At 39.4% G+C, this 60,948-nt stretch overlaps 4 protein-coding genes across 6 annotated transcripts in view; all 4 read right to left on the bottom strand.

Moving 5' to 3' along the window:
* LOC107836523 (epoxide hydrolase 4-like) overlaps positions 1-1,651 on the bottom strand; it is a 5,662-nt gene extending 4,011 nt beyond the window's left edge. Inside the window, exons 1-2 of the mRNA XM_016672754.1 lie at positions 1,462-1,651; positions 192-340 (exon numbers count right to left, since the gene is read on the bottom strand). Coding sequence (XP_016528240.1) covers positions 192-340; positions 1,462-1,617 — 305 coding nt within the window. The 5' untranslated portion in view covers positions 1,618-1,651. The remainder of the gene's footprint in view (positions 1-191; positions 341-1,461) is intronic.
* Positions 1,652-2,536: 885 nt separating this feature from the next.
* On the bottom strand, positions 2,537-19,607 carry LOC103139864 (uncharacterized). Its single transcript, XM_016672732.1, has 17 exons — positions 19,520-19,607; positions 18,669-18,787; positions 16,654-16,833; positions 14,688-14,791; positions 14,271-14,388; positions 12,650-12,739; positions 11,744-11,824; positions 11,560-11,656; positions 10,797-10,888; positions 9,968-10,070; positions 9,360-9,542; positions 8,405-8,569; positions 6,860-6,989; positions 6,097-6,158; positions 4,186-4,729; positions 2,945-3,032; positions 2,537-2,597 (listed from the first exon to the last, which is right to left on the bottom strand). Exons 2-17 carry the CDS (start codon positions 18,770-18,772, stop codon positions 2,537-2,539), a joined length of 2,202 nt encoding a protein of 733 aa, XP_016528218.1. The 5' UTR covers positions 18,773-18,787; positions 19,520-19,607.
* Positions 19,608-20,601: 994 nt separating this feature from the next.
* Positions 20,602-36,321, bottom strand: LOC103139853 (epoxide hydrolase 4). 2 transcript variants are annotated; one of them, XM_007554698.2, is made up of 7 exons: positions 35,671-36,315; positions 32,886-32,971; positions 31,094-31,251; positions 26,602-26,730; positions 26,095-26,198; positions 24,825-24,973; positions 20,602-21,815 (listed from the first exon to the last, which is right to left on the bottom strand). In XM_007554698.2, the coding sequence occupies exons 1-7, from the start codon at positions 35,911-35,913 to the stop codon at positions 21,575-21,577; spliced, it is 1,110 nt and encodes a 369-aa protein (XP_007554760.1). In that variant the 5' UTR covers positions 35,914-36,315; the 3' UTR covers positions 20,602-21,574. The 2 variants fall into 2 exon arrangements, with proteins under 2 accessions (XP_007554760.1, XP_016528239.1); XM_016672753.1 differs by lacking the exon at positions 20,602-21,815 and having other exon boundaries at positions 24,880-25,985; positions 26,020-26,198; positions 35,671-36,321.
* Positions 36,322-37,539: 1,218 nt separating this feature from the next.
* On the bottom strand, positions 37,540-53,761 carry brdt (bromodomain, testis-specific). 2 transcript variants are annotated; one of them, XM_007554700.2, is made up of 20 exons: positions 53,516-53,761; positions 50,164-50,431; positions 48,391-48,528; positions 47,682-47,817; positions 46,261-46,382; positions 45,806-46,156; positions 45,601-45,729; positions 45,199-45,396; positions 44,950-45,128; positions 44,553-44,839; positions 44,338-44,451; positions 44,115-44,234; positions 41,531-41,583; positions 41,281-41,455; positions 41,074-41,144; positions 40,292-40,352; positions 40,088-40,206; positions 39,437-39,630; positions 39,129-39,348; positions 37,540-38,243 (listed from the first exon to the last, which is right to left on the bottom strand). In XM_007554700.2, exons 2-20 carry the CDS (start codon positions 50,368-50,370, stop codon positions 38,178-38,180), a joined length of 2,940 nt encoding a protein of 979 aa, XP_007554762.1. In that variant the 5' UTR covers positions 50,371-50,431; positions 53,516-53,761; the 3' UTR covers positions 37,540-38,177. The 2 variants fall into 2 exon arrangements, with proteins under 2 accessions (XP_007554762.1, XP_007554761.1); XM_007554699.2 differs by having other exon boundaries at positions 46,261-46,385.
* Positions 53,762-60,948: the final 7,187 nt, after the last annotated feature.

Below are 60,948 nucleotides of genomic sequence, written 5' to 3' on the forward strand. Positions count from 1 at the left end.
AATCAGGTGACATTTTGTCAACAGAACCGGGTCATGGTGGCTGAAAACCATCCTGCTACTGTGTAAGTGGGGCAGGTCAGTGAGTTACCCCGGATGCTTTCAGATCCTGTAGAAGACCTTTCTCCAGTTCGTTCTTTCTTTTTTTTATTTAAAGAAAAAAAAAAGATATGAGATATGAATTATCCCCCCACCTGAAGACATTCCTGTAATAGTTGAGAGCTCCTGTCAGAGCTCCCGGCTGAGAGAGTGCGTACAAGTAGGCTTCCAAATCCTCTGCAGTGAGCCATCGGCCCTTTCTCCCGATCCCAGTGCTCCGACTAGTGAACAAGGCTTTGAGGGCCTGCAGGACAGACAGACAGACAGCAGACTGACACTGGAGCCATTTGATCAGCAGAAAATTTGCAGGAGGACGGCCGATGTTCCCGTAACGTGAGACAGAGAAGCTGCAGCGCGGGTGAGATCAGCTCTGATGACCTTCAGCTGCAGTTCAGGCGTCTCATGCTGTGCTTCTAAACCTGGAAAACTCAGACTGAATATGGCATCACTGTTAAAGCTGAATAGCAAAACTGCTGCCAAAACAACAGGGATCTCTAAAATTCAAGAAAAAAGTGAAATGTTTGTGAATGCGTACCTTTACAACCATTTCACTTATTAAGTAAAATTAACTTAATGCTGCTGAAGAGTTCTTCCCTTGTGATCAGTTGATCTTCAACAAGGCTGAGTTGAAAGTAGAAAAAGCCAAAAGTCCGCCATAATGATGTAAGGAGATATTACAAATTCAGAAAGCTTTAAAAACTGAATTTTTGAATCAACTTTGAATATTTTTGTCTTATACCACCATTTATCTGATAATCTGAAACCTTTAAGCAAAACATTTCTAGTCATATTTTTTTGACTTCAATGCTGTGTTCATTTTCATAACTTAGGACTTTTTATTGGTACTTTTATGACTTTATTCTTGTAATTTACTTTTTCATTCTTAGCCTGGCCCTAATACTTCGTCGTAGGGGACAGAAACTGAACTGCAGCACCGTTTGACAAGGCGATAATAAGGCACCAGCTTCCTCTCATAGGAAAGGAGCCAATGCAGCTTCAGCCTCAGGACTGAGGAGCTTTATTCATGCAAAATAATTGAAGTCCAATCTGTTGACAAATCTGAAATGATCTCTGATCAGGAAAGAAGGTAACAGCTGGATTAAATAGGGGGCCTGTTGAATAGTAGGTGAGTATTTGTAGATTGCACACAGGAGTCCATGTCTACCAATGACACTGACACAGAAAAACAAACACTGCAACAATGTGCGACATTCACCAGCACGCACACACACGCACACACACACACACACACACACGCGCGCGCACGCACGCACGCAGGCACGCGCGCGCACACACACACACACACACACACAAGTGTGTGCCCACATGCACACAAGCTTGACCTTGAAAAGCATGTAAGCCCACCTTGAAGTCGTTGATGGAGAGCATGAGCTCTGGGAAGCGGGGCAGCTGGAAGAAAAAGAAATGGCTGGATTTCAGCAGCTGGCTGGGGTGACGCAGAGCGTAGTCTGGAGGAGAAAGAGAAGGCAGACAAGAGGGGGAGCGAGGGAGACATTTCATTTTTGGCTTTAATTAACGGGAAGTTTGCACACACTTGCGAGGGNAATATGTTCAAATGCAACTTTTTAGCAATCTAAAGAGCTGAGTACTCCAAACTATTTGGAGTCCATCATTCAACAGTGTAGATTACTTAGAAGTCAAAGGCGAGATCTACAAACCTTACAGATCTAAAGACAGTTTTTTTTTTTTAAAGACAAAGGCCAAAATCCCTCCACGGCAATATAACAGAATCAGATAAAAGGCAGACAGTTACTTCAAGTTAGAAATGCGGAAGTTTGGTTCAAAGCAATCCAAACGTTTTCCGTTCCAGCCCATTTAATCATCAATAAAACGACGGCTAGTAAAATATATTTTTGTATCCGACATGTATCAACCTGAGGACCAGCCTGAAAGATGGTGCACTTTACTGTTAACTTTGCATAGTCTAGAGCAGGATGTTTCCTTTTAGCATGTAAGAAAAAGCCAAGTTTTTAGTCACCACAGCTTTCTGAATGACTGCCCAGTGATGCTAAATTTGAAACTGATATTTTTAACATCTCTGAAGAGGAAACAAGAGGCTTGTCACAGCACACTGCACAGCTGTTTTTATCCTCCCGAGCACAACCTGATCCAAACATACACACACTCGAAAAGACGCACAAAAACTCTCGACACTGATTTAGGTTGTGTCACTCTGCACCATTGTCATTTTGTACTTGTCAAGTTTTGGTCTGTTCATACCTAATATTTCCTTTTGCCAAAACATGTCTTGTACAGATCATGAGCTGGTTCCTACCTGCCTTGAACTATTTTTTTCTGCTTGTAGGCCACAATAAGAAACTATACTTCAATAACAATAATATTCTGGCAGGAGGAGGTTATCTGTTTCCTTTCAGAAATCCTACTAATGTTTCATATAAAACTCCAGCCTTTCCAGACTTTACCTTTCACAGTTCTGAGGCCTTTTAATGGTCATTTTAAAATGGCAACTATTGCTGCAGCTGCCAGCAGAAAAAAGAAAGCGTAACAGAAAGAAAGAGAGAGAGAGAAAGACAAAAAGAAACAAACTTATCTATAGTTGAAAACAGTGAAATCTAATTTCCTGACTGACAAAGAAGCCTCTAATTTGTTTCAATCAGTGGTCATAATGCCCCATAAGAGGTTCGAAAAGGGATTTGAATCGCAGTCAATAAATATAGAGTGTAATAACAATTCTCTAGATTTGAGAACTGTTATGATTACTCATCTCTATAGTTTATCAAAACACTCAAACCATAGAAGACGTGGGAATGAATTTATTTTGTTTCCAGCTTTGAAATGAAAGGAAGCTGAAGCCAGTAACTCTCACCTGCTGGTTCTTGCTGTGTCGGACCTCTGAGGCTGTTTGGTCAGAGGCGACTTGTTCACTGCTTTGGCCTGTGGCTTGGATTTTGTACCTAGAAAGCAGGACATGAAACACATGAACAGCTGTTAGGAATGCACTGTGCATCAAACGACCTCATTAAAGAAACAGGAATTATCATTAACATGTTATGAGAATGAGGTGTTCTGGGATTGTGTGAACTCAAGAAAACAAAACTATTTTTGTACATCTATCTCTTTTGTACGGATGTGCAATGAAGAATTATAACAGTAATTTGGTTCTGTGGTCTTATTAAATATGTGTCAACTAAGCCAGAGTTACAATGGAGTATTAGGGCCATACCAAGAAAAATAAAATAAAATAATAAAATAAAATTACATAGTCATACAATTACATGAATAAAGTCATAGTATTAACATCTCTGAAGAGGAAACAAGAAGAATAAAGTTGAATTAATATGAAAATAAAGTTGCATTATTCTGAGGATAAAGTCATAGTAATACCAGATTAACATCTGGTATTACGTCTGGTACAACTTTATATTATAAGAATAAAGTCGAAATAATACAGAAATAAAGTCATTTAAGAAGAAAGTCCAAATAATATGAGAATAAAGACATAATACTTTGAGAATAAAGTCATGATTTTGCCTGACTAACGCCGTAATATTATAACTTTATTCTCGTAATTTCACTTTTGTTTATTTTCTCAGCTTGGCCCAAACACTCTGTCCTGCAGATTGGTCAGCTGTTAGATCAAACATTTTGGAGACAGAGTCAAACAGCTGAATGAACAGCCTTCCATAGTGGTGATTGTATATTTGTACCAGCAGGACTGGACAGGACAGTTGGTCGTCCAGCTCCAGCTCCCTCATTAAAGAGCTCAGTGGTCTGACCCTCCCCCCTCTCCCCCCTGTGTGACAGCTGTGGAAGGCTGCAACCTCTGCTGCCACCAGCAGACTGACAAAGAGAGCTGTATGTTGCTTTGTTTCCAGACAAATCAGTGTTCAGACATGAAATAAGCCCCTTCTTCCAAAGCTCCCTCCCTGGGACAGCACAGTATTGATTACACTAATTAAACCGATGTTCCTTTCTAATTCTGGCTACAGTTTTATCTCTGGAGGCGACTCAACAACCATTCAGCTTCAGCTGCTGTTCTGCCGCTAGAGGACAATGAATCTTGTTGATGCCGATGAAACGTAAAGAAGTCAATAAAAGAGTGTAAACCTGGAATGGAGTGGCTGTCGTGCAGACTGCTGGCACAGTTTTCTGGCGAGGTAGTGGCTGATGTGGATGAAGCACCAGGATGTGCTTGGGTAGTGACGGCGCCAGCAGACTTGTCAGCCTTTCCCGCCGAACCTTTCTGGACCTTAGCTACAGTTGCCTGGGTTGTGGATGTGCAGCTGGGGGGGGAGGTTTTAGGCCTTGCGCCTGGGTTCGGCTTCTTTTCTTGCTCTTTTGGCCTGTGGGAGCTTCTCGAGCCATTTGCCTCGGACACATCCCGCTTTGCCCCGGCGGCTGCCGTGCCGTTGACAACCACTGCGCCGGCCGGCGCTGTCTTTGCCTTTGTCGCCACGCTCCTGTCTTGTTTCTTTGCGTTCTTCGCTTTAGAGTTTTGGCTTTCTCCCGGCTTGCTTGCTGTGCTCAGACCATCGGATTTCATGGCTGACGCGGCGCTGCGGACGTCTGGGTTTCTGTTTTGCGGCGCCCGGTTTGTCCTGTGAACCGGAGAGCTCTCAGATTGAGATGTGGGGCATTTTACAGCCTTTGACTGCAGGATAAAAATAAGTAAGAGTCATGTAACTGTATTACTGCACTAGGTCAATCAGCAGGGAATAAAAAAATACATAAAAAAATCAGCAGTAAAGGGATAGTGGGTAAAATTAGACCACCGTGTTACATTGATGTCTATTCTCAGATCTACTCTGAGTCTTTCAAAAGGCAGATTTCTATTTTGGCACACAGAACTTGACTTTCTACATGACCTGAGGGACATGCAGTGCTTTTAGCCACTAATTTATGATGTCTTGGCGTTTAGACAACACATCAGTTACATCCCATAAATCTGTTCACTTTCTATTTCTAGCTCTTACTATGGGGGCATGTGACACACTGTGACTAAAGAATAGCCACTCCCATGGATTGCCGTGAGCTAAACTTGCCCTTTAGGTTTGCATAATTAACTTTGGCAAAATTCTTGCAATGATAAAATTAAGAGATGCACCAAGAAAACAACTGATAGCTGCAATCAGACAATATTACATTTTCCTGATCTGTTCATAGATCAACTATGACAACGCCTTGCCATAGTCTCTTTCTCTTTCTGAAACTCCGTCTTCAGGAAATCATCACAAAATGGCTCCTCTATTAACCCTTTAATAATGTTTTTACCAGCGTTTCACTGACAAGTAGCTCCTACAATGAGATCAGCACATGAACAGTTCCGCCAGGTGTTGCTAATTGCTGCTGGCAAATCTGAAGGAGCTGAGTGGAGGAGCCACAGAGGAGTGCTGCTCTGTGAGGCGGAAGCTCAAAAGTTTCTAAACTGCAGCTCTAAGGAGGAACTGTGCGCCTTGAAGACGGGGCTGAGGTCCAACCAGGTGTTTTGCACAGCTAAATGGTTACCGTGGAGATTAAAGGATTCCTCAAACATGAATGAAAGAATCAAAGCAACACTCCAGGAATGTTTTCGATAAAGGAATAACAGTATAACATGATGTAAAGCTCAAAACTGTTGATTTTTACATAACACTGCCCCTTTAAGGCTTCTATATAGTTATATAGTAAAAGCATAAAATCCTAGATTTTTCTGTTGTTGAAACAGCTGTTATTATATGAAAGGACCTATAAAACTAACTATCAGGGGTTGAGACATGCCTCTACATGTTGAAGTGTGCAAAAACAAGAAAAAAAGTTGGTGAGCAATTAGCTGTTTTGCCCAGTTAAATAACTAATTAACTAGGTTTCATTTCCATAGATACTTGTGCCCCTCAACCTGAAGAGCTTCACTGTAGTGATAAGTTTGGGCAGTTGAAAAAAAGAAGAAGCTTGTTTTATTTTCATTATAAAGAAATTTTCAATTTATGTAAAAAGCAAAATGAAATGTTACTTGTGTCTGATCCAAACACTGATCATTACCTGTGAGCTAGTGAACACTGGCTTTTTACCGAGTCTTCGATTGTCTCCTTTATCAATAGCCTCTGTCAGAAGGTGGAGAAAAAAGTAACAAATGAACAAATGAGATTAACCAAAAATATAACATTAACACAATATAACAACAATACATTATTTCACTCACATTCACTGATTTTACATAAAAAACAAATATAGTTAATGATCTTTCATTTACATCTCGTACATTCTCTTACAATGTAAGAGAACAACCTTTATTTGTTAAACATAAAGGTTCTAAATCCTGAATCCTTAGAATCTAAACACACTGCTAAGAACTGTAGGAACACTGGGCCATACACCGATACCAGTCATATCAATTATTCATGCATCCCATTTCAAAATATTATTAGATCAACATGAATGAAGCGGGTTGGTAATTGCATTTGTGAAAGCTTTTAAATGTATGCAGAGCCACAACAGCAGCAGGCTAAGCTTCATCCTGTTAAAAACAAGCATGGCGCATCTGGTCCATTTACCATGTTGATGTGCATTCATAAGCCAGCGAGCTGCACACACACTGCCACTATGTCTCATAAAAGCTCTGGCTGGATAATAAATGGGTTAGCAGCCAGCACGCTGCTGTAATATAAGAAGCTGGAGCAGAGAGGACTTTGGAGGATTTTTATGTAAGCAGAGCCACCGGCTTTAGTAGAAGACAACAAATGAAAAGCATTCCCGTTCCTTCCATACACAGAGCGAGGCTTTGAGACAGAATTCCAGCCTTTACCTGCTAATATCCTCTCTTTGTGTTTGGGTGAGAGTGCCTCCCATCCTGGCGTGTGGCGAGCCGCATAAGAGGTCTGAAGCAGGAAGGTCCAGAGGCGCCCACGTAGCGTGCCGATCTCCTGCCTGAACGGCTGGCGGTGACACAGAGGAGACAGGCAGAAGAATGGAAGGGGTGCGCTGCAGCGCGGGCGAATCAGCAGCTGCTTCAAGAATGTTTCACCATGGCAACAAATACCCTCGCCTCCTCCCTCTTCTCTCTCTCTCTGCCCCTCCCTTGCCCTCTGCCTCTGTGGCTGAGCTCTCCTAAACAGAATCTGGGACCTCATGAGTCGATGTCCATATTCCTGTTTTCACACTGGAGGACCGGAGGACAAACGGGAGCCAACGTTGCTCTCTGCTGTCACAAATCTTACAAACAACACACTGCCTTCGACATTAGACACACACAGCTAGATTAGTGAGGCACCCGGCGTACGTCACAGCGTCCCTCAGCCTAATCCATCCTGCTCTACTGTACGCAGCTTTAACTCCTGCAGCCAAGTCACTTTGTCGTGGGAGCCACCTCACAAGCTTAGCTCTTGTCTTTATGTTGCTTTGCAGACAGTTTCTCTTGCTGGTTAATGGAAAACGGAGCACCTGAATCTCAATCTGAGCCTGCATGCTGTCACTGAATTCTGGAGACCAAAGAATAAAATCGGGTATCATCCGTTCTGCTGGAAGACTTTGTCAAACAGTCTCTGGGCCTGCAATTGATTGGTATGGCAGTAAAAGACAACTAAATGATGCTGTTTGAGAGTTTGATTTTCTATAATTAATAAGCAAAGGTCTGATTACCAGACCCTTTGTAGATTAGATGTGATCTTATGCGAGTACCCACTGGCAATAGCAATGCTTTTTTTTTAATGACAAACAAAAAAATATTTTACGTCCTACCCATTAAACTAAACATACGACATTATAATGACATAAATAAAGAAGTAATATATTGTGGAAGAGGGATCTGAAAATCATTGTAGATCCAAAACATAAACATACATTTGTTGGTTTGCGTATCAAAAGAAAAGCATGCAGTGCCCAAAATGTGTCTATTCACAGCAACAAGAACAGGATTTGGGTCACTTTTTAAAAATGCTATATTTTGCCAATTTTAATAAATCAATTTAGTTGTCTTTTACTGCCATACTAATTTCCCTCAGGACTGAGACAAATTTATACTAGTCTTAAATTAGGAGTCAAAAAAAAAAAAGAAAAAGACAAAGAAAAATCTGTCCAGTGACTGAAAATGCCACACTTTGGACAACTTTGACTGACTTTCAAATAAAATCACTGCAGGATCAAAAACATTCATGCTACGAAAAACTGTTGTGAAATCTACTGAATTATGTAAGTAACCATATAATTTATCATTTATTGTCTATTCTGGATTTGTATTTATATAATTCTACAAACTAATAAAGTAAAACCTTCAAATTTAATAAGGTCGTGTTCATATCGCCAACATATGTTCAATCAACGACAATCCAACTAAGAATAAGGATTAGTTTACCTCCTCTTGTTTCTGATGTTCCAGGTGAAAATCTCCATCAAAGTTATCTTCACACAGAGAGTTAACAGTAGTGAACAGATCACAGCAGTTGTCCACAGCTACGCCCTCCCTCACCGCCAAGCACAGCTTCTTCAGCAGCGTCGGCTCTCTGGTAAACTCCTCTCTCTGCAAGTCAGTGACACACCAAGAACAAAACAGATGCAGTGTAAAAGTCTTCACATTTCTTAAGATTTTCCACATTTTGTCACATTAAAACCACTAATTTTAGGTTTCTGGTGAAGAAATGGCATCATGGGGAAGTTCTAAAACATTTTTCCAAAATGTAAAACTTTGAATTTAAACAGCACAGATCAACCCAACATGTAAAAAAAAAAAAAAAGGCCCGGCAGACATGTCTGTTGTTAGTTGGGAACTTAATGTTTACTGCAGCTCTGAGAAGGAGCAACACAATCATCCAAAAGGTAAAACAATTCAAGATAAAATGTGTTGTGTAGGCTGGTTAGTAATATCTCCAGCCTGTGGTGTGAATTTTAAAGGTCAAACTGGTGATTGTTTGGCATTTTGGTTGAACAGATTTCATTCCACACTGTAAGAACCTGATTCAAGCAGGTTACAGGAAGCTGAAGCTGTTGTTTACATCTGCTTCCTGCCGCTGACTGGCTGAGTTGAATAAATTAAATACAAGTGGATTTGAGTGCAGCAAAGTCGGCTTTTCAGGAAAAGCCTCTGGATAAAACGTGGTTCTACTTATTATAAAAGCACGGCTGTAAAAAGATTTATATTTTTGTGCCGTACTTGAGATTTTAAACTGTGAGAAAATAATTTTACCCTGATTAAAAATAAGTAGCTTAAAAAAACAAATATGAATCATTCTTGAACTGCAGTTGGCAGCACAAATGTTCCCTGGGCCGCACGATGAGCCCTCCTGGCTTAAAAGGTGTGGAGCCGTTATTACCCTGCGGAGGTCGTGGAAGGCCTGAGTGTGGATCACCCTGGGCAGGTGCTGGACTATGAAGTGCAGGCTCTCTTCCTGGAGCTCCACGGCCATGGCCCTCACATGCTGGGCCCACTTCACCTCTGGGAGGCTGCCAATCAGCTGCTCCGTGCCACAGAGCAGCGTGACGGCGTTCCGTACAGTCTGAGGGAAAACATCTATCAGCTAAAGGAAAAACTCTCTAAGAACAACAAACAAAAGAGGTGAACCAAACAGCATCAGATAAAAAAAATATATATATAAAAATGTATTTACTCCTGCCCAACCCCCTGGTGATCAGAGGAGGGAATCCCCTCATAGTGCTGTAATGTCACCATGTACCAAGTTCAAACCACAGCGGGTCAGTCTTGATTCACAGACTAAAGACTCAGCCACCAATTACAAGCCACAGATCAATCTTCATCCAAGTCCTGAATTAGGCCGATGTTAATAACAGAGAATTGAATAAAGCTCATCTCTAATCAGATCGTCATGCTTTTTCCTTCCTGTTGAAATAGACAAGTGCTCTGTTTGGTGATATTTGGGCTTGAAAGGAGCAGAGCAGAGGACAGTGGGTGGAGTCCACTCACCATTGTGTCTGTTACGGCCGTAATGCAGGCGCGCTGCAGCTCCGGGGACAGGAGGGAGAAGTTCCTCTCACACCAGGCTTTCACAAAATGTTCCGCTACCCACCTGAAAACGCAGAGTGGACGCAATGAAAACGCATTTCCTGAAGCCATAGGATCTACACAGTGTGCATGTGGTTTAATTTCTGATTACATATTTTACTTTATAACTACGCATTATTTTGAGTTTATCACATAAACCAGTAATATGCTGGGATGTTTGTGGCTATAGTGTGGAAGAGAGAAAAAGAAAAGTTTGAGTGTAAAGATTTAAAGAAAGCGCTGTAAAGAGGTGGATTCTCACAATGAAAAAGATAAGAAGTAAATTAGCCTAGAAACATTCTAAAACGTAAAAGTATTTATGTAAATTGAATTATATGACTGTTAAAAATATTAAAGCCAGATTAGAATAAAATAAAAACATTCAAATTTAGGCTTGTAGACAAGCTGTGTTTCTCATTAAAGCAAATTGCCCCGGAACCTTGTCCTCCTCTCTTGGTCGCTTAAAGAGAAGCATAAACTGAAGCCTGGTTACCTAGCAACAAGATAGAGATGAAAAAGGTCTAAAAGAAGTCAATCAGCTGTAACCAGGAGTGGCAAGAATGACTCCAACTATGGCCAGTCATAAATAACTGTAATTTTTCAAAATGTTTCCATATAACATACAACCATGTAGGAATATTAGTATTCAATGTGAATTATATTCTATTTTGTATCATTATATAGCATTCAGAATGTGATAGTATTATTTTTCTCATTAACAGCTGCTACTTGGTGCTGAATGCAAACTTACCTCCTACAGAGCATGTGGAGGTTTTGGAGCCCTAAGGCGTGTGTGAGCGACAAACACTCTAGAACCGTTTTCTGAACCCCGTCAACTGGCTGCTGGAAATGGAAAAAAAAACACAAAAAAAAACACCTTCCATTTAAGAAACAGATGCTTTAGTGCCAATATTTGACAAAGAAATCCTTTGCAAGTAAATATCATGCTTGTTTATGAAGAGAAACAAGTTGATCTGTGAAAATGTAAGTGTGAAGTGTTTCAGTCAAGTTCACCTAAATCTGAATCCTAAAATTTGTTTAAAAAAAGATTTAAAAACCCAAAAAACCAGAAGAAAACTAGAAGTGGATGTGTAACATGTTCTCCCCCAAACCAACATATTTAGTAAGTAAAGCACTAAAATATAACTGAGGTGCAGTATAAATTAACTTACAATCTTTACAGCAAAATTAATGCATGCAGTGGTGAAGGGCTGCTGGTATGCAAGATTTCACAGCCTATTATATTTAATGTGCCATCCATCCCAACTCATCCTGCCAACAATATAATGTATTTGACTGGTTTTATGGACTTTTACATCATCTCCTGATCAAGACGGTCGACAGAAAAGAAATGGAGCAGATAAAAATAGGTGGGTCAATCAGAGTTGACAACAGTTTAGTAATTTGGTGTTTGTAATTTAAATAACTCAGAATTTCTAAGTTTTATTCAAAATTAAAGACAAAACCCTTTAATGTTAGCAGACTGCCTTCAGTAACACAGATGCTTCTCTAACCTTGGGGAAGAAGCGGCAGTAGTCGCGGGTAAAAATCATCTCCACCAGGTCTTTGAGCCCCTCCAGACCCAACATGTCTGCAGCTATGGTAACCTGACTGTGTGGTAGAGAGATCGCATTCAGGTTAGCCTGTTTTCTCATCGTGTGCAGTGATTACTGAACCCCATACTCAGACACACTATACCTGGCGTTGGCTCCGCTGGGCAAATCCATGACAGCTCCGTACATAAACTGGAGCAAGATTTCCATCTCATCTGGTCCCAAGCTGAAAAGGTTGACATCAATAAACAGTAAAACAAAACTGCAAAAATCTTTGTTCAATTTTCAGGCCTGGATTTTAGATGCATAAATTTAAGACTTTTTAAAATTGTGGAGAGAACCTCAGTTCAGATGTCTCAATTGGATTTTAATGTCACAGTTGGTCAGGAGAAGGAAACAAAGAGTTCAACTCATTATTTTGTACACCATTGCAAAATAAAGATAGTCAGGTAGTCATCAATAATTTTGCTTTTGACTTTGTTAAAGTTTGTACACTTCTGCAAACAAGTTGTTGAACTTTTTAAAATATAGTTTCCAAGAACAGGTGTGTTTGTTTTTGACGCTGAATACTACAAAGAACATTTTGTGGTTATATGTGGACAAACTTGCATTTACATCACAAAAACAGTTCTGCTAAGAGCTGCTTAAACATCGACCTGACTCCTGCAAATACAATCATACATTATCCAGCACTTAATGCACAAGACCGCAGCCTGAGGGTGAAGGAAAAGGCTCCCCCAGCGAATCAACACAATCGCTCTCCAATCTGACAGCCGTGTCTTCCTCCGTTACCCTCAGATCAGCGATGCATGGACAAATGACACTTTACGTCATGGAGGAGAAAAAAAAAAAGAAAGAAACAAAGTGTGGAGGCTGAGATGGTGTGGGTTTTAACAGTGGCTCCTCAGCATCTTCGGAAGGCTAGACATTTAGACAACAAGAACCGTTGTTGGTAGAAATCCAAATACCATCAAATACCTTCGTAGCATCCTATAAGAAATTGGGGTTTGCAAGGTAAAACGTTGAGATCTGAGGTGAGGAGAAGTCTTACCCATGCAGAGTGATGCATTGTCTGGAGCTCTCCATCCAACTCCCACTGAGCATAGCACGGAAGTACTGAGAACGTGCACACAGGATCGCCCTAGAAAACCAGTGAAGCAGAATTTTTTCTTTTAATGCACATGCCATATGCTTAGAATGATATATTTCTGTTCTATAATTCATTTTACTTACATGCTTTATTAAAGATGGTGTTTGAAACTTTTTGCATATGTGCTCCCAATTACCTACATCATCGTATCATCCTCATACGGCTTTAGTAAAGGACTGAAATATCTATTGAATGAAGTTTAGTCAAGGGACAGAGAGAACTTTAGCTCTGCTGCCATGGCAATCACAGCTGCAGAGCAACCAGAGCGTGGCCCAGCTTCTCTGTGACGATCACAGGAGTCAAGAGAAAACTGTCTCCATGGTTACTAGTTGAAACTTCTACCTTTGAATCACTGAATGACCACCCACTGTTGAGTGGGGCAGCACATGCTGCACCTCTGCTGCTGTATGTTACATAATGTAGAAAGGACACAGTCAACATAAGGCTTCAACATGACACCATAATGTAAAGGTGTACAGTAGCTCTTAATACAGCATCACCTACTGGATAAAGGATTTATATTGTGAAATTTCTATTCACTTATTGATACTATGCACTTTTAAAGAGAAAATCCACGATATAACTGTGGATATAACTCTTACACTCAATCATGAACAGCCTCACCTGCTAGACAATGTAGAATACAACTTTTTGTATGTGGTTGGAATCTAAATTAAAACATGTCCATGTGTTAAAATGGCCCAATCAAAGTCTGAACTTGAATCCAATTAAAAATCTGAGGCAAAAATTTAAAATATATGAGAATAACAGCTACTCAGCTTGAGTTATACTGCAGTATAAAGTATTGAAATTATTCCATGTCTAGATGCACAATGCTGGTAGAGTAACACCCAATTAGACTTACAGCTGGAAACAAAGGTTAAATGTTAGTCAACAAGGCTAACTGCCCGTATGCTTCTGACATAAATAGAACTAACCTTAGCATTTTTGCTAATTTTAGCTTTTAAACTGCTGTTTACACACTAGATGGAGTATATTACTGGAGGTCGCATTTTAGCTAACTCTGGACATTTTTATGACATGCAACAAACACAGACTCTTTTGTTTTAAGCTGTTTAAGCTTTGATGCTCAAACTTGAGGCCCACAGAACCGAAGTCAGCATCAGAACCCCTCATTTGAATCTGAATATGCTAAATGAGAAAGGTTGCTTTTAAATTTCTTCAGAAATGTTCTAGATTCCCTTCTCACTTCTATTCAACTATTCACTAGTTCTAATAGTGGAGGTTTGTCTTCTGAGAATACCATCAAACTATATGAATATTAAAGGCTTCAAGTTCTGTATATTTTGTAAATTAGTAACTGAGTTCAAAACAGAATTTAATATTACTTATTTAGTGATAAATTCATTTCAGCACAACCTTTAAGAAACAATTTGGGATCTAAAATAGCTCCTTTACTCAGCAAAGCCATAAGATTTCCCATCGTTAGAAAAAATTCAGGGTGTATGAACACTTTTCAAAGAAACTGTAGTCTAGTGGATAGCAACTAAAGTAGCTCTACCTGTGGCAGGAGAAGACCTGCTCAGCCACCTGGATGGTGATGTCACACTGTTCTCCCCTTTTGTACAGATCCAGCAAGTCAGTACTGAGGCCTGAGGCTGGCTCAAGAACAAACGCACCTGGACAGAAGCAGAGATTGATAATAAGGAAGCACCAAAACATCTTACGTGAACTTTAATCTGCTCTGGATACATTATGTGACTGATAAAACAACGTAAACTAAGAGAATAAAGACAAGGCAGGGTCTAAATCTGCAGGAACTTCTTGTAATTAGCAGGAACAGCAACAAAGGCCCAAAAGGGATTAGCTCTTAAGTAGATTATGACTAAGAAAACATAATGTGAGGAAAGTGGATAGAGGTGGGCAGCTTAGTGGTCACATGATCCAGAATAAACCCTCCACGTGTTGATCTGTTTACCTGAGTCAGTGGAACTGTGAGGATCTGCTTGGTTTGCAGCGCTGCTCTCTGTGTCGCAGTTTGCTTCAGCCGTTCGCATGCTCTGCTCTGCTGTGTACACTTGCCTGTGGGCAAGACTCTGAAAGTTAATTAAAACGGAACCTTTTGTGCATTTCCAAGCCACAGTATCATCTGACACAAAATGACATCTGTCGCCACAGGACTGAGTAGTATTTTCACCCTGTGGGCAGAGACGTTTATCTTAATCAGTGACATGAACCTTCTCAAAAACAATGTATATTCTATATTTTGCCTGGTATACTACCTTGACCAACATGGGAACTGAGAGGCAGTGTTGTACTCATTTCTCTAATTTGTTAACATCTGTTTTCCTAAAATGCATTTAACTATGTAACAACAAAAGATACAGTCATCTTTTAGCACAAGCAGGCACATAGCTCAGGCAGAAAGGGGTTGAGGCTGGAAATAAATCACTGTCCCTGGTGGAGAAAACTAAGTATTGCACCTCCTGTTATCGCAGATGAGCTGCAGCTTCTCTGCATTAAAGGAAGTCGGTTGATGTGGGAGATATTACAGAGCATGTAAAAAGCTTTTATGTCCATCAGTAGTATGAACGTCATAGATACATGTGAACCACGTTTTATTTCAGGATGGAACATGTCTACAACCACCAGTTTTAGTGATGCTTCAAAACAAGAACTGGGTGAAAAGGTTTGAACATAAGGTCAAAATTATACATAGATTCTCACTAATATTTAGAGAAATGTTCATCGGGGAGTTGCAGAGAAGCCATCAATAAGCCTTAGGCAGGATTCTGATTAGACATTTATCCAGTCTTTTTATCGCTAATGGTAGAGTTCGGTTCATTTTGCTCTGAAGAATGATTCATACCTCAGAGTATGGATCATTACGATACTCTAGTATAGAGTATAGTAATGTCACCTCATTCAGGTAAGTTGGCTGACCTGAGTGATGCAAACCTTAGTCTGCTTTAACCTTTCCAAAACCAGTTCCAAGATGTGTTTGGGATCCTGTTGGAACATCCTGTTACATTCAAGTTTAAATCGTCTAGAAGCAGAGTTGAGGTGAAACTGAAGAATGTACATGTAGTCTATTTTGTCCAGTCCACAGGAACCACTGTCACTGAAGCAGTTCAGAAGTTGGCTGTTTCGGCAGGACAAGGATCATAAAAAGATTTTATAACTCTTTTGAAAAGCAACATTAAGCTTCTGGAATTGTTCAAACCTCAACTCTAATAAAATGAAATGGACTGTGCACATTAGCCACCTCTCTCCAATGAAACCCACCAATTTCAATGAATCTGGGTCAGATTAAAACTTCAGAAGGAAACTCACTTGCCTAAATGAAATAATTATACTTTTATATTCATTCTGAAGAAGTCTGCACTGTTTGCATTGGCATTCAGTGCAAACAACATCAACAGTTCACATGTGAGTATGAGCAGCCCTAATGTGATGTTGGAGCCCATGTCTGTTGTAAGAATCTGTCTTTGCTTTCCCAGCAGCAGCTGCTTTTTAAGGATGAGCATATATAGTTAACAGAGAAACCTGAGAAACATATTGACTAATTTGCTGCTTCTCCCTGAAGGATCAAACCTCTCAACGAGAAAGCTGAAACCTTTCAAGTGTGAGTCACAAACAGAAAATTCTCAGCGGTATTATGAATTCATCTAAACGACTCGACTCGCAGATTGTTAAAGCACATTCATAGCAGCATTACAACCGAGACATTAAATGAAGCTGCTTTCAGAGAAGTCGACTCAACTTTTCTTTAATAGCACAATTATGCAGGTATTTTTGGTATTTATTGAGGCTCATAATATATGTAAATGAACTTCTGTAAGACACCCACTGGAAGTTTAGTGCCAAAAGAAATGCAGATCTGAGGTTTTAAGTGATGCTGTTCTGTGAAGTAAACCAGGAAACAGAAGAGAACTCAAGTCTACCTGAGAAAATCCTTCAGTGCTGGCAGATCGTAACCTGGCAGATGGATGATGATGGGATCCTTATGCGTCTGTCCTTGTAGGAGATGAGGAGCTCTGGCCAGCAGCACGGCTCTGTGAGCTCGGACTGAACCAGAACCCGCATATAGGGAGACATCTGCCTCAAGTTCCTCCTGCAGCAACCTGGAGAGACACACAGCAGTTATTTTCCAGGTTTCTGCCTCAGACTTTAAAATCATAGCAACAAATACACAGACATTAAAACCAAGAATAAATAGAAATTAAACATTTTACACATTTTCTCAGAATTCCATATCATCACCTTCAGTCATATTTTGCCAAAAGTGATTTTGGCAAAAAGAAAACCAAAACTTTTTACCTAGTAAACCTTCTTTTTACTTAGTAAACATTTTACCTACATCATTATTCTAGGAAGGTGACAGCATAGGGGAGCACCAATTGCAGTTTTTTGTCCAATCATGGATGGATCTTTAAAAAATTTGCTGAAAATAGCGAGAAAGTTGCTGAGTTGGCAACAGTGGGGTGACTATTGTTAACTGCAAACATGCAGACATGACCTGCTGGGCCAGTCTGTCAGTCAGCTCTCCCTTTGTAGAGGTAGATAAGATCGGTTTTACATGCAAGTATTAGCCGATGGACAATCTCCAGTGTTTAAGGAATTCCATACTTTGCCTGACTTAAATATCCAGAGTGGTCAGCCATGTTTACGCATTTAAAATCTAAATACAAACCTTCCCTGTACAATCAGAGCACAGTGGTGCAGTTGTAAATATGGAACCAGGAAAAAAAAATTATTAAAACACCAACTTCATGGGTTGATGGGTGACTGAAAAAATTAAAAGTAATGAAACTTCTTGATACTCTATTTTAGAGGGTCAGAAAAAAATCAATTCCACAAAGAGTCACAATTTCTAGTCCTGGGAATTCTGAATCAATTCAAAAAGTTCAAAAATTGAGTCTGCTTAGTTTTTTGTACAAATGATATTTTGAATAACTATTTTTGCTTAATAAAAAGCCAGGCAGCTAAGCTAACCGAATACTGGTCATTTAAGTTACAGGATTTGATGCATACGCCTAGGTTTGTAAATATAAACTGATGGAATTTGATACAGTATTTAACTTTGTCTTTCTCCCTTATCACTCACATATTTTAAACAGAATATCCAGACAGATTAGAAAAATTGGTTTCCGAATTATAAGCCATTTCTGAATTGAATCGTAACCCTAAAAATCAGAATGAAATTGAATCACTAGACACTTAAAGATTTGCATCTCCTCTCCATTTTGTTTTTTCTCTGCTTATCCAGTCCCAGGAGATACATTAATCAAATTCCCATACTTTTCAAGCCTCATAATTCCTGTCCAGAGCTTTAAACATATATCCGATGGCCTGTTTTTCCACTTCAGGACTTTGGAACACACAAGTCCTGAGGCGGTCCACTTCTTCTTTACCATCATCATATCTCATCCCGCCGCAATGACTGATCTGGGTGACCCAGAAAACAGTCCGAGTCGGCCAAGTGTGCACTCATAGATCAAATGTCGGTGTCACATTTGTTCTCCAGCTCCAATCACAGTGGAGAAACAAAAACCTGACAGGCCACTCTTGTTAAAAGAGGATTCCCATCCCAGGTCGCTTGTATCAATGTGACCAATTAGCTAATTTAAAAAAAGTTTGTTTATAGAAGAAATTCCTTGTGAGATCGATGTGTTGATATCTTCTTCATATGGCTTCACTTTAAGAGTCAGGCTCACGGCTATCCCTCTTTAACATTTTCACATTTTTCTCACAATTATATTATTCAAAATATAATTTTAAAATATATTTTGCAATATAATTTTTAAAAAAGTTAAGTATACTCAACCACAAGAATTTCTGTGTATTTTATCTGGAGTTCTGATCAGCCAAAACAAAGAAGTGGAATAATTGTGAAGTGTGAGACAAACAATATGTGATTTTTTTTTTCAATGCCTGTGCAATTATAGGTAAATATTACCTGTTGAGGTCTGCAGACAAAGCAGATGATAAACATCTCCTCAGCTGCTCTTTGTATTTGCGCTCTTTGGCCTGGAATTCTCTTGCAGCTTCAGTGTTGATCATGGCTCAAGGAATTCTCTAAAAGATAAATATATAAGACAGATTACTTTGTGATTTGAGAAGAGAATCAAGCAAATAATGACATGATAATTTAAACAGTTGGGAGAAAAACATATTCACTCATAAACCATACTATATTATCTTACTGACTGCAGACGTAATCATGTCTCTGTGTATAATATGGATATTTCTGCAGGTTGTATTCGTAGCAATACCGTTTTTCGCCGAACTGACCGAAGAGGCGCTGTTTCGCAAGTTAGTGATAACAAGAGGTAGCGGCTACAAGAATCAAAATTATTTGACAACCATAACAAGATAATTTTCACCGCACATTCATAACGTAAATAAGGGCGTAAATTATTTAAAAATATAAAGCGCTTAGTTAATAAATAAAAGAAACGGGGGGAGTTAAAAGCCCAGCAGTTCTTTAACCGTGTACAAATTAAAACAAACAAAACCATATAAAGATACCGGAAACATACCTGAGCTGTCAGAGTGTGCCTGTTCTGTCTCCGTTACCTTCCTTCTGTGCTTCACCAAATACACTGGACATCTCTTATCTTCCTTTCAAAGCTAGCATGCTAGCGCTAGCTAAGACTGGCTACCGATAACGGTGTATGTGATTAAACGTGAACTTCGAATGGCTCGTGACAAAAACAGACCAGTACAAATAATATTCCGTGTTTTTTCCGTTTGGCAGCATTTGTATATATTCACGTAGCGACATTACAAGGGTGCTGACCCACTGACCGATGTTGTTGACATCACTACTGCACGCTGCTCCCCGCCCACGGCACACAGTTTGACAAATAACCAAGGAGCGGACGAACCAGGAAGCATTCTGACATGCGCAGTGCAAGCACGTGGACTGTCGCTTCTCAATAGCTTGTTGGTAGCATTCACGGCACGTTATCTCTCATAATATGAGAGATAGATTTGATTCAGTTTTGAAGTTTTCTGCATCCAAATGGTTATGCATGAATATAAACAATACAAAGGGCACTGAGATTACAAAACAGAAATCCCATCTAGCTTTCTTTTTAAGGTAAAAAAATACAAATAAAAGTAGAATGAGATGTTTGGATTGGGTATATTGAATCAAGTTCTTACCGTTTGTAGAAAATTAAAAAGGAAAACGTATTATATTTTACTTTCGCAGCTGTATAGTTTTCAACTGTTTTATTCAGATTGTTTTTAAAACGTGTATCTGGTGTGTTTCTATTTCTCCGAAAATTGCTGCACCTACACCTATTTCAGCAAAAAGGGACAAATACAGTATTAGTCTATTTGTATATATCAATTTGACCATTCTTATTTCCCTCCTGAAAACAAAACATTTGTTATTTATTTGTTAAATGCGGACTATAAAAATAACCTTTACTTCTGCACGCCTGTTTCAAGATTTCCTGAGCGTTCCTGAAGGGTCCCATGCATGCACATGACGTCATCGTCTCTTCCTGCAATTGTTTCTCTTGTCCTACTAGGTTGGCAACGCCACTTTTAATATGTACGGTAAATTAGCAAGGATTCAAACATCTGTTTTGTTGTTATTGCAGAGAGCAGCTGGGGTTAAATATTAATTCATTAGGACAAAAACAATTCTTTCAAAGGGGAAAAAATGTTTATTAATTTCAAACAATAGTGCAGGTGTATAATTCAGCAACATAAAATAAAAATAGAAATTTCCGGTTTAGTTCTTTTAATTGAAACGCGGCCCAATCTACTTCTTCAGGTGAACAGTGTGACTGTGCTGACACCCCTCTGAAAGCCGTTTATGTGAAACGAATGTGACTCTACATCAGCATTTTTCTTTGCCACAGAGCAAAGTTATAAATATCAACTATCCAGACGTTTGTTCTACAGAAAAAGCTTTAAACTGCTGCGTCACTCGACTGATAAATTTAGTAACGCCTCCTCTGCTCTTTTTTTCCCCCATCTCCTCTGTGTAAAAGCTTACGGTGACTGCTGGTGAGACAGCTACAAGCACAAAAACAGCATGAGATTCTGTTTATAGCTTCAAACACCCGACGACAATAGTCACCCAAAAATAGGCTGAAAATGCGAAGAAGCATTGCAGTCTGACAGACACTTATTCAGTTTATTTAGAAAATCAAACAGTATCGACCTGGCTCAGTGAGTTTCAAAATGCAGTGTGTAGGAAGAGATACAAAATAGTACAATAGGCAACCGTCACTTAACATTTCTCTACAGGAAGATCAAGTTAACATTCTCTATATTTGAGCAGATATCCGAGGGAGGAGAGAAAAAAATGACTAAAAAAGAAACCTCCATTTTGACAAACACTACCTGATAAACAAAGCCCTGGGAGGTGGGGGACTCCCAGGGAACTGTGCCCGAAATACAGCTGAGCGACACGAGAACAGTGGACAACGACACGCCCCGACGCCCCGGGACGTCTTCACACCGCGACAGCTCCAAAGTTAAAAGGCACCACACAATACAGGTCACAAAGAGAAATAAATGTAATAAATACATAAAAAGATTTCGCCACACATTTGTAATGCTGAAACCGACAAAACTTTAAGGCGGATATGTCGCTGTCATGTGCAAAAAAATATCTTAAAACATGTGTCCTTTCCTCTTGAGTGAGAGGTGTGCTTTGATTCTCTCCTTCTTCGCTGACTTCTTTTTTTAAAAAATATATCTAAAATGTGAAAAAATTTAAAGAATGATTGCATCATCACTATGTTGCTTGGTATCACAGGCATATTCAAGGCTTCCGGGAGAGTGGGGACGGTGCAAGGTGTTGAGGGGAGAGGGGTGGGATGCGAGGGCTGTGCGGGTTTAGTTCCTGTAGCTTTTGCGTCCCTCTCCCTCCTTCAGGAAGGTCCATATGAGGGTGTTGACAATGTCGGGCTGGTCCTGCTGCAGCCAGTGGCTGGCCCCGGATATGATGTTGAGACGGAAGTGATTCCTGATGTAGAGGCGGCACGCCTCGGCCATCTCCTGCTCCAGGAATGCGTCCCGCTCTCCCCACAGCAGCAGCACCGGAGACCTGACGTGCCTGTGGCTCAGAGGGAGCGAGCTGGTGACAGATACAAGTTACACTTTAGCTGACATGTGGAAGAAGAAGAAGGAAAAAAAAAGAAATTGTTTTGCAAAAATATTCACACTCCTTAAATATTTTCACATTCTCTCACATTAAACCTGCAAACTTCAATGTATGTCATTGAAATAGGTAGGTAAGAACAGGGATGTGCACAGATAGACACTAGGTGGTGCTAGAGCACAGGCCGTTTTAACTCCAGACTAAAAGTGCCCTTCTGAAATATTTTGGGGGGCGGGGGTGGGGGGGTTAAGCAGTGTGTTGTATTGCCTTTACAAAAAACAGTAAAACTCACACAGTACTAAAGCTACGTTCACACTGCAGCCAGAAGTGAACCAAACTGCAGTAGAGCTGGCATGAAAACAACAAGGAACAAAGGAAATAGTTTCTGCTCTGGTCTTCTGGAGGCCACACAACACTAGAAAAATGTATCAACTCCTTTTGAGTTGAGACTTCTGAGCTCCCCTGAGACAGACCCAGTAGATCCTGAACAACTGGGATGCTCTTTTTTATATCATCTGCACTATAGTGATAGTGAAATCCCACAGTGTGTTTTCAAATACATCATTAAAGGGTTAATCAATCAATACATATGAAATGATTGGATGAATAATGAATGACTGTACGTTGATATTTACATCCCTGGTGGTCATGGGTCAGTACAATTTCTTTCATGTGAACAGATAAAAGCTCGTTGCTTGAGAAGGGAGCAGATGGCCTGCCCAGTCATGCACGCACAGTTCACATGTAAAAAAAAAAAAAAAATACAGTACATGCCCTTCAATATTCTTCCCTGTTCCTCCTTTTGGCTAACAGAAGTGGAGAGTTTATTAAAGAAAGCTGCAAGATGATGCAGATATTTGGCAGACTTGTGTCAGTGATGATAGTATTTTTAGATACAAAGGTGGCAGTTCCTACTAGATAAAGATGCTCTGTGTGCATATTTACAAGTTAAACCCAAACAATGCTCCAAACAACCACCAGGGTTCATGTAAATCTAACAGTGAACAGTACTTTTCAGTTTTAAGTAGAGAATGACTGCACTGCTGCTTCTTCCAAATTGGGCACACCTTTACTTTATCACAAAGCATTTTAAAGGTATTTTTATCCCATGAATTGATGCATATTTAGCAACAGTACAAGTACAAATTGTAAGAATGTATTTACTTTAAACTTTATGTGGTGGTCCAACACAAAGGAGAGCATAATTGTGAAGTGGAACAAATATTGCATAGCTCCCTTGACTCAGAACCAAACATGGAGGAGCAGCATTCAGTTTTTATGTCCCTCTAATCTGTAACAAACTTCCAGAAAAACTGCTAAACTGCTGAAACACTGAGTTCAATTAAATCAAGGCTAAAACCACACCCTGTTTAGAGTTCCTGTGATTAATAAGAACTGGACCTTTGATCTGGATATTTGAGGTATATTTGCTTGATGATTTTGCATCTGACAAAATATAATGTTTAATTGGTCACTGTATTAGGTTTTTTTATGGTGTAAAGCACTTTTAACTTTCTTGTTGCTATAGAAAAAAAATTGACAGCTTTTCATTAAAAACAAAACAAAACAAAACAAAACAAAAAAAACACCTGGTGGTGGCCATTTGTATTGGCCCCTCATTTTGTTACCCAGCTAGTGTTCAGACGGTGTTCCCTGAGCGTAGCCATGAATGTTCAGTCAACGTTTACAGACAACGTTCGCCAAGAAACTCAATGAAACACCAGGAAATGTCTGGCGGACATCCAGCCAACGTTCACTGAACACAGAAGGGTCAGTGAGGCTAAACCCTGCTATGTTGAAAAGTCCTCTAGTTAGTCAGAAAAGTCCACTGGTGTGTTATTAAGTCTCAGTATAAATGCAGCTGTTCCCTGTATGCTCCTCTGTTATAATGGTGCAGTTACATTCAAGAGCTAAACCAAATGGCGAATCTGTTGGCAGACCAGAAAATAAATAAATGTTTACAGATGTTCTCCATCCAATCTCATTGAGCGAAATGTATCTTACAATGAAGAAAATTTTGAAATCCATATCTTTTTCCTGCTTCCCAATCATGCACTGCTTTGTGGTTGTTGTTTTTGTGATGAGCACTAAAGCTGTTAAACCTTTTTACAATGGTAATTACTCCTGAACTTTTTAAAATTTCACAGCAGACATAAAAAATATAGCTTAAAGGGGCAGCATTAGGCATCTTTATAGGACAATCAAATAACTACTGCTATATTAAATATGACTTAAAAGAAATTTGACTATAAAATTGAAACGCCTTGAAATTGAGCCTCTGTATCTTTAAAAACTCCTGCTTATTATGAAACTCCACCTGCAGGAAGTCATCAAACCATGGCCACTCTACAAACCTTTAGACAATGTTTCTACCAGTGTTGCACTGAGAAAAAGCTCTTATGCTGAACTCAGCAAATGTGGAGGTTCACCAGTTGTTTGCTAATTGCTCCTGGCTAGTCTGAAGGAGCTGAGAGGGGGAGTCGCGGGGGAGGTATGCTTTGTGAGGCAGAGCTTAGAAGCTTGGAAACTGCAGCTACGTCCACCCAGGCGTTATGCACAGCTGAATGGTTGCCATGGAGATTAAAGGATTACTCAAACAAGCATGAAAGAATCCAGGGAACACTCCAGTTATGGTTTTGATAAAGGAATTACATTGGAACATGATGTAAAAAGTGGATTTTACATAAAACCATCCCTTTAAGGATACAAACGTTTTTATCATATTGGACTGTGACACAGTCCGACTCGGAGCATCTAAAAGGTTTGTTAGTTTGGCTAAATAAAGTGATAAACAATCAGGTGACATTTTGTCAACAGAACCGGGTCATGGTGGATGAAAACCATCCTGCTACTGTGTAAGTGGGGCAGGTCAGTGAGTTACCCCGGATGCTTTCAGACCCTGTAGAAGACTTTTCTCCAGTTCGTTCTTTCTTTTTTTTTATTTAAAGAAAAAAAAAAGATATGAGATATGAATCATCCCCCCACCTGAAGACATTCCTGTAATAGTTGAGAGCTCCTGTCAGAGCTCCCGGCTGAGAGAGTGCGTACAAGTAGGCTTCCAAATCCTCTGCAGTGAGCCATCGGCCCTTTCTCCCGATCCCGGTGCTCCGACTAGTGAACAAGGCTTTGAGGGCCTGCAGGACAGACAGACAGACAGCAGACTGACACTGGAGCCATTTGATCAGCAGAAAATTTGCAGGAGGACGGCCGATGTTCCCGTAACGTGAGACAGAGAAGCTGCAGCGCAGGTGAGATCAGCTCTGATGACCTTCAGCTGCAGTTCAGGCGTCTCATGCTGTGCTTCTAAACCTGGAAAACTCAGACTGAATATGGCATCACTGTTAAAGCTGAATAGCAAAACTGCTGCCAAAACAACAGGGATCTCTAAAATTCATGAAAAAAGTGAAATGTTTGTGAATGCGTACCTTTACAACCATTTCACTTATTAAGTAAAATTAACTTAATGCTGCTGAAGAGTTCTTCCCTTGTGATCAGTTGATCTTCAACAAGGCTGAGTTGAAAGTAGAAAAAGCCAAAAGTCCGCCATAATGATGTAAGGAGATATTACAAATTCAGAAAGCTTTAAAAACTGAATTTTTGAATCAACTTTGAATATTTTTGTCTTATACCACCATTTATCTGATAATCTGAAACCTTTAAGCAAAACATTTCTAGTCATATTTTTTTGACTTCAATGCTGTGTTCATTTTCATAACTTAGGACTTTTTATTGGTACTTTTATGACTTTATTCTTGTAATTTACTTTTTCATTCTTAGCCTGGCCCTAATACTTCGTCGTAGGGGACAGAAACTGAACTGCAGCACCGTTTGACAAGGCGATAATAAGGCACCAGCTTCCTCTTATAGGAAAGGAGCCAATGCAGCTTCAGCCTCAGGACTGAGGAGCTTTATTCATGCAAAATAATTGAAATCCAATCTGTTGACAAATCTGAAATGATCTCTGATCAGGAAAGAAGGTAACAGCTGGATTAAATAGGGGGCCTGTTGAATAGTAGGTGAGTATTTGTAGATTGCACACAGGAGTCCATGTCTACCAATGACACTGACACAGAAAAACAAACACTGCAACAATGTGCGACATTCACCAGCACGCACACACACGCACACACACACACACACACACACGCGCGCGCACGCACGCACGCAGGCACGCGCGCGCACACACACACACACACACACACAAGTGTGTGCCCACATGCACACAAGCTTGACCTTGAAAAGCATGTAAGCCCACCTTGAAGTCGTTGATGGAGAGCATGAGCTCTGGGAAGCGGGGCAGCTGGAAGAAAAAGAAATGGCTGGATTTCAGCAGCTGGCTGGGGTGACGCAGAGCGTAGTCTGGAGGAGAAAGAGAAGGCAGACAAGAGGGGGAGCGAGGGAGACATTTCATTTTTGGCTTTAATTAACGGGAAGTTTGCACACACTTGCGAGGGTGGTGGATGGGATTTGACTTTACCGCCCCGTCTCCTACAGTCAAACCTGCTGTTCTAGCTTTGTGCGTGCCTCCCTGTAATTACCTCATCATCATCCTGCCCCTCTCCCCCAACCCAAAGGCAGAGGAAGATCTGCCAGCTGGATGCAGACACGCAATCGAAGTAATGACGCCTCTAATTAACGATCATAATTCCTGTAATATTCTGAGAGCCAGATCGGAGCTTCTCTAATTAGCATAAGGGAAAATTGGTTTTCCTTCAAAGCGTGAAGAGTGACGTGTGAGGATGTGCTTGTGGCGAGATCGTACCTGTGAACACAGAAGGATGGGGGCAGTTCAGGACTATCAGCTTGGTCACCATCTCTGGGTAGTGTATGGCAAACAGCCACGCTATGGTTCCACCCCAGTCGTGGCCCACAAGGCAACACCTGTTGTACCCTGACAAGGAAACAAATACACACACAAGCACGCACACACATTTTTATTTTCATTAAAACTACACCATGTGGATATAATCTCATAAATAAATACTCACCTTCATGCAGATTTCTAGTTTATCACACTTAAAACATTTCAGATCAACCATTTTCAATATTAGACACAAATATCATCAGTCTGCATCATTCAAACAAATTTTTTATTACATTTTTTTTTCATTTGAAAAGAGAAAAAGAACTTGGCCTTCGCTTGGTTTGTGTAACAGGATAACGATCTGAAGCAGAGCGGAGTTAGCCTCTGGATAGCTCAACTCCTTAAAACCAAGATAAAGGTTTTGAAGTGGCCAAGTCAAAGTCTGGACTTGCAATAGAAACCAGAAGTTTACAAACACTGTAAAAAAGCAAAATCTAACTTTAAGAGTACAGAAACACCCTTTTCTTTCCCCTCACTGTCTGAAGTTAAATCAGACCAAACTCTTCCTGTTTTGAGTCAGTTAGAATTACCAACACTATTTCTATTCACTAAATGCCACAAAAATGAGAGAATATTTCAGATTTTTATTTATTAATGTCATTAAAAGTAGAAGTTTACATAGATTTTCTGAGTGTAAACCCAGAAATGATGGTCAGAAATTTTAGAAGTAATAGTCAGAAGAGTTAGATGTATGTAAACCTCTGGTTTCAACTGTAGTTTCAATAGTACACACGCTGTTTGCCGTTTATAGCCTCTGAAACACTTTTTCAAGGTACAGCATAGCAGGTAACACCTTCCACCCTAAAAGAACCTTTGCTCTTGTCTAATTAATGTTTTTAATGACCGACAGCTGAGGCAGACCATGACTAAAGGATCAGAATGATCACATAACTGTTCCCGTCCCCACTGAGTAATCCCCCTGAGCAACCTGTGATAAACCCATTTCCACCTGTTTATACGATTTAGCCGCCCATCAACACTGAGCTCACACATCCTTCACAGCGACTCAGCAAAGTCTCAGCGCTGCTTCAGACAAATCACCGCCTGCTCATTCGCTTTTAATGGAGGAGACGAGAGCAGCAGCCTGCTGCTTTAACTAGCACCTTCTGTCACATTACAAACACAAAGCTCAGTGTATTTCACTGGGATTTTATGTGGCAGACCCACACAAAGTAGTCAGTAGCAACGAAGCAGAAGGAAAACAATACATTGAGTATTACAAACAAAACAAACCTGTGTACTAATAGCAACACTATTGTGAATACAAAGAACGATTCTAAAGAATTGATCATTTTTATTATTTGGGTCAGGGACTGTTGGAAGAGGAGGACACTTTATCGATCACATTGTAATGTGAAAGGATACAGAAAAGTTCAAGTGCTATGAATACCTTTGCAACTCTGTAATGTTAAAAAGAAGTGTGGATTTTTACCTGTGGGTGTGGACTGAAGTGTGTAAAGGTCTCCTACAGTCTAGTTCAGGGCTCTGCGAGCTACGGCTCCAAAATGGAAATGTTTTTGATTACGGGTAAAAAAAGGAAATGGTAATTTTAGGATTTTTTTTTCCTGTAAGTTCTTAAACAAAATATGCACATACTATTTACAGTAGACTAAAAGTAATTAGCTACAAGCTATGTTATTTATCTTTCTTCATTTTTCATATTTATGGAAAAGTCTCACCTCCATTCAACAAAATATATATTTTTTTCTTTTGTAGTCGAGAACTCATTGTGCTTTAAAATCTGAAAATACAAAAAAAAAAAGTTTCACTTGTTAACTTTCATAATGAAACATTTCATGTTGTACATATTTCGAAAACTGTTCCTTTGCGACTCGAGGTTTATTTTGTAGCAGCGGGGACAAAAGCGGCTCTTTGAACGGAAAAGGTTGCTGACCCCTGGTTCAGTTGCTGAGCAGAGGACAGCAGGTATAGTACAATCAAAGCAAGCTTTTTTCCACGCTTAAGTGACCATCAAGCATGATTTGCACAGCAGGATGAATTATTGAGTGCTTCATTCCTGACAGTCTGTGAAGTAACATACAGTGACAGCAGGAACAATGCAGCAAGCTCTTCCTCCAGCCATCACTGGCTTTACTAAAACAGTCCTTTCCTTAATGTTTCACAGAGAATGTGCTCCATAGATTGTGGAGGATATCACCAAGGGCTGAACTGTTCACTGGGCTCAGATTAGGGACAACTCATCAGGCTAATAGTGGAGTTTAATCTACATTCAGCTTCTGGACAGGCGCTGGCCTGTCTGCAAATAGGAAACCAACCAACCGGTAGCAACCAGTAGCAGAGGCTACACTGGGGTTTATAAGAACTCAACTTCTTTTATTTATTTTCTTTTACTTTTTACACTATCGGAGAAATGCTGTATTATTGCAACAGTCGAGTGACAGTCAGCAAGGACACATCACTTATGAATGAGCCTTTTAGTACAACAGCAGAGGAGGCAGCATTCACTGCTACACTCATGACAAAATCAGAGCTCACCTTCTTTCTCTTCTGATAAAATCTAACTTTAAGCGCACAGAAACACTCAACATTTTCCATACTGTCATTTTATGATGAAAAGCTGTGTCTGGGTTTTGCAGCGACGTCCACTCATGGGAAGATCAGGACAATTTATAGCACAATCAAGTAACAGTGTTACCTTCAGTTGTTATTAAAATGCTGTATATATAAAATGCTGTATATAATTTCTTTGAAATTTGCAATTTGACGTATTGAAATTGGGCCACTGTCTCTTTAAGAAGCTCCTGCTCTTCCCACCACCCCGCCTACAGCACACCGTCACAGCAGTGCTCCTTCATTATGTTGTTCTTAGGATCATTGGACTGAGAAGTTGATGAAGGAACAACACTATAACATGATTCAAAGCTCAAAACAGTTGATTTTACATAATAACCCCCCTTTAAGTAATCTTCCTCAGTATAAAGAATAATAGGAATTGAATTCTGTGGAAGTATTAGAATCTTTATAATTCTTCTCATATTGATGTGCAGCAGCAGTTGCTTCTCTTAGGAAGTTGTCGGTGTCTTTCCACCGACACTGTGTACATTTAGGAGACCTGCGGTCACAGTGACACAGGATGTGTTCATTTTAGCATCAGCCAGTTACTACTTCCTCTGTTCCATTGTGCTTTCATCTTTGTTTAAAGATAACAGCAGTGTAAAATCTGGTGCTTATTTTTGCACGGTTGACTTTTAAATTTGAAATAATGTAGAACCAGGTGAGGATTAGAGGATTTACTGGATCTTCTTCTAAAAGGTAAAACAGAGGGTGTACTTTCTTTTTCCAATAACTTTAACCTATTTTTATTTTCTAAAGCAAAAGTTTGCCTCGTTTGTCTCATGTTAATGGAAAAAATGAGAAATATGATGAATGTTACCAGCTTTCATCCATAGTCTAACTGGAATACATTCAATGTTTTTTTTTTTTCAAGTTTGAATGGTTGGATTTATGCTTACTTTGCACATTAAAAAGGAAATACTGCTACAAGCTACAAACAACTAAAGAACTAAGGTCAAAATGGTTTATCAGCACAATGTTGTCATTGTGCTGATAAACCATATTGACCTGCAGCCTCTGTAATCAGCTTTATTTTCAGCTTCCTGCCACTGATTTGAATCACCTCCCTGAAACCTAAACGCCCATTAGTTTTCAAGATGGTGGACAAACTGGGAGAATCCTTCTGTAGTGAGACGTAGCAAAAGTAAAAGTGTGTGCGCCTGCTAATGATCGGAACAATATGCCATGACTGGACACTGATGTAAAGCTCGTGCCTCTTTTAACTGGTTAAACAGTTTCTGTAACTGGTTTATATAAAATACATAAACAGACGTCTAATGTGCCAAAAAGCACTTTTGCTTCCGTCTCCTCTTCAAATACAGACATCTCCGTGTTAATGAACAACAGCAACTGCAGAAAAGACAGAAGGTGACCGTTCAAATTAGATCAGGTTTCTTGTGGCTGCTGCAAAAGAAGCCACTTAGCACATTGTTAGTTCTGAAGTGACAGCTGAGAACCTGAATCTTCAGCGACACTTCAATGCTGGATTTAAATAGAACCTTAAAAAGGAGCTAAAGCGTGAAATCTGCATCAGTTTTAAGAGTAAAAAGGGGGGTGGGGGGAGCAGCAGCTATTCTGGTCAGATAATTGTCAGATGATGGTGGTGGTGTGTGAGGACAGCCTCCAGCTTGCTCCCTGCTAGTGTTAGGATGGAGTCAGCAGGCTGACTCACAGGAAGTTTGTCATGCTGTGTGCGCTGCAGGCCTGAGGGCTGTCCAAAGACCACAGACTGATAAACAAGTTTATTTTTGACCTGAGACGCTGTCACAACACTGTCCGGCCAGCCCTCTGGAGATTACGGGGAGGCTCTTCTTACCCAGGTACTCTACGATATCCTTCACGTCGGTGACCAGGTGGTCCAGCTGGTAGCTCTCCGTGGAGAGAGGCAGGTCGGATTCGCCGTAGCCGCGCATGTCCACGGCCACCACACGGAACTCGCTCTTGAACTCGCGCAGCTGGTAGCGCCAAGAGAACCTGAAGTGAAACATGTACGGTTGTGATTCTGTCAGGATGTAGTCATATTTAAAAACAAATTTGAATATCCATTCAAGTGGGGCTTGTCAGATATTGAAAATAACTTTTAAGCAAGTATTAAGCCTCCCACGGTTTTAAGAGACGGGGTCCTTTAAACCCCGGGAGCTTTTTTTACTGTGTCCGTGGTCGGCGCGGTCGCATTGACCCCGCATGCGCTTTTACTTTTTTTTTTGTGTGTGTGTATGTATGTATGTGTGTGGTTTTGGGAACTGACGGTCTGACCAAACACTTCCCTGACTCCTGCAGTCTTGGCACCACAGCTCACATACTTTTCATTAAGTCTGCATTTAAGTTTTTAAATGTACTTCCTTAACTGGTCTGTAGGGATGGTCAATATGGACCTAAAGTTTTATCACAATATGTTGTGGTTCTGTTAAGATAACAATAAAAGTGATGGTACAAACTATTTATTACTTCTTCTCTTTAGGTAACTGCATGACTCTGACTGCATGACACAGAAATCACAGCTCTACAAACAAATACAGCTGCTGAAAAACATTCACATTTGTCATATGCTTCTTTAGGGCTCCAGTCACATAAAGAAGTGTGATTTATATCACTAAACTCCACATATTTTCAAATTTATTGACATTTATTTATACTTTCATTGGAAAAAAGTGGTGAAAATAGGAAACAACCCCGACAATATGAACAGTTTAGGGAGGTTTTCAACATCATTAATAGGGAAACCACTTTTTTTTTTATTTTTTTTTTATATTTTGCATCTAAACAATCCAACAATTTAGTTTGCTTCAATAAAATCTTGCATGTTTTAGTTTATTATTTAAACAGATAAACAAAATAAACACCACATACATTTTTACATATACCAAAATAAAAGGGTGATTTTAACTTAGCCCTAAGGACAAACATCTGGACATGGCTGGATTAAACATATTCATTGATAAAAATGGTCCAGTCAAAGTTCAGACCTGCACTGAATAAGAAATTAGGGCTGAATACAAGCATGGGACACTTTTTGACTTTAAATCCTTTTACAGCTGTTAACTACTTTGTTTCGGTCTATCTCACAACATCCTGAATGTTGCAGGGATATGCCTACTGCTGTACGATCCTCCACGCTGCTCTGACTTTCTAAAAGTAAATGAACAGATTTCAAAAAGGAAGAGCTGCTTCTTTCTGACCACCTTCAGCTCCGTTCATCATTCCAATCAGGAAGATGGAGAGTGAAGCAGAAACTGCTCTTGTCTACTGTTAAATGAATCCCTTTCCAGCCCTCAAGCCTACATAACATCTTACACGTATGGACAGGCTTATAACTCTTTAGGTTCACTCCAGGACACAATGCTCAGCAAATATATGTTTTATTTTTTTTTTCCATTTCAGGATAAGGACATCTTGAAACACCCCTCTCACCATCCCCATGCCAATTATAATCCACGTCTGTGAATAAGACTCGGATGGATTTTTGCTGAAGTCAGAATACAGATAATGAACTGTGCTGCAGCAGCCTTATGGGGAAGAAATGCTACAGTCAATGGATGCAAAACACAGAGCCACCGTGTAAATGTCTGCAGCTGAACCCAGAGCGGTGCTCTCACCGCTCCACCTACCAGAACTCGGGGAAGCCGTGCAGAAACAGCATGAGGGGCTTTCCTCTCTCCCCAGCAGCGATGTAGTGGAACCGCAGGCCAGACTCCTGCAGAACGGAAAGACGCACAAATAAAACCTGCACCGACAACCTCCTCCTCCTCTTCATCCCCAGCCACAAAATACCGACTCAGCATTTCATGATTTACTGTACCTCCAGTGAAAAACTGAGAATCAGCTAATGTTAAAGCAGTGAGCATACACGCCTCATAAGGAAATAAAGCATGTCATCTGTACAAGTTAAATATATTTCACTGAAAAGATTAATGTGACCTGAGATAGGTGTCAATTTACAACACAAAAAAATATGATCAAGATAAATCTGTAGGCAGCTCCTTATGGCTCAACTTTGTTACGAGGGTTACAGCTGCTGTTTGTAACTTTTATTTTAAAAATGTATATGTTCTTTTTAGACATTTGTTAAAATTACCATTATATAGTGAAACAACCAATCAAAGGCAGGAGGAGGTGCTTAGTGTTGGCAATCACACTTGTCCTCACCCTCTGCTGCTTGCTACACAAATAATAATGCTAGTGATCATAGATGAGGGTGCATGAACAGTTGTACTGTAAGTTTTTTCCCTCTCTTCTAGCACATTGAGAAGCGTACAGAAGGTTAATAGACAGCGCGAAGGCCCTCCTCCTGGCTTTTTGACCAGGGGAGACAGCAGTAGCACTGGGAGGAGGTGGAGGAGCTTGATTTTTTCCCCCACATATTATCTGTCTCATAACATGCTGTCAGGACATGGTGACAAAAACATATTTTTGTAAAATGTGACATACTGCAGCTTTAAATCACTTTACATCCACCTGTGCCTTTTGTTTTTCCATAATCCTTGTTGTAGATTCAAGAAGAAAGAGTGATCAATTCCCAATCAGAAGATTTGCTTTTTCATCATCTGTGTCTCTGATCCACCTGTCAGTAACGCCTCTTTGAATGAAAAAGTTAGTGTGTGTTTTAAAACATAACTTTAAAAAAAAAGGTATTTCTTGAGGCCTGTCTATGCGTTGTTTAGACCAAAACAGAACTTTTCAGCCTACATGATGCTATGAGAGGCCAAAAAACCAACACCACCCTCACTTTTAAACGATGTTATTTGGAATTTCGTTCAGAATTTATGAGAAGATAGACGGCGCTAAATAGAGGTAAATCCTGGAAGAAAGTATCTAAAAGGTTGGCAAAGACTTGAGAGTCCATAAGAGGCTTAGCTTCTAGCTGGACGATGACCCTACAGTTTATGGTCATTGCACAAAAAGCAGGGCGCTGCGATAGCAAGGGTGCCAAAAAAGAATGGTGGAAAAAATAAAAATTCAAACTCGAAAACATACTGGGACTTGTTTTTTTTTAAGTATCATTATTGAGTAGTGTTATCTGATGACAGGCAGATAAAGACGGAGAAGCGGAAATGGAAGCTCTCAGGAGAAAACAAAAAACAGGAAAGGGACAATGAAAGATGTCATAGGTATGAAAAAAACTTTTTAAAGTGGTTGACAGTAGGTAGTGATTTCAGTCTATCAAGAGGAGACTTGTAAATATTCAGGTTAGCTTAAGTTACTAGTAAAATGCAACTCTTGCAACTATGCTGTAGCTACATGTGCATAGCGGTGCTAATGTGTCTGCATACACCTCAGACAGTAGCTGCCCTCCCGACCTGAACATACAGATACAACTAGAACAACTGGTTTTGGAAAAACTGAAAAATGCTGTTTACAAATCGGCACTACTTTATCTGGTATATTACATAAACTCTCAGTAAAATACATTACTGTATTAGGTTGTAAAGTGACACAAAACATAGGATAATCTGACGGGTGTGAATACTTTTGAAAGACATTGTAGTGCAGCACATAAACATTTTAACTAGATTCAGCTGTTAGGAAAAAAAAGAAAAGAAAAACAGGCAGAGGAACACAAGACATCTGGACTGCAGGCTTCACGTCAAAAACAAACCCTCAAATGATCTTTGCACTGACAAAACCAACAAAGGAGGGTCAGAGGTCACTTCAAGCAAATCATGTTTATGGATCAAAGCAGTGTGTCGTTTTCAAACTGGAGCCTCCCCTCAACAACCCGTAGTTTCATTTTACTGCTATCTGCATTATGTATTTTCATTTTAATATAGTCTGTAAACTACAGATCAGTATTTTATTCACAAAACATAAAGGAGGTGAAGCACTTCTTTGGGCTGAACTGCTCAACGGATTATCAACAAAGTCCCAGATCAGCGTGTTAAAACACGCAGTGAACACAGTCTGCAGCTGAATCCCGAGTTCTTCTTGTACTTGTGACAGATTACTAGGGGGGAGAAATGTGAAAACTCTCCTACACACTGTATGTTTTTGTTGCGGGAGAATTTAGTGACCAACATACTAAATTACATAATCGTTTTAACACGTCCTGTAGCTGTAGGTTGGTGGTTTGGAGGCAGGCTGCAGCCCCGCTGCAAGCGGAGAAGTGAGGCAGAGGAGCTGTTCTTTCAGCACCGCCACCTGAGCTCCTCCAAGCCAACAACAAGAGACCGCTTCACGATTCGGCTCAACAGAACCAGGCCCTGTCCGGCTTGTCACGACGCGACGCAGCGGGGGGTAATTTAAAAAAAAAAGAGAGAGAGAGAGAGAGCGAAAGAAAGAGGGGTGCGGAGGGGGACGAAAAAGGTATGGGAGCACACGTGAACACACGCGCGAGGGACTCAAACACAATGAGTTCCAGCCCGGGCGCGAGACGGCGCGCGCGTCTGCGTGTCTTACCTTGATCCTAACATAACAATGAGTTCCCAAGGACGTGTCATTCAGACAAGCCGGGGGAGTTTCACGTATCCCCCATTGGAAGGTTGTTGTCGGCCTCAGCACGATGTTCCAGCAAAGTTTCAGCAGGGCTGCGGTGGTGCAGAGAGCACAATAACCGTAGATTAGCGACCAGTATCCCCAAACTCTGATTTTCAGCGCAAGTCTGATCAGAAATAACAGCAAGTTGTTAAGGACTCTCGCCATCTTCGCATTGCCGCAGGAAATCAATCCAGGTCGCTTTGCCTATTGATTTCCTTCCGTTAACCTGCCGCTGGTGTTAAACCACAGCTCCGGGGGAGGATCGGAGGGGTGGAGGAGGGAGGCAGTTGTCTCGCTACCAGCTCATACGCACGACTGTCTGAAGGGAGGGTCCCGACGAGCTGCTGAATGGGACGGTGGCACGAGCATCACGTCAGATTTTCGCGCTTGCGTGTGACACCGGCGGTGGTTTAGCGGGACGCGGTGCTGCCCGACAGGGAAGGACGGACCAGTAACCCGTTAGCGGCGGAGAATTGTGGGTTCTTTTCCTTTGTTTTCATCGCAGCCTGGAAAAGACGGCGCTGTTTTTAGGGGAGAGAGAGGAAGTCCAGAAAAATCACTGCAAAACGGTATGGCGTCACGTCGCTGCTATGGTAACAACACCGCAATGACAACACAGCCTGCGTGCTTAGAATGCAATCAGCTGCTCTGGATTTACCAAGTTATTTCTCAAATATCTCACCAGGCAGTTTCACATACATAAGCTATGACATGATGGCTGAGATTGTAATAATCTATTTTAAATAATCAAAAGGGGTGTGCTAAAAATATTAATAGAGTTAGAGGTCAAATGTGATCCAGGACATTTGTAAAAAAAAAAAAAAAGAAAAAAGAAAAGGCTGCAGTCAGCGTTCAGTGAATTCCTCTACCATTAAAGAATGCCACATGGTCCAGAGATAATCAACATTTTGAATCAATAGCTACAGGCCTTCATGACTTTAGAGGTTAGCTTCAAGTTAAGAAAAGTGTGTAGAGAGCTTCCATGGTTGAGCACTTGCATCCAAGTCATGTTCTTCATGGTGACTGATAAGTCTACAAAGCAAGGTTCATAAAGACATGGATGTTTGAAGCACTTGAAAGGCCAGCAAAGACTCCTGACAACCAGATAAAACTTACAGTACAGACAGCAAAGACTGTGAGCCACATATTATCATCCAACATCAGTGCGTTAACTCAAAATGCATGTCTGAAAGATCGGTAAATTTCCCATAAACACACTCTTAAACCCTGTGAAAAGTCTCTACAGAGCAGATGAAACTATGAGGTTAAACGCTGTGGATTAAAAACTGGATGCCACAATTCATAAATGAAAACTTTGGGCAATTTAATGGATCAGGACTTAAGAGGATATTTTTACTGGACTCCAATATGAGTTTTTTTATTATTCTAATCTCAAAACTAAATGTATTAAAAGAAATAGACTCCACACTGTTGTAGCTTATTCAGAGATCAAAATTGAAATGTTTTCTTAAATCTAAATTTGCCAGGATTGTAAATTATTTTGTCTTAATAATGAAAACCAGTAAAAGAAAAAAAAAGAAAAGAAAAAGAAGTGGTATGTAATTTGACCAAAAAAAGCACACATTTACATTTAGAAGTATTTTTCCTGAAATGTTCGAGATGAAGTATTCAGTTCAACGACAAGGTATAGTTCATGTTTTTTTTTTTTTTTAAATGGCTCCAATATAAAAACAAGAAGACACTTAACGAATGGAGGAGTTTGTGGTCAAAGAAGAACTTTACGGAAGCAAAATGTAAATGAGATATCAGACGAAATCATTGGTCGGTGTAGACTGATTAGTGAAAAATAGCTTTATTTTGTTAATTAAAAAAAAATCTTTTTAAACATATACAAACATCTTGGAAGATCTGCTACTATTGTTCATGACTGCAGAACAGCCACAACTGTACGTTTGACCAAACAACACAGTGCATGTATAGTTAACATTGTAATAATAGCCCAGCAAAAAGCTGAAGTAAATCTTTAAGCTGGGAAATCTTTTGAACCCTATTCCATTATTCTACATATTATACTGTAATGCAGGAATGTATGATGCACTCAAATCTGCATTTGTGGAAAAAAAAAATTATTGTAAATCTCCTTAAAGGAATCGATTAAATCCGAGAACTAACAGAACGTAACATTTCTGACAAAATTCAGTAAACTGTCGAAGGATGAACAATAATGTAGTAAATGTGAGTTCAAATAATAATAGTGCTATAAACACTTTAAGAGTGCGTTAGTGCAAATATCAAATGCTAACAGAAGGTCAAACCTATTTGCATGTTATCTTTTACACCTCCTCCCATAGTTTAACTTTTCAGGCTTTCAGTTTCTTGCCTCAAGCCAGAGAGAAAGTCTAACAATGTTAAACCTCATGACAACTGAAGATCTTTGATGGTAGAGCCTTGGTTTGCAGCTTCCTTCTTCAGTCCAGGCCAAGTTCAAATGAGGTCATGATCTCCCGCTGCATGGTCATGTCAATACAAGACATCTATACGAAGAGAAGAACAGTTAAAAAGTTATGTCAACGGTTGCAGCAGGGTTTCCCCCAGTAACTGGCTAAACCCAATAGCTTAGCCAGTCCACCAGCTGAACAACATTTAAAAGTTTAAAACAAAATGTTAAAAGTTGACAAGAAATTTTGGAAATAAATACAACAACAATAAAGGAAATACAGCAGTGGACTAAATAAAACTAGTCTGTGTGTTAAATAGACAACTGTCTGCTAAAGCTCACAGAAGCTTTAGCAAAAAATGGGTAGAAAGAGTCAAAACTTCATAGTTAAACTGGGTGTGAGTAGGACCAGAGCAGAACGGCAGCTCCATGTATTGTCAGAGATTTTCAATACAGCGGCGATCGTCCGGTTGTGTCTGTCCTTGTAGTGTCCTGATTGGACAAAAATGCCCTGAAATCTAGTGACTGGTCACTAAGAAGATGGACATGACATACAAACTGCATGTCATTTAATGTTTTTTAATTAATTTATTTAATTTTCTCATATTATAGACTTCACTATGTTCAGATGCTCAATGCATTTGCACCAAGAAAAAAAAGTAATGGATGCCACCAATTATGGTTTAGAACGAGGCGTTAATATGCGTCTCATTATTGATACTAGCAGCTTTCATATTTGATGCGTATGTTGGTGCAGTTATTCTCCAAATTGCTAAATAGAGGCGAAGATGCTCTTCGGAAGCACCTGCCAAAGAGGCTCACGAATTTCAATACTGTAAACTAAGCTTAACCTGTCTTTGTAATCACTGTTACTGGTATATAAAAAAACAAAACAAAACAAACCAAACAACAAAAAACACTGGGGGGAAACCCTGTGCTGCAGGGAAATGTTCCAGAGTGAGAAACGGAGCAGTGTACTAACGGCCTCCCTCCTGCGACGCTCCTGCTCTTTCCTGCGGGCCAGCTCTCGTTCTTTATCCACAGAAAACTGCTGGCTCTGGGCCTTCGTTTCACTTTGAGGCCTCGGCTGCTCCACTCGTTTGGGAGCTTCCAACCCGGCCTCCGGGCAGATGCTCTCCAGCAAATCCGGATCCTCTTTAATCTTCTCTGGAGGTTGCTCTGTTTTATCCAAAGCTGGAAAGCTGAAGGAGACAAACTCAGGCACAGGAACACGAAGAACAACTAAATCAGCTTAAACATGGAACAGAGATTGTGTTCTGTGGTGAACACCTGTTCTTTTCAACAGGCTCCATCACTCCGTTTTCATCCAAGGCTTTCTTCTTTTGGGCTTTCTCCCGTTCTTCCTTTTCTATGGCGGCTTTGCGGAACATCTGGAAGCTCTCTTTAGAGGCTTTGATAGCAGCTGGAGTGACCGACTGCCTCACAAGTTTTGCCCATGACTCTGCATTTTTCAAGAAAATGTCCTGACAAAGAAAAGTGACAGAATTAGTCAGACGTTTGTTTCAAAGGGGCATCATATGTTTTCCAGGCACATGTTGCCATTTTACAACACAATTAAGTAACAACATTACCTTCAGTTGTTATAAAAAAAAAAGAAAAAAGAAAAATGTGGTTTATATCAAACATTACTTAGAACAAATGTGACTTCCTAATTTAATGCCTTGAAATAGGTCCTCTGTCTTTTCAAAAAACACTGCTATAAAGCTATATAATCTCTGGCTTTAGGAAGTGATCACAACATGGCTCCTTTATTAACCCTTTAACAACATTTTTACCAGCATTACACTCAGAAGTATCTTGTATAATAACCTAAGCAGAAGCACAGTTCCACCAAGTGTTTGCCAATTGCTGTTGGCTAGTCTGAAGGAGCTGAGTGGGTTAGGGTTAGTTTCATCTGTTCTGGTTAGGGTTTTTCCCAACCTTTTTAGGAATCTGGGATTTCTCCTCTTCAGTAGATTTACTTGTGGTCTGGCTGAGCGGTAGCTCACTGCCCCGACCATCAGGAAAATCTTCAGGATCCCGGAAATCTGTCAAATAAACTTCCAGAAGAAAAAAAAGAGAAGGTTTTATGCCACTAAACTGACAATAAAGTGACATCAGAGCATGTGTTTTTAAGGAACTTACTGTCACCCATCTCTTCTTTGAAGAGCAGCGGACTGTCGGTGAGGGGGGACAGCACTGCACCCTGATACAGGAGACATTTGGGTTTAACACAGAATCATTCTGATGCTGGACACAGGCTGCTCTATGGAGAAACTATTCCATTCTTCACAGTTAAAGCACAATGCAAATATATTATTCAAATAAAAAGTTTACAGTTGAAACAATATGTTTGCATACACTGAATAAAGACATCATTTTTTTCCCACTTCAATGATAAAGAAGACTAAAGTTTTCATTTTAGGTCAGTCAGAATTACAACATTTTTTCCTATTTGCTAAATGTCACAATTATGAAAGAGAAAACATCAGATTTATTTATCAATTTCTTCAAAAATCATTAAAGTTTCCATACAGAGTGATTACTGTCTCTAAACAATGAAGGAAAGGCCATATGATGATAATGATGATGATGTCACGACTTTGGAAACATCTGATAGGTTAAAAAAAACTTATTTAACTGGATAAATCTCTCACATATTTTCTCAGTATTGTGGCACTGAACAAACAAATCATTTTGGTAGTTCTAACCTAAAACAAAAGAAGTTTTGCCCGATTCAACTTCAGACAGCGAGAGTTTGTTCAGTGTAAATACAGTACATTTGTTTTAACTGTAATGGTAGGGCCTGGTTCCAAGGTTTATTCCGATTCCAAATGGACTTCAGAAACGTCAGAAAGGATTTAGAAATAAAAAAAGGCTTTGTAAGAACCTGGCACTGCTAAGTTCTTCCATTTTGTGAAGAGTACCTCAAATCTGGCAGCAGCCCAGTCTGGCAGCGCTCCAGGGGAGGCCATAGGGGATAAGAGCGCAGACAAATCTGCCAACAATAAATTACACCATGTCGAACACCTTTACTAAAATGTTTACTTGAACGTACAAGATAGATCAGGACTGAAGCCAAAGCTGACAAATAAGGTAATTCCTCCTAAAAGCTCAGGGAGCCACATATTTACCTTGCGGGGACATGGGCAGCTCGTTGTAGAAGTGGCCTGGGATTTGCGATGTTTGGTCGTTTTTAGTTTCTAGAAGAGTGGACTTGATGGGGTGTGAGGGATGACGGGTTCTGATCGGGGCCTTCGCTGACTGTCTGATCTCTGATACCCGCTTATTGCTGAGATTGTGGGTCACCTTTTATTGAAGAATAAACATTTATCACTACTGTAATATGCCAAGTTGTAATCCTAAGAGGAAAATGTGTGCTACCTTTTGGTGAACTTTTTGACAGGGATCCTTAGACATTTTCTTCAGTTTTGGCACTGTAAAAAACAAAATCAAATCAAAAAGAAACCCACAAATCAAGCTTTTCAATCTGCTAGGCTGAACATCCGATTATTTGTTCTTAATATTCCGTCTTTATTCACCCAGAAACTCTCAATAGAATCAGAAATCTGCTAAACAAGAGACATGGCAAAGAAAATCAGAACCATGTCAAACAAATAAACGTTTGACAAGCAAAACTATGCAGCTGATTGACATTTCAAAAGCTTCAATAATACACAAACTGACCTCAAGTCCATACAACAGTGCATTAGGGTCTTTGTAGATGAAAAAATACAAAACATTTTTTGATTAATCTCAGAAAGAAAGAAAGAATGGAAAAACATTTTTCTCAGTTTCAAAGGTTGAAAATTTGCTAGAAAAAAAAAATCCGTCAAATTTTCTGGAAAAAAAAGTGGAAATCGCAGAGATTATTTTGGTGGAAACTTACTCCTGCTTTGTGCGTGTTTGTTTTCCAATCTACAATGGCCCAAATATGCCATCGTAAAGCCCTGATGTAGTTTCAGAGCAGGAGTAAAGCAGAACTTTTAAACTTCAATCTCTTCCATCAACCACAAAGAGGAATGTCAGATCTCTTGACAGTAAGACGACCACAACTTTGAAGAGCTAATGCTCAGCCATGCTCATCAACGACAGATGATCTATTCATGACATGCTAATCTGAAAGATCTCTGCAGCTCAGATACTGAACTATATAATCTATTAGCAGCTCACCACTATGTTTTGAAACAGTCTGGATTCTGGAATCAGCCGATATGTGGCCGAGCTACACAACTCTAATGCATTTCGGTTAATACGTTTTGATTTTAACCATGTCTTGCTTCTTGCTGCAACACTTATGTTATGTTGCAACATATCAAACGCTACAGGGAAATAAAACAGGTTATTTTCAGTGACCTGAATAAATCAGGCTAATCATTTTGTCAAAGCTACAGGCAGGATTTCTTACCCAGAAAGAAAAAAAAGGTAGATGTGAGGGTAAGCAAATGTGAGTCACACCTTTACTGTTAAAGCAACCACAGAAACACTGAACTCCTCAGAAGGGCTCAGTCAATAAGCCTCACAATAAACTTAAAGAAAACTAAATTAACATGAGATTCATGACAAGGTTTTTATGGAAAACTTTCTGATCCAAACTGTATGACCTTCACAAGTTTCTGCATGTTTTCAGAAGTACATTGGATCACAGTGTTGATCTTCAGGGATTACAGGAGTAACTCAACTTTTGCCATACTTTGCTTTTGTTTATCCAAATAAAACAGCAAACACAATCGGTTGTTCAAGATTTTGATAGGCGTCATTTTGAGTGACATACAGTAGTGAAAGCATGCGTCTGATGCACTTTTTCCTGTGAGACAGAATCTAAAAACATTAAAAATAATGTGAGATTTTTAAATAATTATTGCATTATTTGTGCAGTTGACACCTACCACCCAGCATAGGAGAAGGTCACGAGGTCAGATGAGACTAAAATAAAACTTTGTGGGATGAACTCCACCAAGAACACCATGGTAACGAAAGCACAGTGGTGGAAGCATCATGCTTGGGGTGTGCTTCTCTGCAGAAGGGACAGGAGGGCTGCATCGTATTGAGGGGAGGATGGGTAAGGTCATGTATCGCCATGACCTGAAACCAACATCAAGTCTTTGGAGGGAGCTGAAACTTTGTGTTGCCTAGCGACACTCCAGAAACCTGAATGTTCTGGATAAGAGCCAAAATCCCTGCTGCAGGGTTTGACAACTTGGTCAAGAACTACTGGAATAGTTGGAATTAAATAACAGTTTCTGTTATATCCATTATGTTCTATTTTATAAAAAAATGGTACTTATTATATGCAATAAATGCTAATTATGCAATGCGTTTTTCTGCATAATTTTTCTTTTCGAGTCCATCCCTCACAGTCAAGGTGTGGCTCTCATGAAAATTACAAACCTTTCCAAGTTTTGAGAATTATATATTTTCCATTCAAATGTATAACTTGCAAATTGCTGTGGGCAAACCATGTGCATTACTCCCACCTTGTGGTAGAATTGCATTACTGCAAGTACCAAAAACTTCAATGAAAAGCTTTTGATAAGTCATATACGTTCACTATCCAACAACAAAAAGGTTCATCACTAACTTACAGCTCACTAAATATATCATCCATAGACTAAAAAACTGTCTCATGAAGAAATTTAATCTGAGTGACACCAAATAAATAATATAAAAAAGGATAAAATGTGAGGGTTAGTTACTGTAGTAAAATGGATTTCTAATTTAATTTGTTGGTTTTTTTTAAACAAAAAAAGAAACGAGAATGTGGAAAGATGTCGGATAAAATAAATGTTCTTCTGGTGTGAACAAATTTATCTGAAGATGTGGTATACTGAAAAAGAAAATTTAAAAAATGGGAATAAAAAATGAGTTTCCAAACCTTTTGTGGGTGTAGGCAAACTGAAAACAGTTTAACATTTGTGTGAATCTTAGGTCAACCAGCCAAAACTAGAGGACAAAGTGAGAAGCCAACCTGATTCAGAGTCACTGCCGTCACTGGAACTGGAGCTACCGTCACTGCTGCTGCCGGAGCTGAAAGAGGAGCTGCTGCTTTTGCTGAAAGGCGACTGGTGGCTGTTAGCGGAGACCTCCACTTAAACAGTTCACGAAAACAAAAAAAATGTTTTAAAATCTCAGAAAATCTCAATGCCTCAAATTAGGAAACAGATCCTTGAAACGTGTTGACCCGATCCTACCCAGTGGTTTCTGTTTCATCAACATGTTCTTTTTGTTGCTCAAAACTGATTTCTTTCCACCTTCCTTTGTTTTTTCATTCTTCAGTCCTCCTTTGGGGATCAACAACTTTTTTTCTAATGCAGAAAACACAAACGCCATTTAGCTGGAGAACAGCATGAAAAACAAAGACTGGAGGAGTACAGCTTGAGCAGTGGAGGAGGTGAAGTGTTCTTACTGTTTCTGCTGCTGTTGCATTTACTGAGACTGGCAGCAACAAACTGCTGCAAGGCTCTGAGAGTGGAAGCTTTGAGCTTTTCAAAGTCCACTTCCACCTCCCCGGATTCAGCCGTTTCCAAACACGTCTCTCTGCTCTTGATGAGGTTCAGCATCTCGATCAGTTTTTTACTGGGTAGCTTGTCGATGTCTGCCTTTAGCTGCGTTTTTTCCTGGTTACTAAGTGGGACTGAAACGACCTCGCTGCACTTTGCCGGGACTCCGGGATTGTGAGGTTTAACTCCATGCCTGCAAACGCAACAAAACAAAAACAACAACACAAAAGAGAATTACGGTTTATCTTGGGCTAATGTTAGTTGTAAGGTTCAAAAACCAAACTCCATAATTGTGAGCCTTACAGAGAGGTGCCTTTGCATTTTGAAATCATTTGCACTATGGTGTTGTATTTCGCAGAAACGTTCTTCAGTCGAGAAAGGCCCTTCTCACTGGTTCGTTTTTCCTTTTTCAGCTTCTCTTTCTTCTTCGGCTTCAGAGGATCTTTGGTGAGCCGCTTCAGCTGATCGCTGACTGCTTTCAACTGCCGAAATAACCAGAAAATGAGGAAAATTTTATGCACTATTTTGCACTTGTGCTTGTGTGATGCCAACCTTCTCTTCCAGATGAGCCAGCTGCATGGCAACCTCATCCGATGACCTTTCTGACTCAGAGGAGTTGTTGCTCAGAGAACTCTCTGATGTTGAGGGACTTCCGACTCTGTTCGACTGCCGGTTTTCGGCACACTGCAGAGAGACGGAACACCCTTCTGGTTTTTGGGGAATGTTCATGTAGCGGGTTTCAAAAACCTCCTGTTGAAGGAAGGAATAAAAGTTTGCACCAAAATGAGAATGTGTGTATGTCTGATTATCTCTTTTTGGTAGCAAAGCTTCTTGGGATTAAATTGTATACAGTTGGAGAGCGTCTTTATGTCTCTTCAAAATGGCTCAATTATACTTAAATTAAGGTTTGACTTGGGTGGTCTCACCCTAAACTAGACAGGAAGAGCAGCGAACCTGCAGTTTTTTGGCCATGTAGACAACATCATGCGACGGAGGATTGTATCTGTAGCAGTTTGAGAACATTAGTCGCACATCAGCAGCAAATTCCTTGGCGTCTCTGTACTCCTGCTGGTCCATTTTTTTCTAGAGTTTAAAACTTGCATCAGAACAAACTGGCTTTTGGAACGCTTCAAATATTTTGACTTCTTGGTAGTTTTACCTTGATGGTGCTCAGATCCATTGGCTGTTTGATGATGTCATGGTAGTCGTGGAGCCCTAAAGCCACTGCGTCCACCGGGGTGTAAAAGGGCCAGGCGTAGGCGTAGTGCCTCTTGGACAGCATCTCTTTCAGGATGTTGTTGCAGTACCTGACTTGCTCTGGCATTCTGACCCTCTTGTCCTCAAAAGCAGGCAAGTCCTTCTTTGGGGGCTTGATGGGCCGTCCGTTGCTTGTTCTGAAGAACAATGTGCAAGGCACTGAAGGTTCCTCATCAGGGGAGACCTCACTGTTTGTGAAGACGGAAGGGGCCGATGTTGCAGAGTCGGCTTTCCGCTTCAAGGTTTTTTTAATCTGAATATTCAGACGGGAGGGGAAAGAGATGAGCTCTGTGTGTCGTTGACTGCAGCATGCAGACACATTCAGGATACAGGCCACATGAACTAATCAAACCTTACTGTTGTGTGTGTTTTTCCAGCGAGTCGGTTGGATGGGTTGATCTGAGCCACATCCGGAGGAATGACCGTCACCATCTGCTGGAGAACAACGTCTGGTATACCAGACTTCTGCTTCACTGCATCTGCTTCAGGTGGGGATTAAAAACACTTCACATAGGTTGGGTGGAACTTTACATGTTTGACAGGTCACTGCAGTTACTGGAAGAGTATGCTATGGGGTAAAAACAGTACTTTATTTCATGGCTGAAACGATTAATCGGAATGACTTGGGTACTGAAATAATAATCAACTAATTTGGTAATTGGTTAATCATTAATTGCAGGATACAGAGTAAAAAAAAGAGTTTTCTGGAAAGAACACAAGGAGAGAAGTAATTAAACATGTAAATATATAAAAGTCTAGACATTTTACATTCAAATTAAGCCTGTTCTACCCAGGACTCCTAAAGAGGCATAGTTTTAGATACAAAACTTCAGTTCAAACTAAACCTATACTAACAAAACTAAAACTTTAGTTTAAAGTAAAAAGAATAAAAACAAATCTAAAGCTGAAACGTTTATTTAAAAAAATATTTTGTTACACATTTGTTGAAACTGTCACTATGTTATGACAGTAACAACAATGATCTGTGGAAAAAAAAAAGAAAAAGTGGAGCTCCTCTGCCTTCTCTCATTGCAAAACAACCAATCAGAGCCAGGAGGAGGGTCTTAGTGCCATCAATCATGCTCATCTACACTGTTGAGAATAAATAATTCTGTGTTTTCCTTCCATCTCTTTTAGCTAGTTGCAAAGCTAAAGCTTAAGGAAATGACATGTTAGGAAACGCCCTCAAAGCTTAGGTTAAAGGATATGACACACTAGGGAAAGCCCTCTTTAGGGTGAGCTTAGATAGAGGCTAACAAAGAGAATGGAAAACTTTCGTTTGATGCCATTTTGTCCCGCTAACTCCTAAATGTAGCATGAGAAATGGACCAGCTGTATTTTTGTAATAATAAATGGAATTCATGAATTCAACTCACTGACTCTTCTTCAACCTCATACATCAAGAACTTAGCATGGAGAACAGATAAATTCTCCATAGCACCTTCCTCCTTTTTTAAGCTACGGTTGCCTCCTTTGGTACAAATGATCAAGTGTTCACTAAAGGGGTGTTGTTACTGCAATAGGCAATGTTAGGCAATCAAGTATTTCATTTAAAAAAGGAATTTAATTATTTGCTTTCATCTTTAAATGCATTTCTAATACAGAATAAAGCAACTTAAATGAAAAATCTGCAACATTTGGCAATTTCTTTTATCTGATTAATCACAATAATTGATATATAAATAATCATTGGTTGCAGCATTATTATTATTTTTTTTTATAAATGTGCAAACTAAAAAAAAAAAATCAAGATGAAATACCCATTATTTCTGACTCACCTGTGTTGTCTTTCTTCATTTTCAGTGGTTCAAGCACAGAGACTGTAGTGACGACCTCCTCCTTTTGCATTTGTGACAATTTCTGCAAAAAGGCCTTTTCCAAGGTTTGGGCCATAAAAACAATATCATCTCCAGGCTGTGGGAAAAAAAAGAAAGAAAGGAGGAAGGGTTACTGAGTTTAGCCATAGAGCTACAGCTCTTCTGTTCAAACAATCAAACATCAAGTGAACAGGAGACTACATTTGTTTACATGCAGTTGAGCAAGAAACTACTTTAGATTTAAAGATGACCAAAAGGAAAAAAGAATTGTTCCTGACAATAAGTGACAGGCATCTCCCCGAGGGTAAATGTCCCTGGAGTGCAATTTCTGAAGATGTGAAGACATTTGAAATAAAATAACTTTAATAGCAGACCCCCTCCATCTCCTGCATGTTGAAAATCATTTATCACTTTCTAAGCAAGCAGAGAGAAAGCCTTTATCTGCATTACAGCTAATCAAATATTTCGTACAGCGGCTAACGAGCCATTGAACCATTCATTTTATTGAAGTCTTTGAGGCTAGAAGGCCTTGTTACCATTCCATTAATCTCCATCTACCTGGCCAACTCCAAAAGAGCAATATTGATTCCAGTCAGAACAGACATGTTAGATTCAGCTGACGTGCAGGTAAACAAACGTAGCAGTGTGTCGTATTACATCGTGTTCTCACCTTGTTGTACATGTAGCAGTTGGTGAACATGGTGTTGAAGTCTTTTACACACTCACTTGCTTCCCAGTAATATCGGTTCTCTAGTCGCTTCTTGATGGTGCTCAGATCCATAGGATATGTAATAATTTTATAATAATCCTAAAAACATACATAAAAATAGCCCACACTTGAAAAACTTTTTGGTTTTTGACCGAAGATAACAAGTGGATTACAGTACCTTGCAAAGCCATTCAAACCCCCCAATGTCACAATACAACCAGAATACTGACTGGACATCATGGAGATTTTGGGTGACAGACCAACACAAGTAGCACAGAATTGAAGTTAAACGGAAAAATAACATTTGCTTTTAAAGTTGTTTTTTTTACTACTATAAAAAAAGAACATCTGTAAAGTGAGACATACATTTACATCTAGCTCTCTGTACTCTGACACTCAAATAAAATTCCTTAAATAAAAACCTCCACAATATAAAGACAGTTACAAAGTTGGCCTTCCTTTATCTGAATAACATTTCCAGTATTTTTCTTCAGGTGACTAATGTCCAGCAAGATCTAGAGAAACTCCTTTGTGCATTCATTTTTAATCGCATTGATTACTGCAATAACATCTTCAAAGGTCTGCCAAAACATAAAAAATAAATAAAAATCAGAACCTAAGTTCCAAAGTCCTTCCACTGGCTCCATGTAGCTCAGAGAATAGACCCAATACGTCTGTTTATGAATCACTGAACAGCTTAGCACCTCAATAAGTTAAATATCTACTGCTGTTGTATCAACCTTCCAGACCACTCAAGTCTTCTGGTTCTGCTATGTGTCAGAACCAGAACCAATCATAGAGAAGCAGCTTCTATGCACCACAAATCTGGAACAAACTTCCAGAAAACTGCGAAACAGCTGAAACACTGAGTGCCTTTAAATCTTGACTAAAAGCCCACATGTCTAGAGTTGCTTTTGACTCTAGACAGGCGTCACTGGAACATTGACTAACATATTTGATGTGCATTGATGATACACATCTTATGATGTGAAGCGCTTTGACCTGCCTTGTTGCTGAAATGTGTTGTAAAAATAAATTTGACTGATTAAAGCATAGAACTGTCTTGGAAGAAAACCTGTCATAGGCTGTAAAAAAAAGCTTCACTTTGTAGAAAAATGTTTAGATCACAGCACATCCATGAATGGAATAGTTAACATTGATAATCTCCAGACCTAAAGCAGATTGTGAATTTGTGCTTACATGAACAGCTGCAGTGAGATTAAATTACACACAAGCTAAAATCTATTTACTGATTAATTCACTCCTGAATGAACTGTTGCACTGAACTTTCTTCAAATGGATCAATTAAAAAAAGTAGTGCCCAAAGTCGGTCCTGGAGGGCCGGCATCCTGCATGTTTTAGTTCGCTCCCTGGTTTAACGCACCTGGATCCAATGATGGCTCGTTAGAAGGCCTAAGAAGAATATTGAGATGCTGAAAAGGTTGTTATACCAGCAGGGAGAGAACTAAAACATGCAGGATGCCGGCCCTCCAGGACCCACTTTGGGCACCCTTGATTTAAAAGAACCTGAATGCACATGTACACCTTAATTCACTGATTTTTTCCTTTTAGTCAATTTCGTCATACTTTATAAATATTATGTTCATCCATAGCAAATCCTAAAATAAAGTTTGTGCTTGTAAAACGAGAAAATGTATGAAAAGTTTAATGAGTTTGAATTCTTTCACAAGCTGCTGCACCAGTCAAACACTGCCCGACAACTGAAGCACTTACTGGAAGACACAGCGTCACAGCATCGACGGGCTCACGAAACGGCCATGAATACTGATGTTTCCAGAGCGCTTTCATCACCACCTTCTCCAGATACAGCAGCTGATTGGTCAGGCGCCCGGGCCTCCTGGGATTTACGACCTCTGGTGGAGGCGGGTTCCCGCTCACGGAAGGGCAGGCTTTCACATCAGCCATCCTGTTTAAAAGCATCGATGGGACAAGGGAGCCTGGAGAACACTCTGCTGCAACGGAGAGCTCATCACACACCTTCCTGATGAAGAAACAAACCTAGTCGTCAGTGCATCAGTAACAAGTAAAATATGAAAGCGAAGATACACCAGAGACAGGCATTTTCTACATTTTCATTAAGAAAAAAAAACAAAAAAACAAATAGATCAAACACACCCTAAAGAGGAACACCAATAAATTCAACATTTCTTAAAATAAAAAAACAAGAATGCCAATAAATTCAATATTTAAGAATAAATAAAAACTTTTTTAATCTATATAGCCATCATTAAAAAAAATAGTGTGGATTATTAGTCACAGAAAAAATCAGGACTTACAGAAAACTACATTAATGCTGGGAGTAAGTAGTAACTGTTTCTTAAAGAACTCAATTAAAATTGCATACATTTCTATTAATTACTAGAGTCACACATCTATGAAATAGGTCAAGATAGAGGGTTATTATATATCAATATGAAAATAAAAAACCTGCACTCTGAAATGTTAAGGACACAGTTTAGAAATAGAAAAGAACGCATGATTTATTGACTGAAATCTAGTGATTTTCATATTCAGGCAGAAAAAACAAAAACAAAAAAACCCCACTCCTCTCTAGTTGAGTGATGGCGCCACGTACTGTACATACCTGAATTTAATATAATATAGGCAGTTGTTTCAGCAGAGGTAGATGGCTCACTTTATACCAAAATGTCATGTTTACATCCATGTTTCAATCACTTCTCATGACAGTTTATTCATTGAATGTTATGAGATACAATTGATAAGTGAATAATTAAAAACATCAAAAACACAAATTGTAGACGAGATCTGCAACTTATAGCTAGCATAGTGATACTTAACCTATTAAGATTAAATAGCTAATTCAATACTGATAACAACTAAACCAAGATTTCAAACAGCTGGTTAAAATAATTTCTGTAAAGGAACTCAGCAACGTTTAAGGGCTACAGTAGCACAAATATAGATTTGTGCTATGAAACCAATTAAGATGCACATCTGTGCACTCAGAATTGTTCAATAGTTTTGTATTCAGTGTTCAACAGTTGAAAGTATATTTAGTAATCAATGCAATAGTCCCATGTCCTGCTGCCACACTGACCTCATTTCCAGAAGCTGACTAAAAAGTTGCTATGCAAGAAAAGCAACTAAAAATAAATAAATAAATAAATAAATAAATAGCACCAACTGAAAAAAAGGGCCACCAAATTAAGCAATAAAAAATGCACAAAATGCATGGTTTAATTGTGCATAAAAACATGCTATTTTGAACATATGAAAAGTTGCAATGTTCTTCATGGTAAGTAATTTGCAGATGAAAAAATACAAATTGATGTCTGGAATTACGACGCTACACTTTCAGTAAGTTAGAATAATACTTTTATTCCTGATAATTCTTAGTCTAAGGTTTACATGAAAGCAAAGTAAGAACACATTATTAAAGAATTAGGTGAAAACTGGGCCTGGACAATACACTCAAAGGTGAAGATAACGCATTATAAAAGGAAGAACTTCTGCTTTTAGAGACGATTCTGTTCAGATGAAGGACAATACTGAAAAATATTTTCCACCTTCTAATGGCCAATCAGGAGCTTGTTCAGTGAAAGACCCTGTCGGCAAACATGCAGAGCACAGATCACAAAAAACAATACCCACCCGAAGTCATTAAACTGTGCACGTCACCCCAAATAAATTTGAATATTATGAAGCTAAAATCTATGTGTTTCCCCAATCATTTGAGAAAGTGAAACTTAAATTGATTTATTACGTATGTGAACTATTTCAAGCCTTTATTTTTGTAAATGTCATGATTATGGCTTAGAGATAACAGAAGCACAAAATTCAGTGCTTCAGAAATTAGAACATTATTAAGTAAAAAAAAAAAAAAACATCTATATGTATTGATGTAAACTTTGCACTCAAAGTTTGGTCTGGCCTTTCGCAAAAACTACTGCATTGATGCAGCGTGGCATGGAGGACATCAGCATTCAGGTCATCTACCATGTTGGGTCTGATGTCTCATCAGCTCATACATTCTCAATAGGATTTTGCTTGACAATCCTCTCAAGGCTGCAGTTATCCCCGTTACTGGTGCATCTTTTCCTTCCACTGAACTTTCTAGCTTGAATACAACCCTAGAACAAGCAGCGTTTTTTTGCATTGACCTTTTGTTGCTCGCCCTCATTGTGGAGGGTCTACAAGACTGGCTTTTGGACAAGATTGTGTAGCATTTGTCATGATATTCAAATATTTTGAGCTGCGCCTGTAACTACTCATCAGAACCACTAAGGAAATAGACCAACACTTGCGTCAGTGTCATGTTTTGCTACTATTAACTTTTATTCACCGATTGGAGTATCCTTCTATATATTCATTCTTTAGAAAAAAATATAATAAAGTAAGAATATAATAAAATACTGATTAGTTTCTCAAGTACTTAAACTTAGAACAATAATTTCTTAAGAGGAAAAAAAAAAACAAAAACAAGGGGCAGCTCGAGAACCAATAACTGCAAACAATTTTGGGGGATGTTACCTTTATTTAGCAAGTGAGTACAACCTTACGGCGTTTGTATGCGTATTAGACGGTACAAAATGGAGGATGCTTCGCTGCTAAAAAGTTCTCTCAACATTTCCACCTGTTGGCTCCAGGTCATTTCACTTCTCGAGTTACCGCCAGCTATCGTTGCAACTACCGTTAGCACCCAGGGCCGTGAACATGAGTACAGTTCGGTTTCTGGAAATAACTCAACATTACATTTTCTACTAAAAGCTCCAGCATGACTTTGATTTAAGAACCGATTCAATGTCTAAAGCAAGGGCAACGTATTGGCTTAAAACCCCTTCATGACATTATTTTGCCTTTTAAAATAATCGCAACGAGGAAAAGGTAAGTTTTACCGAAACTTGTTCACGCCAACACCTAGCATCGCTAACGTTTTGCTAGCGTCCTCATTTTCCTACAAAGGCCAGTTTAACTAAAAGTCTCTTTTAAACAAACTCGCTTGCACATAGGTCTTTTTCTTGTTGAAGAAATAATAACCGCCATACCAACAGGCGTTTTCGCACATTAAATATTCAATTTAGTCTTCCATTAGCGTGCTACATACCTAAATAACCTCCGAAATCTTTCGGGCTCCTGAGTTCAGCTCTTCAGTCGCAGGCGTCTCTATAGCAACCATCTCACATTTATAGCTCCCTACAGCCTCTACAACTGATTGGTCTTTGCGTTAGAGCTAGCACGCGCCATAACGTTTTCAACATTATTAAATGATGAACTAGTTTAAGAAGATTATGAAAATATAACACTAAATAGTAATATTTAGGAAGAGAAAACAAAATGGCAACTTCCTGCCACTACAAGAGCCTTCTGACTGAACAACTGGACATAGTGAGCGCTGAAGCTCACAGAAGCACGGTGCGTTTAAATGGTGAGCAGCTTAGCGGACGGCCTTAAACCGAAATAGCTCGCGCAGAGGGTTGCTTCCTGTGAACTGAACAGTCGAGTATGAGTCGACCATGTTTTACATGTCCAAGTTTTTTTCATTATGGTAATTTATTTTACGACAGCATGTGAAATTTATTTGGAAAAAAGAAAAAAAGTGGCCTGTGCAAGAACTGAAGACATCGTCTTGCGGTTCAATTCAAAGTTTAATTCCACATGTAATTCAGATTGGAAAGCATGTCCTACCAAGCTGCAGAGGAACATCCTAATCAAGCCAGGTTTAAGCAATCCTGCTAAGTGCAGACTTTTGGTTCCTTCCAAAACACCAGTAAATCAATCACAGATCAATTTATTCTGACACAGGAAACAGTTTCTAAGCTTTTGAAGAGGGGAAACAAAGTAGCAATTCAGAAAGGGTATATATGTTAACTTCTATATTTAAATTTACATTTGCACCCTAAAAAGTCAAGTTCACAACCAAGTGTTATTAAATAAGGCCAATTAATGCATAAGCAAATTAAGTCCTTTAAGCAATTAATATGACAAAACTGGATATTGTGAGCTTTTGTCATTCCAAATAAAGGTTGTTTTTAGTTATATACAAAGCTGGAGTGCAGTAGTGGTCCTCAGGCCTACTGCCCGACATGTTAAGTTAAATGCTTCCCTTCTCCCAAGCAGCTGATTCAAATGATTGCATTACCTTCTCAACACTAACTCATGGAGAACCCTGTTAATTAACCTCTCATCCAAACCGTGTTGGGCAGCAGGTAAACCCTGCCCACCAAGAGAACAAAAATAAATGACTATCTAAATAAAGAACATACAGGACAGGGAAGCCCTGACAGTTATATGAACCTCTGCTTGTTGTGGATGCACATTGAGTGAAATTTGCTGCAATTATCATTGCTTGAAAGAACGATGCCAATGACACACACACAAAAATATATTTGATGATGACACCTGCAGCAAGCAACTATTCAGAAAAATGGGCACGTGTAACAATTTGCGCAAGTTTTATGAGGACTAGATTAGGATAGCTGAAAGTCATTGAATCTATTTTTTTAACTGCATGAAGCAAAATAGAATCACACAGGATAACTGAAAAATCCAGCCATATTTTCCAGTTTTGCAAAACATGTATTTTTGCATGTTTATGTTAGTGAATTTTGTAATTTATAACATAATTTGTAGGACGATAGCACACTTTTTTTATATACATTGCTGCTGCATAATGATCCAAAAACAGCCTCCAGGCATTGTTCATTTATATTTTTTGACCACAAGATGGAGCCAGAAGCAAAAATATGTAATTAGATATGACTTTCGTCATATGTGGACATGAGCTTTTCCACGGGCAAATTCATAACACAAATATTTACTATTTGAAAAATTTTCTTTGTAAAACGACGCATTTGCTCTCTATTATATTGCAAAAATTCATGACAACTCACAATTTTGATAGATGGAAACAGCAATGATACATAGTGTGAGATGGATACATTTAACTTTAAAACATTATCTTTTTTTTTAACTCTTACAGACCAGGACCAGATTTGGGGCTGTTCGGAAAGGGAAAGTGTAACAGTGGCACGCAGAACAGATTCTGGAATGCTGGCAGTACATATGGCCACATTTGTGTGTGCGTGTGTGTGTGTGCGTGTGTGTGTGTTTGGCTGACAATAACAGGAAGCTTGTTCAGATGGGAGGAGGTCATAAAGGAAGGTTCAGCCCCCTGATGTTCCAGAAGTGAGGGGTAGCACTGGCTATTTTAAAAATGGATGAACTATTACTCCTGTGTAAACAAGTGGACATGGCCTGGAAACATGAACAACTGTCAGTTATTCTAAATTGCCCCATATTGTTTCATTTGATTGTGTTCTTGTTTTCTTTTAAGCAGCTTGATTATAAATAAATGATGCAGTATTATAAAAATTATTATTATTATTAAAAATAACTGGACTAAACCAATTTCACCGAGGGTACTTTGCAGTCACTTTGCAAAGGAGTGTCTTTTTGAAAACTGTGAAACTGTGATGACTCATGGGAGGCTATACAATACACAATACACAGTGCACATGCTGTACATAGCAAATTGTAGTCCTCAGAGGTGGAACTGTTTACCAGGGATCGTTTCACCCACAGGATCACATAAAGGGGGACACACTTTTCACTGTACACTGGAGACCAGAAAGAATCAGGATGAAGAGAAGCTCAGAGCCAAATAGATAAAGATGTAGAAAACATTTTTTAGATGACTGACAGGGAGAGTCTATTTTCTGATTGGGTGTCTTCTGAAGGCAATTTTTTTGGAGGGAGATTTTAGATAGGGGTGTCGGGCAAACTGGAAAAATCCAACTTGTGAAATTTGAATTTATAATAGTAATTATAATAACACATTGTATTTGCATAACACTTTTCTGAACACTCACACACTACAGGAATCAAGCAAAACTACTAGCAGAACACTAAGCACATCAAACAAAAACATAAAAGGTGAACACTTCAATACATAGCACCTTAAAAAAGTAAATAAATAATAATAAAACAGAATAATCTTTAGAATTTATTGAAAGAATTCTTTAAAAAAAATCAATTGAACCCTGCATCATTTTCCTTCTGTGTCGCCGTTATGCACTTACCTTGTATTGTTCTGCGAAATAAACTCTCAACAAATTTCAGTGAGGCTCTAATGTAACAAAAAGTGAACAAGGTCGAGACAGTGAATGCATTCTCAAGGCATTGTGTCACGTTTCGACTATGTGAAAACATCAGGATGTCGACGGGGAAATGTTGGGGTAGTGCAGTGGATTGCTGCTGGTTATTGGACCTTAAATCATCATTTTTTTTATTTTTTCAGGAATCTGAAAGTTATGCACATATTTGGCTCCAGAATGACTTTGTCGGGAGGAGAGCCGACAATAACAACGGGATCAACGGCTTACATGCAGGTACCTGTTATCAATCAACATCTTTTATTAACTATGACCTAACCTCTCTGGTTATTAATGTGCCCAACATGCAGGTGATGAAAGTTTGAAAACAAGTGAAGATGTTTTGATTGATCAAAGAGCACATGGAGTGCTTAAAAAAAGAAGAAAGAATTAGAAGGAGAGGTACCAGTCTTAATGGTGCTCAGATGTGGATGGCAATGATTTACCACACAATACTGATTTTTACAACCACACCAGTGTTGTACAGCGATAAAAATCCTTCCATTTTTCTTACTGTTTATAGGTGTCTGAAATCAAAGGGAGAACACGGAGGACTGATTTGCTCGGCACCGTCCAACTCTTGGTGAGAGCCAGCTGGAGGAGGTCAGTGTTAACTTTGGGTTTTTTTCGTTGGCTTCGTGTGTTTGAAAAAGTGAGAGGAAGAAGGATACTGTTCTTTTTTTTTTGACCCTCTCTCACCACCCTCCTGCATAAGTTGGCCAGTGTCCAGAACGATCCCTTCCCAAGTCAGACATGGACCTCGAACGAATCAGAAGGGATTCATGCAGTGATCCAGACAGATTCTGTTCAATGCTAAATACAAAAGCTTCAAAAGAAAGATGCACACCGTCATTTCTGTGAGGCTGCAAATGTAAAAAAAAATTGTTTAATTCAAAGAAATTTCAGATTTTACTGTGGATTGTGGGTTCTATTTTTCTTAATGTTAGAATTTTGCAGTTTTCGTTTATTCTGAATAACATTTGTAGTTGTCCACCATTCTCTGAGAATAGTTTAATGAAATTTTGAAACATTCATCCACGCTTTACTCGTTCAGCAGTGAGATGTTTGAGGATTTTCTTTCTATAATAAATAATGTTTTCGGGGCCAATCTAAAGATCATTGTTCTGTTGAAATAACCCCCCTCTGATTCAGGTTTAGCTTTCAGACAGATGATGACCTCCAGGTCTCTCTAAGCACTTTTTAATGTGATACAGAATTCACTGTTTAATTCCCAGCAATTTGTTGGCCCAGGCTCCAGAACTTGGAATTTAACCACTGCAGTGACTTTGGATGGGGTTAACATAGTCCACCAAAACCCCACTGAGAAAGATCTCGTTGTTAACCTTTACAGAACACTCATTTCCATCTTTTTCACTTTTTTGCTGTTGATTAATTACATTCTGTAGAAGACCAGTTCAGAACCATCCATACATCCAAAGTAAAGCTCAAAAAGGTCAATTTTACATTAAATACCTGGATGATTAACAGGTTTCAGTAACAATAGATGGCATGCAGAGAAGGTCATGCAATGATTTGAATCAGGTGTGCTGGATTTCATAGAGGCATCTAAAACATGTAGGAGAATGGGGCCTGAGGACCAGTGATGGGAACCACTGCTGCTTAACAAACCTGAGATGCAGACTGTATCCAAGATTGTATTCCCTCAGTAATGATCCATATTTCATGACTATAGATGAGGACGAGTAAATTGAGAGCGTCACTTTTTAAATCGGAAGTTGTTTACAAGATGCTATTGCCTCGTTTTCATTACGCAACACTGGTGTGTGCGATTCGATACACGTTTTTTGTCTGTTTCCACTGTAGAAGCGGTCCATACAGCTGGCCCGGACCGCACCATTCCTGGACCCTCTTCGGTTGTAGATCCACAAGGGTGGATCGATTGGTGTCACATGACACGGCCTGTTGTTTGAGGGAAAGAAACACATCACTGACTGCGACAAGCACTGACATGCTAGTGCTTCATGTATGTCATCAAAGTGGAATGACCAGTCCAACTTAATGCCGGACAGACTTTCCTAAATATGGCAAACCATAAAACACCGACCCGTACCCTGGCTCTCAGTGGAAACAAGAAATAAGATACTTTGACTTCTCTGGTTGAGTCAGTTACTGAGGTGCAACCCAGGAGGATCAAGGAAATCGTTTTTCAGATGAAAACTATGAGGTAGAGAAACAGGCTCTCATCCCAGACACTTCACATCCAGCTGTGAACGCCTCCAACACATGCTGCAGATCACGACTTGAAGATGCACATAGAACCGCATCATCTGCAAAAAAGCCAAACACGACAGTCTGACTCTTCCAGTCGAGACAACATCGTTCCAAAAGTGTGCCTGGAGATCCTGCCCACAAACACCAGAAGGAGGACTGGTGACGAGAACAGGCATAGGCAGATGTTGATGATACTGTTTTCTATTTTTTTTTTAAAAAGGAGAAAAAAACACAATTCAGTTTTTATTGTTTTCTTGGGGCCATGTTTACATCAGGTTGAAATGAATTTTGTAGTCAACTCATAAAACTTTTAATAGCTCTTCTCCATCATACTTCACTGGCTTCGTAGTTTGCTGTGACCCCTTTATCACTGGATTAAGTCTTCATCGTGGCCTCCATAATATACCCAAACTTTTCCTGACATACAGTTTTAAAGCAGTTTGAAATCTGAATAAGTGGAAACCCACCTGCTGCCCAGTGACTGATGGAGATATGGACAAAATCATTCTTATATGTTCCAGAAGATCTAAGCAAGATCTTGCAAAGATCATCAAATTTTATTCACAGAGTTGGGTCTTTATCCACAGGAAAAGGTCATCTGGTCCTGAGTTTGACACCAATGTTTGGACGTTCCTGATGAATTTAATATTTTCTTCCTGTGAACATATTTGGTATTTCATGCTGCTGCACTTAGTGACATTTTGTGCTACAAGTTACATGAGATTTGATGCAGAAGACGGTACCCATGCACCACAAAATATCAGTTCTCCTTTTGGATGCCCTGTAACATGTTTATTTTTCATCTCAGCTGTATTATCCCAATATGATGTTAATAACCGGTTTAGCAGAAACTCGCAGATGTCTGAGATGTAAAGTGATGTGCTCCATGGAGCATGTTTTCTTTTCAACTTTGAAAATCTGCAAATCAACGTGCTTTTGAGTGTTTTCCATAGCAAAAGTTTGCTTCCTTCTTGTCACAGGTGCCATCTTGTTAGTGGCGACTAGCTTCCTTGAAATTAATGTTGTACCCAGTTGCACAGCGGTCAAGATCACACATATCAAAGCAACTCAGCATTTTTTCAGAAAAGAAAATGGAAGAAATTCCTAAAAAAAAAAAAAAGCAAAAAAAAATTGTGATGTGTTTCTACTCTGAGCAGATCACCTATATTTATTACAGAAGTCTTGGTTGCAGTGATTTTGGTAGGGAAGGTTCACCACTTTTAAAAAGTTTTCTCCATTTGAGACTAACAGTGGCTAACTGGACTCCCACAGTTTTAGGAATTAATATTTTGACCTTTTCCAGACTGAGAGATACTTTGTTTTTCATCTGCTGTGGAATTTCTTTAGATCTTTACATGATGTGTTTTTTTTTTTTTTTTGGATATCCATCAACCTATTTTATGCTGTTTGGTTGTGTTCAAGTGATTTCTCGATTCTACAGCTGCAGACTAATCGACCGTGTGTGTGTCAACAAAAACCTAACTGAAGACAATAATCAGCCTCTGTATTAAATCATAAATTGTCATTCTAGCATGATAGAAAGCTTAAGTCTCATCACATGCTCCTTGTCTCATTTCTTCTGCGCAGTCAGCCTCTATGACCAACTGTTGCTCATAAACAGCGTCCTCTGCAGAGTTAATTTGGATGTATTTTTCAATCATATATCAGCTAGAAAAGATTAAGACAAGGACTTTGAAATTAATCTGGTTTAAGCGTAGCATTTGTATTTTGATAGCAGTAAGTAAAGCTATTTTTTATAGAAATACATGTACACGTCTACACAGAGACACTTAGATTTTGATGAGGAAATGACTTCAGCTATACAGGAAAACCACAACAGAGTGGAACTCCAGGAAGGTGAATTAATCACAAAGTGAGTAGAGCGGTATATATTGGTGTTTAATTACCAAGGGCGCCACATTTATGCTAACTGAAAAGTTGAGAACCATTGTTTTCCTACTGCTAATGCTACGTAGCAAAGGCCAGTAAGCAAACATTCCTCAACAGCTGAAAACAGCAGGGGAGGGATTTCCTGTAAATGAGTTTACAATGTCTGCTTGTCATGTGTCTTTTTATCTATCTTGCCTTGCAAATTGGTAATCAAAATGTTAAGAGTGTGACATGTAATGGTATTTAGTCACTCACCTAAACACAA

This window comes from Poecilia formosa, unplaced genomic scaffold (genome assembly GCF_000485575.1).
Source record: "Poecilia formosa unplaced genomic scaffold, Poecilia_formosa-5.1.2 Scaffold65, whole genome shotgun sequence".
In the NCBI taxonomy this organism is placed as follows: Eukaryota; Metazoa; Chordata; class Actinopteri; order Cyprinodontiformes; family Poeciliidae; genus Poecilia; species Poecilia formosa.

Excerpts from the sequence above, each read along its gene's own strand:
- LOC103139864 (XM_016672732.1), bottom strand. The coding sequence starts at position 18,772 with ATGATCAACACTGAAGCTGCAAGAGAATTCCAGGCCAAAGAGCGCAAA. Across the intron at positions 10,889-11,559 it reads ACTGCCGCTTCTTCCCCAAG|CAGCCAGTTGACGGGGTTCA; the intron begins GTTAGAGAAGCA and ends TTCCATTTCCAG. Across the intron at positions 4,730-6,096 it reads CAGTGTTCACTAGCTCACAG|TCAAAGGCTGTAAAATGCCC; the intron begins GTAATGATCAGT and ends TTTATCCTGCAG.
- LOC103139853 (XM_007554698.2), bottom strand. The coding sequence starts at position 35,913 with ATGGCGAGAGTCCTTAACAACTTGCTGTTATTTCTGATCAGACTTGCG. Across the intron at positions 32,972-35,670 it reads ATTGTTATGTTAGGATCAAG|GAGTCTGGCCTGCGGTTCCA; the intron begins GTAAGACACGCA and ends TCCGTTCTGCAG. Across the intron at positions 21,816-24,824 it reads TATTACAGGAATGTCTTCAG|CTCGCTCCCTCTGAGCCACA; the intron begins GTGGGGGGATGA and ends ATCTGTCACCAG.
- brdt (XM_007554699.2), bottom strand. The coding sequence starts at position 50,370 with ATGCTTTTAAACAGGATGGCTGATGTGAAAGCCTGCCCTTCCGTGAGC. Across the intron at positions 44,452-44,552 it reads ATGCAACAGCAGCAGAAACA|AAAAAAAGTTGTTGATCCCC; the intron begins GTAAGAACACTT and ends TTTCTGCATTAG. Across the intron at positions 40,207-40,291 it reads CAAAGAAGAGATGGGTGACA|TTTATTTGACAGATTTCCGG; the intron begins GTAAGTTCCTTA and ends TTCTTCTGGAAG.